The sequence below is a fragment of the Balaenoptera musculus genome, chromosome 1 (genome assembly GCF_009873245.2).
Source record: "Balaenoptera musculus isolate JJ_BM4_2016_0621 chromosome 1, mBalMus1.pri.v3, whole genome shotgun sequence".
In the NCBI taxonomy this organism is placed as follows: Eukaryota; Metazoa; Chordata; class Mammalia; order Artiodactyla; family Balaenopteridae; genus Balaenoptera; species Balaenoptera musculus.
The window spans coordinates 26,056,921-26,121,167 of record NC_045785.1 but is presented as its reverse complement, the minus strand read 5'-3'; the positions used below and the strand labels follow the sequence as shown (position 1 = coordinate 26,121,167).

General features: G+C 46.8%; 2 protein-coding genes across 6 annotated transcripts in view; both read left to right on the top strand.

Moving 5' to 3' along the window:
• Positions 1-6,593: 6,593 nt before the first annotated feature.
• On the top strand, positions 6,594-17,879 carry AK2 (adenylate kinase 2). 2 transcript variants are annotated; one of them, XM_036867338.1, is made up of 6 exons: positions 6,596-6,745; positions 8,484-8,594; positions 8,723-8,817; positions 13,470-13,542; positions 14,735-14,930; positions 16,980-17,879. In XM_036867338.1, the coding sequence occupies exons 1-6, from the start codon at positions 6,671-6,673 to the stop codon at positions 16,982-16,984; spliced, it is 555 nt and encodes a 184-aa protein (XP_036723233.1). In that variant the 5' UTR covers positions 6,596-6,670; the 3' UTR covers positions 16,985-17,879. The 2 variants fall into 2 exon arrangements, with proteins under 2 accessions (XP_036723223.1, XP_036723233.1); XM_036867328.1 differs by having other exon boundaries at positions 6,594-6,745; positions 14,735-17,879.
• Positions 17,880-56,601: 38,722 nt separating this feature from the next.
• The window catches only part of RNF19B (ring finger protein 19B), a 24,395-nt gene continuing 16,749 nt past the window's right edge, over positions 56,602-64,247 (top strand). For 2 of the 4 annotated variants that reach the window (XM_036855567.1, XM_036855550.1), the window contains exon 1: positions 56,607-57,677. In XM_036855567.1, the coding sequence (XP_036711462.1) occupies positions 57,046-57,677 (632 nt within the window). In that variant the 5' untranslated portion in view covers positions 56,607-57,045. Of the gene's footprint in view, positions 57,678-64,247 lie in introns of all 4 variants that reach the window. The other 2 variants (XM_036855577.1, XM_036855559.1) reach the window with 2 other exon arrangements.

Below are 64,247 nucleotides of genomic sequence, written 5' to 3'. Positions count from 1 at the left end.
TTTATTGTATCCCCATGCCATATTTAACATCTTCCTCTTTCTTTCCTGTAAAAAAACAATTAACCAGATCTGGGTTCAATTTTTGGCCCAACTACATCACAGGTGGTGGTGTGCTGTCCATTAGGAGGCATACTGTGTCTGCTTATCTCTGGTGTTCAATGCCTGGGTCCAGGAATTCACTGTGGGTGGCAAAATGGTGATGTTCTACTTATATCATTCCCTTTTCATTTATTAGCTGAAATATTTCTGTAAAGAGAAACTTCTCACCTACTATTTGGTATGGTTTGTACAGTAAGGGTAGGTTAAATGCTTGATTTATTCCTTTAAGTTGTCAGCCTTCAAAATAATAAGTTGACCACACAGTGTTTTCAGTTGTGAAATTTCACTTAAAAATCCAGAGCTCTCGTTTCTCTTGAGAAGACAGATCTGGTGGTTCTGGGCCTCCGTTCCAGCGTGGCACGCAGTTGAGTGGGGATGCCGCTTTGGGTGGTCCATGTGCTCTCCTGTCCCCTGCATAGCCCTTTTCGCTGCCTGTTGCTTATATTTGACCCGCTTCATTTGTGTTGCCTGCCTGGTAAATGTTTGTGATCTTTGATGTAAAATCCTAACCTGGGTTAGTGCCTAGTGCCTGCTCAGTAATGTTTGTTTTCTTCCCACTAGTGCTTCCTTTTATACCTGCATAACTCAGTATTTTAGGTATTTAATGTTGGCATGACTGAAATAATCTGTTTCCTTTTAAAACTTTTAATTTTTAACTAAAATAGTTAAACATTTTAAAACTACCTGCTTTTGCATCAACATAATAATGTCTAAAACATCTGGAACACTTGGATTTGTTGTTTTGTTTAAATAACCTTACTTCCCTGTCTCCCTTTTAGGGTTAGATGTTCCTATGGTGTGGCCAAAACAGGGGTATGTTTTCTGTTTCCTCTGCCAGCCCCTTTCATAGTTTCTTCCATGTGTCCAGCTGACACCAGTTCTTCAAGGCCGGCACGCTTAGGCCGTCAGCTGCCATCTTGCAGGTCAGGCTCTGTCAGTTATGTCGGTGCATTGACGCTCACAGTGCAAAAACAACTCTGTGAGACCCATGCTCTTACTCCCCCTTTTACAGGTAGAGAAACTAAAGCTCAAAGAGCTTGTTCTCTAGGTTACAGGGCAGGTAATTGGCTGATCTTGCATCTGAATGACTTCAAAGCTCCTGCTCTTTCTGCTGCTGTCTGCTGCCCTGGGTTAGATTTGTCTCCTGCCCTATGCATGTTTTGTCGGATAAGTTCCGTGCTAGAGATGCAGGGCAGCCCTTGCCCTCAGGAGGGTTTAATATTGCAAAATAGTCACCCTGTGCTGGGTTATGTGACAGACCCTACCCCCCACAGCCAAAGATGTTACAGGTGTCATCTGATTTAATCCTGCAACCCTAGGAGGAAGGTCCTGTTGTTATCTTTGCCTTTGCCTGGTAAACTGAGGCCCAGTGTGTATCTTGCCCCAGGACATACATAAAGTAGCAAAGATAGGATTTGAATTCGTGACTGATTCTTGAACAGCGTTACCATCTTATTGTTGCTATCAATCTAGGTGTAGGGGCAGAAATGAACACGCATGCAAGCAGTACTTACTAGTGCACAGTACCATATGGGAAGTGTGAGATGAGTGACTGACAAATGCTAGGACAGTTTGGGGTTAGAAAAGAACTATAATTTGTTGAGAGTCTTCCATTCTTCCTCCTACACACCCAGTGATGTTGGTACTAATATATCCAATTTATAGTGATTAAAGGATCACTGGCCTGAGGTTACATGGTCAATTAACAGGCAGAGCTGAAATTCAAACACAGGTTTCTGTGCTTTTAAAAAACTTTTTAATTGAAGTATAATATACATAGAGAAAGGTGCAGATATCCTAGGTGGGCAGCTTGATGAATTTTCACATGTGAACACACTTGTGTAGCTTATACCCATATGAAGAAACAGAACATTGCCAGCACCGTGAAGGCCTCCTTGTGCTCCCGTCCACACATATACACACACTTTCCCCAAGGACAGCCACTAAGGCTCTGGGGTGGGGGGGTGGTGTTGTTGTTAGTAAAGCCATGTGGTGTCATGGATAAGAGCTAGGGCTCGACAGTCTTGAGGCCAGTTGCCAGATCTGCTGTTACTAGCTTTGTGATCTTGGGCAACTTAGCCTCTGAATTTCATTTGTAAAATGCAGATAAAAATAGTTACTACCTCACATATTTGTTATGTATTATACATACTAAATACTGTAAAACAATGCATGGAAAAATTGCATGGCATCTTGCAAACACCCAGTTAGCTGATGTTGATATGATTCCTTCTTGGAGGAAGAAAGGGTAGTTGGGGAAGGTTTTTGGTGGGAGAGATATGCTCAGAATTTGACTACAGAGGAGGGTAGAGCTTGGATCAGTAGGAGGAAGGGAGAGGGCATTCTTGCATAGAGAGGATCTTGAGCCGAGGTCCATGCAGAGGCTTATGTTATGTAATTGGAAAACATATATAGAGCAGCTGTTTGCAGTTGTGCAGGGCATCCTGGTAGGGGACTTGTGGAGGCAAATTTGAGTAGCTTGGGAGGTATAGGAAGTTGGCTGTGGAGGACACGGAGTGCTGGACTAAGGTATTGGGACTTCTCCCCTGTTGCCCTGGGGGAACGTTGAGGCTTCTGAATGTATGTTTGTTGGGGGGTGGGTAATATGTCCAGCAGTATTTTAGGAGATGATTGCAGCTGCATGTGCAGAAGCATTGGAGGTGGAAGTGGGAAAGACTGCAGCAGAAAGATGATTTCGAGGTAAGAAAACAAGTGAGCTTGATTAAATCAAATCTTAAAGACTGACATTTTCCCTTTATTTCCCTAAATGCTGGGCACTATGCTGGATTCTTTTGCGTATATGATCTTGCCAAATCCCCATAACAGCTCTGAAAGTAGACATTGTTGTCTGTACAGTAAGTCCCCTACATACGAATGAGTTCCATTCCGAGAGCGCGTTCGTAAGTCAAATTTGTTCGTAAGTCCAACAAAGTTAGCCTAGGTACCCAACTAACACAATCAGCTATATAGTACTGTAATAGGTTTATAATACTTTTCACACCAGTAATACATAAAAATAAAATAAAACATTTTTAATCATACAGTACAGTACCTTGAAAAGTACAGTGGTACAGTATAACAGCTGGCATACAGGGGCATCGGGTGAACAGGCAAGAAGAGTTACTACTGACTGGAGGAGGGAGAAGAGGTGGGAGATGGTAGAGCTGAAGGATCGTCGGCAGTAGGAGATAGAGGGCAAGCTGCAGTTTCACTCACGCCTGACGTTGATGGCACAGGTTCTGGTTCCTAGCTGGATTCAATTCTATCTACCCTCTTGAAAAAATGATCCAGTGATGTCTGGGTAGTAGCTCTTTTTTTCTCGTCATAGATGGCACAGTACCACTGGATTGCATTCTGAACGGCTGCTGCAACCTTCGTGTACCATTCTGCTTTCAGGTGCTGTGCCTTTAACAGTGCCTCCTCAGATAAAGAAAATCCCCTTGCCATTTCCTGCATCGTGAATCTCTTCAGTTCTTCAGTTACTTCTTCCTCTTTTCTGTCTTCGTCCTTTCTCTGGGCCTCCAATTCCTGGCACTTCTTAGTACCAGCTACATCACCGCTTCTTTTACACTTGTTTCAGGACATCCTGGGCTTGAAATAAAGATACTATACTTCTGTACTCTTTTACAGTACTGTACGGTAAGGTACACAAAAGCGCAACCACTTGTAGAGGATGCACGCACGTGACAGTGTATGCCAGACACGTGAACTAACTTACATGATTGGACATGTGAATGCACGTTTGCATCTTTGAAAGTTTGCAGCTTGAAGGTTTGTATGTAGGGGACTTACTGTACTCTAGAGATGAAGAAACCGAGGCCTAAGGCTATATAACTTGTTCAAGGTGACACAGTGAGTAAACTGTAAATCCCAGATCTGTACCACTATAAAACCCAGTCTTGCACCCCTGCCCCAGGGCTTCACAATCTGTGTGCATCAGAATCCCACCACGCTACCTGAAAACCACTCAATCATACACTTTAAGGGCAGGCCTGGCTTTGTATTTTTAGCAAGTGCCCCGGATGATTGTGATAATACACTGATGTTTGAGAACACTAACCCCACCATGCTGCCTCCCTAGTGGTTTTAGCCATTCTGAACCACACCCCCTTCCCAAACCACAGGTTTCTCATACAGAGGGGGGGCCTATTTCTTGGGCTCAACAGTAGCCCATGGCTAGTGAGACACATGTGGCTCAGGGCCTCAGCAGCAGCTGAGTGTGGCCCAGGGGTCAGCAGCACAGCCAGGCCTGGAAGCTTGTTTAAAATGCAGATGCTCAGGGCCCACCCTGTAGAATCAGAATCTGCATTTTAGCAGTACCCTCAGGTGGTTTGGAGTAGGAGAAGCATTCCTCTAAAAAAAGTATAAGCGTGAAGTGTAAGGGGAATGAAATACAGCTATTTCATCAGGCTTCTTCTATAGTTTGCAAGTAAAGAGTAATGCAAAAAAGAAAGACCTTGAAAGGAGGTCTTTTATTTACTGAATGCCTACGGTGTGTCTGATATTTTGGGTGCTTTATTTCATTTTATCCTCACAACAGCCCTGTGAAGTAGACATTATCCCTATTTGACTGGTAAAGAAACAGATTCTGAGAAATTAAGTAACTAGCCAAAGGTCATAAAGCTATTGAAGGCAGCCAGGGTTCATGTGCAAATCTGTCTGACTCCAAAGTTCATGCTCTTTGCAGCCCACCCCATTGACTCCCGTGCAGCCAGCAAGAAATGAAGGAGCTAGTCTTCCGCCATGCGGCGTCTTCCCTCTGGGAGTGTGCTTCCACACAGCCGTAGAGTCTAGTCACCTGAAATAGCACAGAAGAGTCCTATGGTTTAGAGTGGTAAAAATTGGAAGGTTAGGTTCTGTGCTAACAGCTCTTCTCTGGTGTTTTGGTTACTCTTTCCCCTGGAACAAGCCTGACCTCCCAGTTTTTCACCCAAGTTAATTTCAACAACCAAGGAGAAAGATCAGCAGAAAAGCACAGCTCTCTGGGTTTGTGGCCACTGTGCCAGCCCGAAGGACCAGAAGGTTTTCTATCACCAGAGCGTCCTGACCTTCACTGGTTTCCCAAGTGCGGTTTTAAATACCTCATCTGGGTTCCATTTTGCTATGCAGTCGGTTCTCTGAGCTGAATCAGTCCATGAGTCACAAACCAGCACTTGTTGCCCTGAGCCCTATCTATTTAGCCTTTACCATGTGCACCTAAGAAAGCTCCCAATGAACTGGTTTGAACAAGGTTCCCACCCTACTTCTTTTCCAAAACAATTGAACCAGAAAGCAAAGTGTTAGGCTGCTTGAACTGATTCTATTCCTCATGAATTCTGCATTCTTTTTGGCCACTACAAAACCAATGTCGAACTCTCCAGGGTCTCTTCTCTTCTAGTCTTCATTCTGTTGTATAGTCCATCAAACTATGAACTCATAGAGGACAGAGTCTGTGTCTCCTATTCATCTGTTTCCCTGGTACCCAGCAAGGTTCTTAGAAGAGGCATCTTCGAAGTATTAGTATTTTCTTTCTGTATGAATGAATATGGAATTGACAGGGGTTACAGTAACAGCTGATGTTCACTGAGCACTTACAATGTGCCTGGCCCTGCGTATGTGGAATTCTATATAATCTCATCAATCCAGTGATATAGGTAACATCTCCATTTTACCTAGAGGAAATTTAAAATTTAGAAAAGTGATACAATTCTTCGCAAGTCACATATCCAGTCATTGGTGGACCTGGTGTCTGAAACCCAGGCAGTTTGACTCTCAAGCCTATGCTCTTAGCCAAAAGGCTATACTGCTCCCTAAAGCTACTAAGCACTTACTGTTTGCCAGGTGCTCTTCATGTATATGTCTCATCTGATCCTCACAGCTACCTTCTGAGACAGAGACTTTTTGCCTTCATTTTAGACAGATGAGAAAACTGAGCCTCTTGAGAGGTTAAGTGATTTGGCCCAGATAATGCAGCTACCTAGTGACAGGGAAGGGGAAGAACCGAATCTGCCTGAGGGAGACTTCTGCACGTGGCTCCAGCTGCCTCCCACGCTGGTGACCACAGTACTTGACAGCCACACGTCCATCCCTTTGGCGAATATTCATTCAGCACATTACATGCCAGCCGTTGTGCCAGGTGCTTTATATACATGAACTCATTTAAACTTCAGAGCAACCGTGTGAAGTGTTGGTACTGCTGTTTCTGTTTTTCCCATTTATAATGGGGAAACTGAGGCTTACGTGTCACTAGTGTGTCTAGTGGAAGTAGTGATAATAGCTGATATTTATGATGGCTTCCTGTGCTAGGTGCACTGTTTTAAGTGCCTTATATGTATTATCTCATGTAATTCTTAACTACAACCCTATAGTCATATGTTAGAATATAATGTAAGGTACTTTTATCCCAGTTACAGGTAAGGAAATAGGCATTTGTCAGAGTTCACATAGCCAGTAAGTGGCAGGGCCAGGTTCATACCCAGGCAGTCTAACTCCAAGGCCTGCACTGTTAACCTTATCTTGTTTTTTGTCTTCCCCTTCATAGGCACCCAAGTTGGCTGAAAACTTCTGTGTCTGCCATTTGGCTACTGGGGACATGCTGAGGGCCATGGTGGCTTCTGGCTCAGAGCTGGGAAAAAAGCTGAAGGCAACTATGGATGCCGGGAAACTGGTAGGTTTGGTGGTACCAGTGAATGTTGATATTCCTCAGAGTCTAGATCTGCCCTGCCTAATAGGGTGAGCACCAGCTACATGTAACTACTGAAATTAATTTTAATTTAATTTAATTTAAAATTAACTTCCTCAGTTTCACTTGCCACATTTCAAGTTTTTGCTAGCCCTCACAGATATAGAACATTTTAATCATTGTAGAAAGTTCTGTTGGACAGCCCTGTACTGCGGGGTATTTTAACAAACTGGCACATTATGTGAACTTTTACAGTAGCAAGTTACTTGGTTCATTCTGAATTTATGACACTTATTTTATTCACGGTATTCTTGAAGCTCCTTTGTGCTGGCACATTTTGTAATATACCCAGTTTTAAGGCCAAGAATGAAACTGCCATCCCTAGGCCAGAACTCAAGGGTGATTCAAGAGAGGACTCAGGTAGTCTCAGAAGTGTTTTTAATCTACTTTTGTGATTCTGTTCTGTGTCTTTAACAGAGGGGTTGCTTGGCAGTTGACAAAAGTAATCCTTCTTATTTGGTGAATATAATAGCATTTTCTCTTGTTTTTAGTCCAGTTGATCTGATTGGAGAAGTACAATTTATTACCTACTAAATGTTTTTTGATTAGTGCCAGAGCTTAATTGTAACTGAGTTATTCTGGGACTTGGCCTTAGGAAGAAGTCATTTTGTGCTTGGCTCTCTGGTCTTTACGTATCTTAGAGTATTGGTTGGGGTGGGTGCTGGGCCTCCTGTCAGGCTTTGAGATTCTGGACCTGGGGTAGCCCTGCCTGTGCGCCCAGCTGCCCCTTTACTTCTAGCTTTCCCTTCATGTTAGTGAGGCCGTAAGTCAAGCCATAAAGCTAGATATTTTGGACTTTGGGTCTTGGTAGAAGATCCCGTACTGAGAAAAAATTGGGTTGTGGCAATGAGATTACTTATCTCCAGCCTTCACTTAGTTGCAGAGCTTATACTTTGTCCCCAAGTTCACAGCTGGTCCCAGGAGATAAGAGCATTAGCTACCAAAATGGGCAGCCTTCACTCTAATACTGGCAGGGAACTTTTCTTGCAGTGAAAGCCCAGGAGGAAAACCAGTTTTTGGAAGCTAGGAAGGATCCTTGTTGGGGTTTTTAGAGAGGCTCAGAGGAGTGTTGGGCTGGCTTCTTGGTTCCTTGGTTCTGAACCAGTCTCGCCAAAGTCAGTGAACTTCTCTGTTGCTTCATGTCCGAGATAGCCTGGGTCACTTTACTGTTAGCCTAATCAAAATTGTGAAACAGGAAAAGTTGGTGCCTTTCTACATTCTGGTCAACGCCCATTCTCTCCTGGAGCCCTCCTCAGGTGGTCTCTCAGCTATATGTCCTCACTTATGTCTTGAAGATAGCTGATTGCTGAGGAGCTGTTATCTGACTGCTAGGACTCTGACTAATGGCCAGAGAGGCCCTCAGGACCTGAGAAATGGAGGTCTCCTGGTGGGGTGACAGGCACTCCTCTTCCCTCACCCAGATTACTGGGACACAGGAGAATCTCAGGGGAAGAGAATGTGTATATGGCAACCACAGAAATAATCATGAGACTGAATCTTCCAAATGGAGCCACTCCATATTTGCTCTGATTTTTGCTTCTTTGGGGTCAAGAACCTGTTTAGTAATCAGGTTATACAGACATAAACTTATGACCCTGGAGTTGGGCTAATGCCACCTAGTTAATGGATTTACCCCCAAGATTGTTTTGTTCTTGACTTCCAGGTGAGCGATGAAATGGTCGTGGAACTCATTGAGAAGAATTTGGAGATGCCTCCATGCAAAAATGGTTTTCTTCTAGATGGCTTCCCTCGGACTGTGAGGCAGGCAGAAATGGTGAGTGGCTTGGTTTTGTATCACCATTGCATGAAAGCAAATCCTGGCCCTCTATCTCTGTATTCCTTTGAGGGAAATGGGTCTTATCAAGCTCTGGTAGCTTAGGTGGGCCACACGCTCTTTTACAGCTTGATGGCCTCATGGAGAAGAGGAAAGAGAAGCTTGATTCTGTGATTGAATTCAGCATCCCAGACTCTCTGCTGATCCGGAGAATCACAGGAAGGTATTTGTCCCCTGAAGGTCTCTTCTTTTCATGCTTCCTCAGAGCTTTGTCAGACGACAGGAACTGCTCCAGCCTAATCCCAGCCATGAAGCTTAGTGCCGTTTCCACATGGATTGACCTTATTTGGTGACATGGGATGGGGATGTGGAAGGAAGAGCAAGGGATCTGAAGTCCAGCAGCAACTCAGTCCTGTCACCTTTTAACTCTGACCCTAGGCAAGTTTCTTAACCTCTCTAAGGCTGTTTCCTCATATGTAGAGAGGGAGTAATAGTACCTGCTTCGAGGACCCATTGTGCATGGTAGATAGCATATTGTGCGTATTTCAGAGCCTTGCTTACCTGGGTGCTTAAGAAATACTAAATTCCTTACATGTATATCTCCATTTTAGTGCTTTTTAAGTCCGATTTCAGTTGGAGTTGCCATACCTTGCTTTAGGCTTTTTATCATAAAAATATTAGGACCATCTACACAGTTTAGAAAATTGAGGAAAAACTTGCTCATGGTCCAGCCAGCTTAGCGAATAACACTATAATTTTTTTGCGTGTTTTGTTTTAAAGTGCTTATTTCTCTATAGTAGTTAACGTTGAACACAGAAATGCTTCTGCTTCTGATGAGTTTGCTCCTAAAAAGTGCCACTGCTTTAGGCTACAGTTTCCTCAGCCCTCTTTCACTACCACTCTACCATCTGCTTTGTGCCTTCCAGAAATATGTGGGAAGCTCTCAACCACTAAAAGACTCTCCCATTCTTGTCCTTATTATGGGCTATATAGCTTTTTTTTAATCCCTTAGTCACTTTAATGGAGTCTCAGGAAGGTGGTCAGCCTACCATCTTGAACCAGACTTCCATGACTATTGTTTTTAATTGCTGCATGATATTTCACAGTACGTGAACCATCATTTACTTAATTGTTCCCCGATTGTTGTACATGTGTGTTCTTCCAGTTATCCATTGTTAAATTCATGCTGTGACCATCGTAGTACATGTAAGTTTTTTAATTAAGGGGGCAGTGTTTTCTGATTGTAAATGTTATTACTTTGATTTCCTAATGAGGTTGAACATTTTTCTCCATGTGTCTGCAGTCCATATCTTTAAGGAGAGAGGCAGCAGAGTAAGTGTTAGAGGTGTTCTCCTGGAAGGCTGTGTTAGATACAGTGGGATCCACCTTATATTAATTTTCTTTTCAAATGTCCAGGTTTCATGTTTCCAGCTATTGCATAGGCTCCTTCAGTGCAGGAATTTTGTTTCTTTGCCCTGGCACAGAGTAGGCAAACAAAGTTGATGTAGTCCAGGAAGCAGTAGAGTTGACAAGAAGGGACATGACCAGGGCTGGGGTCCCGGACATTGCAAAACAGATGTTAACAGTACTAGGTGACACGAGGGGCCTTTGATCTGATCAGCTCAGCTTCCTAAGTGCCTGCTTTGTGCAGGCACAGCTCTGGGAGCAGGGGGCCAGTAGAGAATATAGAACAATATGCTGGTGCCCATGTCTGACCTCAGAGCGTCTACAACCCCTACATGAAACCTGGGCTGTTTAGTGCAGTAGGGGTCCAGGAAGACAGCCTGGGGGCAGGGAGGGAAGTCTGGCTAGGAGAGGTGTAAAGTCAGACTTGACCTTCCTGGATAGAGAGGATTTTGCTGAGGCTTTCCCAGAAGGGAGTAGAGGCAAGAATGAGTATGCTTTCAGGGAGGGACTCTAGCTAAGGCTTCTGGCAGAATGTCTGTCCAGAGCTGGAGAAATGGCTTGGGAGGCTGGGTGGTAGAATGAGTGCGGTTGGGAAGGTGGAATGGGAGCCTGGCTGGGGAAGGTCTGCCAAGGAGGAGAGGGTAGACAGGAGTGAGTCAGGAATCATGGGATGTTCTTAAGCCACTAGGCGCTGTGGCAGATACAGCATTTTAAGAACATTAGCTTGGTCCTGGTACACAGGCTAAATTGAGGGAAATAAGAAACAGACAAGGACCCCACTTGGAGGAGCCTGATGTGATCCACCGGTGAAGTGATGGAGACTGGGGTTGGCTGGTGGGGCACTGAGGGATTCTGAAGAACAAACTCCAGAACTGTAGAGGGCGAAAGAGGCAAGACTCGGTCTCTTGGTTTGGAAGTGAGTGGTGTAGTGTGGCCCTCTCCCTTACAGAGGAGGAAACAGAACAGGTCAGACTATGTAAAGGTGTTTTTCCAAGCCCACTTGCATATCAGTGGCAGAACTAGCACCAAAAACCTGCTTTCTGCCTCCTCGTCCACTATGCTGATTGTTGCAAGAAAAAGAGTCAGGAACTAGCCAGTTTAATACGGATCTTATTTAAATCTGACATGATAAGGACCCCACTGTAAATGTCTTCTGAATTGGCTCTGACCTCACTTCTAATAATTGTATGGGTTATTATTTTATTTCTTGCCATAAGTATGGCTGGTGGGTTTTGATTTTAACCTATTCAGTGTTGGCTCTCTGGTATCATTAGCCTAATGTCTTGTACCATCCCCATTTTGTGGATGAGAAAACAGGTGTCTAAAGTATCACACCTAAGGTAGCAGTGGCTGTAGCATCCCAGCCCGATCCCTCCACATCGTCACCTCCGCCTCCAGGCCAGGCTCAGTGGCTTATAGAGCTGTTTTGGTTGGTACTTAAGACCAGTCCCATTTTAAGAACTTGGAGATTGGTTTCTTTTCCCTTCTAGGGAATGAGTCTTGCCTTCTTTTTTTTTTTTTTTTTTTTTTAATTAATTAATTAATTTATTTTTTATTTTATGGCTGTGTTGGGTCCTCGTTTCTGTGCGAGGGCTTTCTCTAGTTGTGGCAAGCGGGGGCCACTCTTCATCACGGTGCGCGGGCCTCTCACTATCGCGGCCTCTCTTGTTGTGGAGCACAGGCTCCAGATGCGCAGGCTCAGTAATTGTGGCTCACGGGCCCAGTTGCTCCACGGCATGTGGGATCTTCCCAGACCAGGGCTCGAACCCGTGTCCCCTGCACTGGCAGGCAGATTCTCAACCACTGCGCCACCAGGGAAGCCCCTTGCCTTCTTCTTAAAATGATATTTGGAAGTGGGGAAGGAGCAGTGTTATATGTAACTGGAGGGCTGAGGGAATCTGGGAATGTGCAAGAGCTGATGTAGAGACATGGAGAGGAGAGAATTGTGTTTGTTGCAGCGTGGCTGCTGTGTGCCCTGTGCTTTCCAGAAGGTGAAGAAACAAGGTCCAGGGACTTCCCTGGCGGTCCGGTGGTTAAGACTCCACGCTTCCACCGCAGAGGGCACGGGTTCGATGCTGGTTGGGGAGCTAAGATCCTGCATGCTGCACAGCGTGGCCAGAAAAAAAGAAACGTGGTCCACATTTCATGCCCCCAGCCCTTCCCAAAGGAAAGCTGTAGCTGAGCCCCGTAGCTTCTGCTCTTCCTCTCCTTGGGTCTCCTAGTGGGTGTCATTTCCCAGTGGATGCACCAGAGGAACCCCTCCAGCAACTCAAGTAAAGGAGGGCCCAACCTCGTGTTACATGATTGCAGTCACAGGCCCACTCAGTGTAACTTACTCACTCTGCTATCAACTTGTCCCCCATGCTGTAAATGGACCACCTTATTCTATAAATGGACCACTTGGCCCCCCAAAATATGCTGTCATTAAAACACAGTATCACATTTTACAAACGTGTGGGTTCGATAGTCTAACCCAGACTTTCCCAACTGATGTGCTGAGATGTTGACCCCCTCAGCCACGAGAGCAAGCACCCTGAGTACTTTCTGTGTATGCCAAGAGGTGAAAAATGTTGGGAAGCTCTGGCCTAACAGACCTTCATGAGGAGAGTAGCCATCAGTTAAATAAGCAGACCTTGGTTGGCATAGAATTGGGAAGCCACGCGAAGTTGTGGGCACCAGCTGCTGAGCAGTGTTTGGCCTGCCTCCTTCCCTTCTTAGGTTTCAGGGGTCCTGTGGTGTGACCATTCCCAGTCAGGAGCGTGGGCTTGTTGCTTAAGGGGACACGGCAGAGATGCAGCTGCCAGCTACATATTCTGTACCAAGTAAATGCTTCTTGAGCTCTTTATTCTATGACTTAATATGTTGTTTTCCCTGATGCCTTGAATATTGCCCTCTGATGGCTGGGCTTTCTGTGTCTGTGTGGTCACAGAGGTGTTCAGCATTGTCTGCTGGTGTCTGCATCCATAGCACATGTTTTTCCTATAGCACCTTTCACCTTTGGTTTTATAACGAAACTAATTTAGAAAATAAGGTTAGTTTCTCTGTCCTCTCTCCCCCATGGCACTTTGTCCAAATCTCTGTTAAAGGATTACCAAATTTATTGTAGTTATTTATTTCCACATTTGTCTCCCCCTCTAAATTAATCACTGTTTGTGAGCAGGGATCGTGACTCATTGCTCTATAGCCCCTGAATTCAGCTTAAGGCCTGAATCGGAATGCTCTCACACAGCCGAATTAGGCCGTCGTTATACCAGCCTCTTCAGCCAGACACGTATTTTAATGTTGGGTCAAAAGAGAAAACTTACTCCCTCTGGCATATGCCCAGTTATTTTCCTAAGCAAGAGATGCCTGTAACGGGGTTCTCTGCTGGATTAAAGTCCTTGCATCCAGCTTCTCTGTCTGTGCTTGTCATCTTGGAGACCCCTGGGGTTCCGGCAGCCTGATTCCTGTTCATTTGCTGTCTTTCAGACTGATTCACCCAGAGAGTGGCCGTTCCTACCATGAGGAGTTCAACCCCCCAAAGGAGCCCATGAAAGATGATGTATGTAAATTCAGGACGGGAAGTTTCCTTTTCTTTCCTTCCTCTCTCTTACTTCGCTTTTTTTCTTTTTTCTTTCTTCCCTTTGTTCTTCCCATTTTCCCTTTATTCCTACCAATATTACGAACTTAACCATGAGAAATATTGCTATCACGTAAATCGCATGGGCTGTGGCTCGTCTTTAGAGTGTCCCTCCAGGTGGTTTATTGCTTGACCCTGAGGTAGCCACCAGTGCCAGCCACTTCCCAGTGCCCAGTGTGTACCTGTCTTTTGTCCAGAGCAGCCCCTTCCTGGCATCATGGCAACCTAAATGGTGAACTAATCAGGAGACGGCTGCTTGAAAGCCCCGATTAGAGCCACGGTTGGGAGGACAGTACTGAAGAGATGTTTGTTGACCAGTCCTGCTTCAGAAGAATATCGTCTCTCTCTAATGACTGTACTGTGCCCTACAGATTCAGAAGAGCCTGGCCAGGTTAACACTGCCAAGTTCCTATGACAGTCTTTAATTGTTTGCAGATGTAAAAGGGGGGGTCTCATACATGTTCACTGTAACATTTGCCGTAAATAGTTCACCTTGTCTGTTTTAGAACATGCAGGCAACAGTAAGAATTTCCTGGATTTACCTTTGTCATATGAGACAAGTTCATCAGGTCATACAGGTTCCTAAGCTATCTGTCAACTTAGTCACGTTTCACAGAGTTGGCAGTTCTATCACTCAGTGTTCCCTGTCGCTTGCCACTTTCAGAATGTTGATGGCCGGCACCCCAGTAAAAACACTGAATACTTATGCAGCTAAGATCCTAATTGCTACTGCATCTGTGATTTTGATGTATTCTCCTGGTCTCAGGGGCCTCTGTCTTTCTTGTTTCTCACCCTAGAAGTGTTTGTCTTGGAAGCTGAACAGCCTGAGCACAAGCTGTGAGAGAAAGACCTTGTCTGTCCCTCTGTCTCAGCCCTTTCCTCACAGTTGCTGTTTCAGGCTCCCTGATTTCTCTGGACCAAGTGGTCTGCTCCTGGGACCAACTTGCTGGGAGTAGTGAAGTTCTTTACAGTTCTTTATTGGAGGGGGTCTAGATTGTCTTGTCTTTCCCTCTGATGGACTTTGGGATCAGACAGCATCTCAGATCTGCATCCAGCATTGGATTAGGAGAACTTGCTGAGTCCTGGCCTTTCGTTACCCTCTTCCTGTTCTCAGATCACCGGGGAACCCTTGGTCCGCCGATCAGATGATAATGAGAAGGCCTTGAAAATCCGCCTGGAGGCCTATCACACTCAGACTGCCCCGCTGGTGGAGTACTACAGTAAACGGGGGATCCACTCTGCCATCGACGCGTCCCAGACCCCTGACGTTGTGTTTGCAAGCATCCTAGCAGCCTTCTCCAAAGCCACATGTAAAGACTTGGTTATGTTTATATAATGTTGGGTCCAAAAAGGAACTTCTTTCTTCTTCCTATCCCTGTTGAGGGAGTGGGTGGGAATGGCGGAGCAGGCAGAGGGAGGTTTCTTCAGGCCAGCAAGAGTATCATTTGATGGACTGATTAAAAAAGCACTTGCTTCATGTATCTTTGGCGTGTGTGCAACTCTCATCTCATCTGTGTGTGTGTGTGCGTGCGCGTGCGCATGAGTGTGTCGGTATAAGTCTGTGTACACTCTCCTACTTTCTAAGTTATAGGCAAGATTGCTTTACTAGCTGTTTATTTCTTTAGCCATACTCTAGATTTTATTTTTTGACCAAAATAAGCTAACTCAGGTATCTACCAGGTGTTCCAGTTCCCTAGTATTTTTTCCATCTCAAGAGCTAATTAGAAGTCCTGGGTCACATGAAGTCAGGCAGGGCCACAGTTCCTAGTGGCAGACTGTTGGCCAGAAATTCCACTTGTTTTCTCACCCGTAATGAAAAGCCAAATGAGTCAGTGTGTGGAAAGGGATCATTAATTTTTTTCCCCTAAACAGGAAGGAAAAGGCACTTACATTATAGATTCCAGAAATTACTGGGAGAGGATATCACCATAGAAAGAGCCAGGCCAAGTTGGAATATTTCTGTGAACTGCACCATGGTTCTGTAAAGTAGGAATCGTTTGGGACCTGTGTTGAATACTGAATTGTTGCCAAAGAATTAAACCAGGTGAAAGGTCCTTTTGAATTTAGACTATCTTCTGAACATCCAGGCTGGGCATCTGAGGGCAGTCAGTCCACTTCCCCAAATAGAGACCAGGCTAGGTTTATTTTTATTTTTAATGTTCGCCTCTGTTTCCAAGTATGAACAAACCAGTGATTTGAGGATCATTTTGGGATCATTTTGATTAGAATTTATTCAAACCCAGTCTCTGCAGGATGTGAAACCCATATCCCTTTTAAACTCAAACCCTCTCCCTTCCAGATCCAGTCCTTCACCCCTTACGTCATGATGGTGGTGGCCAGTCTCCCCAAGAAAGGATCACCCCAAAAATAAGATCACCTATGGCAGTAACCAGCTTTTATTCCTAACCTCAGCTCCCAACTATTAAGCATTTCCTGAGGTCCATGCTGTGCCTTTTGGTCTCTGGTTTGATTTGGGGCAAACAGATGAATTAATAGACTGCTGTGAGGGACCACAAAAACAGCAGCCTCTGGAAAAAAACCATTGAAAAAAATCAGTGGCAGGTCCAGTAAATAATGCCACCTGCCCAGTGTAATCTGCTGACTTGGTTTAGTGGACTATAAAGTGCCCAGTCCCCATCTGACCTGAGTTCTGCTGTCTGTGGGACCACCAGAGGTTTTGTCCTCTGTCCATCTGGAAGCTGGCTATGGGTACGTGGCCATCTCGTGTCCCTCTTTGTCTGCTTCAAGTGAGTGTCTGCTGACTCTGCTCTGCGTTGTTTCCCTGGCTGTAAACTAACTCCATCCATTCTTAACGGAAACCCAATCTGGCGTGGGGTGTTTCTGGGAAGCACATGACTTCTGGGAATGGACAAGGAAGGGGAGTGAAACCAAAACTGTCAGCTATGTCTGTGGGGATCTGGGCTCCTTCTCTGGGTGAGGGTGGCCTCATGAATCTTGGAGTCGACTCCTCTTCGAGTAGGGACAGTTGCAGGCATTTGGCCTCAAAGGTGAGGTCCTTGAATGTTTGCTGATAGAGTGTGCGTGATCCTTACTCAAATATTTGTCATCCGTCTATATGCATTCACGTGTGCACACACGTGCGTGTGATTTTTGGGCTATCAGTGAAAACTGGAAGATCGTCGGGGGTGCATATGCCCTTTTGGGGGTAGGTACGATTCAATTTTTGCTTCATTTAATTCCAGAACCTTAACCTCAGCAGGCATGAGAGCTTTCACCTGGCAGAGAAATGTCCAGTGTTTAATGCATTTGGTTGCCGGGGCGTGCATGCCAAGCTTCTCTGATATTTACTTGGTTTTTAAAAACCCATTTTGTTCTCTCTTGTTTCCTCTCTATTTCAGCCTAGTAACAGAAGGCCAGGCGAGACTGCACCACTGCTCATCACCCTGCGGCGTGATCCCTGCTCTTAGGTGCTGGGCAGAGGGGAGGGGTGGTCAGGGTAAGGATGGAGAGGGAGGAGTGGTGAGGGCTCAAGAGGAGAATGGGAAGAGCAGCAGTGTTGTAGTGAAGCAATTTCTTTTCCATGGAGTAGGAGTCCTAAAAAGTATCAGCAAAGGGAAAAATTGATTTTTTAAAACACTGATTGGAGGGTATAAATAGAAACAGGGAGATGCAGTATTATTTCTAAGGAATCACGTTGTCATTTACTCCGGACTGGTGACGATATTTTTTAAAGCCAGTGCCCTAAGACCTCAGCTTTTATCAGAACCTCATGCCAGCCCAGGAATGCAGGAAATCACACTGTGGTCCTGTCTGTCCTGTAGCTTGGAACAGGGCAGGAGTTGTCTACTAACCCTGGTTCCCCATACCATGAGATCAAAAAGTCATCTCCCCATTTGAAAGAGATACAGAGTGTGTTCATGGGGGTAGTGGCTCAGCAAATCAGGTTTACTGGAGTCATGGGGCAGGTGGAGCAGGCTGGTCTCACTCCCTTCCCAACCTACCACTGATGTACCAGCCCACCGGCTCTCGTGGGTAAGCTCTCGACAGCCACCCAGCATATGCCACAGTCCTACACTCTTGCCTTCCTCCATCCATGTCGTGTGAAAGGACCCTTTTTAATAAATGAGCAAGTGTCCTAAGCGACCTTATCCAAAGATTGTCCTTTCCATCCTCAAATCCTGTGACTGGGATCACTCAACAACACTGTGATGTATTATTTTCAATGAGGTGCCTTTCTTAACTGTCCAAATGCTGCCTTGTTTGGCCCCTAAATCAATAAAGTGTGTTAAATGTTTGTATCCCCTGTTGTGGCGTTTTTTTAAGGGGATGTGGGCTAGTAAAATGACATTGAATTCTGGATCTGACATTGAATTCTGGATCTGACATTGAATTCTGGATCTTGTGGTCACTAGAAGTGGTGAGAAGACAGGAAGGTCCAAGTGTATGTTCATCAGAAGAGCTTGCACCCTCTTGACCTTCAGCTGATGTGCAGGATTTTCTTGAGCCCAAGGACAAGGCAGCTTGGTCTAGTGGAGACCAGCACTGTGCTTGGAGTTCAGGGGATGTACAATGAACCCCAGCCAATCATTTACTCTGCTCCTGTTTCCCATGTGAATAAGAGGCTGGTGATGCCACCTTCTCAGACTCGTTGGCAATAAATGAAATTTATAAGAAGAAGCTTTTTGCTTGGTGCCTGGCACACAACAGACACTGGATAAATGCTAGTTGGAACTGAGGGTACACAGAAAAAATACCTGCTTCTTGCCAGGCTGGATGATTATTGAGCAGACAGTTGTCCGCAGCCTAGAAAGCCAGTGCTTGTAATCCCTGAGCCAGATTCTTGGCTGCCTTTTCAGCCGCCTCTTTAATATTCTTGGTTGCTTTGTAAATCCATTTCTTCTCCTGCAAAAATGAGCTTAAATCATTTGTCCAAACTGAAGCTCTCATGCTCTTTGGAAGGGCTGCCTTTGCTAGTGAGGTTTCTGAAAAATGACAGCTGTCCTGAAAACAGGAAGCTGGGCTGGAAGCGCTGTCCTCCAGGCAGGCGCTCTTGCTCTGGAGAAGGCAGGGCTGTCCCTGGCGTATGAAATCCTGCCGCCTCTTCCAACTCCTCCCTCTTCTGCTCCACCACTTCCCCCACCTCTACAGAGTCATTTTCAGGTGTCTGCATGACTTATTTGCCCTGACCTTTTCATCCCCTGAGGTATTTAAATGCTCCATGAAAATTTTCTTCCCTTCCATGATCATCGTGCAACAAACTGGGGGAAATCTGTGTCAGAGCAGCCTGGGAGCACACATAGTATGGTTGGAAAGGATAAATTTAAAGAAGACCGGGTGAGCTGTTATTCACTCACTTTGGGCTTGGTCTCATCTGGAAACCGAGATTGGCTGAGGTAAGAGTCGCCACCATGCAGGGAGGGCTGACACGCCAGCTCCTGCAAAGTGGCCTCACACCTACAATCCCACAAAGCACCCTAGGCAGTTGGAAGTGTCTTCTATCAACACTCGAGGAAGCCTAGCCTTGGAGTGGTGGTCGCATTCCTGAGGGCACCATAAGAAGCAGAGTCGGGGGCTTCCCTGGTGGTGCAGTGGTTGAGAATCTGCCTGCCAATGCAGGGGACACGGGTTCGAGCCCTGGTCGGGGAAGATCCCACATGCTGCGGAGCAGCTGGGCCCGTGAGCCACAATTACTGAGCCTGCGCGTCTGGAGCCTGTGCTCCGCAACAAGAGAGGCCGCGATAGTGAGAGGCCCGCGCACCGCGATGAAGAGTGGCCCCCGCTTGCCACAACTAGAGAAAGCCCTCGCACAGAAACGAAGACCCAACACAGCCATAAATTAATTAATTAATTAAAAAAAAAAAAAAAAAGCAGAGTCGGAGCTCAGTCTCTGACACCAGAGTCTCCCCTTGACCTTGTTGCTGAAGTGACTGAGTGACTTGGCACCGCTGCAGCAGAAAGGGCCCCTCCGGATGGGTTCTTTTTCGCAGACGCCCACACCACCAGAGCTGATTTGGGGGAAATCATTGCCAGACTGAGGACCCAAGGTGTGTGCTTAGGATTTCGTGTGCATGAAATGTCGCAGACAGGACAGAGCAGGGTGAAGAGCAGCCTTGGTCCTCAGGAAGCCTCACCAGCCTTTTCTCGGGAAGACAGCTGAATGAGTCAGAAGACAGATTTCAGCAGCAACTCCACCACCAGCCCTCTGGCAAGTTACGGCACCTCATCAGTTGAATGGGAATGATCCCCACCCCTCAGATGTGCTGACAACACTGGTGACCAAGACATTCACGCGGGCCAGGATGCCCGGCACACAGCAGGTGCTCAGTGTATGCTGATGGAGTTCAGAGAGAAAATGTGGGTGTTGGCAAGAGCTGTTGTCTTCCTGACTCAGGAACCAGGCTAGGTTAAGGATTCTTTTTTTTTTTTTTTTCTTTAATTTAGGTGTACTTGATTTACATGTTGTGCCAGTCTCTGCTATACAGCAAAGTGACTCAGTTATACACATAGAGACATTCTTGTTTTATATTCTTTTCCATTATGGTTTATCCCAGGAGATTGGATATAGTTCCCTGTGCTCTACAGTAGGACCTTGTTGTTTATCCGTTCTAAATGTAGTAGCTTGCATCTACCAACCCCAAACTTCCAGTCCATCCCTCTCCCTCTCCCCCCTCCCCCTCCCCCTCCCCCTTGGCAACCACAAGTCTGTTCTCTATGTCTGCGAGTCTGTTTCTGTTTTGTAGATAGGTTCATTTGTGCCGTATTTTATTTTATTTATTTTTTAAAATTAATTTATTTACTTATTTATTTTTGGCTGCGTTGGGTCTTCGTTGCTGTGCGTGGGCTTTCTCTAGTTGCAGCGAGTGGGGGCTACTCTTCATTATGGTGTGTGGGCTTCTCATTGCGGTGGCTTCTCTTGTTGAAGAGCCCGGGCTGTAGGTGCCCGGGCTTCAGTAGTTGCAGCACATGAGGTCAGTAGTTGTGGCTCGCAGGCTCTAGAGCGCAAGCTCAGTAGTTGTGTCCCACGGGGTTAGTTGCTCCACGGCATGTGGGATCTTCCCGGACCAGGGCTCGAACCCATGTCCCCTGCATTGGCAGGCGGATTCTTAACCACTGCGCCACCAGGGAAGTCCCCTGTGCCATATTTTAGGTTCCACATATAAGTGATATGATATGGTATTTGTCTTTCTCTTTCTGACTTATTTCACTTAGTATGATAATCTCTAGCTGCATCCATGTTGCTCCAAATGGCATTATTTCATTCTTTTTTATGGCTGAGTAGTATTCCATTGTACATATGTATACCACATCTTCTTTATCCATTCCTCTGTCGTTGGACATTTAGGTTGTAAGGATTCTTAACCTGAAGATCTCCTAGAAGTCTGTGGACCTCTGAAATTGTATGCAGAATTCTGTGTTTTTGTATTTTCATAATTAGGTTCTGCATACATTATCTTATTTATTCTTCTCAAAAACCATGTGGAAGTAAGTACTATTATTATCTCCATCTTATGTCTGTGCATTTTGAGGCTCATACACCTGTGAATGGCTGAGCCTGGTCCGTGGCTCCACACCTCAGCCTCTTGCCACCGCACCAATTGTTTTGACGCTTTGCTGGGAGAAGGGAAAGATTCTCAAGGCACTTGTGTGATACGGAGCAGCCTGAATGAACAGAGCAGAATTCGAGTAGGTTTGCTCTGTCACAGTGAAGGGCCTGGGTCAGGAGTTCTGCCTCAGGGTAAGGCCGTTTTCTGTGTCGTTTTTCTTTCTTGCTTCCTCGCTATGGGCATGAAAGCACCAATGGACTGGATTTGCAAAGCTCTTAGAACCACCCCTGGTCCAGTAGGACGAGTTACTGTGGGAGAGAGGAGTCAGTCCCCCCCACCCCCCGGTTCTGGAAAGGGTGGCAACAGGAGGCTCTGCCTCACGGTCGTGCCTCTCAGGCTGCAGCTTCAGACGGCTAATGGCATTGCGTTATTCATAACCCCAGAGGGAGTGCCGCGCTCCTGACATCTTGGGAATGTGGCAGCTCTGTGTTTAGAGTCATCCAGGGCAATGTGATGGTGAGCTGCTCTCGCATAATGGCCTCTTTCAGGTGCCCAGTCTGGACGAGGTGCCCCCAGCAGAGAGCAGAAGGGAGGAGAAAGACAGGTGTCAGAGGGCAAGGGCAAGACAAGACTTAAGCTCCCATACTGTGCCGGTAACTCAGGCTGAATAGATGTGCACTTTGGGGGTAAAATCGCTGTAGAGCAAATTATTACATTGTACGGTGTCCCTTAAAGACTTTTGAGACAAGTTGCTCTTGAGCTTAGAGCTAGGAGATACATTTGCTTCCTATTTAGCTGGTCTGCATTCTTCTGCTAGGTAAGAAATGCTTCATTTTCTACTGTTTCCTTTTTGCTCTGGCTGTGAGGAAGCTTGTCTTATGTTCACTTGCTATGCTTTCCTCTGCCCTGGTTTCTTAATAAAATTCTTACTCCACCTCATCCGAACTCCGCTGTTGTAATTTTAGTGTTTTTGTGCTCGGATGTGTGTTGTAAACTGCCTTGAGTCTATTTTGGAAAAGAAGGGGGGAGTGGAGAAAGGGCTAATTATGTGGCGTAGGAGGTCAGATTGCAGAGAAGAGGGTAGCTTCGTGGAGGAGGTGGATCGGGGTGGCTCGGTGGAGGGAGGATGGGCGTTCCAGGCAGAGGGCACAGCCCGAGGGAAGGTACAGAGACCACTGGTGCTCACTGGCGGCTTTTACCTAGTGAGCCCCTAGAATTCTTGGGAAATCTACAACTGGTTGGAAACAGTGTTTTTCAAACCAAGCATAGGGACCACAGAAGGGAAGTTTTTCAGCTCAAGAGTAGTGTCGAGGGACTTCCCTGGTGGTCCAGTGGCTAAGACTCCATGCTCCCAATGCAGGGGGCCTGGGTTCGATCCCTGGTCAGGGAACTAGATCCCACATGCCGCAACTAAGAGTTCGCATGCCGCAACTAAAGATCCTGCACGCGGCAATGAAGATCCCGCATGCCGCAACTAAGACCCAGCGCAGCCAAATAAATAAATATTAAGAAGAAGAAGAAGAATGTCGAGAACACAGAAGAGCAGGAAACAAGGACATGTACACATAGGGTTGAGGGCCCACCATAAGCTTAGCCCACATGCCATCCTTCTTCCCTCTTCTCCCAAACTCTCCACATTGGTGCTTTGACCATGAATTGGGTGATCCTTTGCTGTGGGACTGAAGAGGGGGAAGTCCCTCAGTTTTACTGTCAGCTCAGTGTTCAGTCATGTGCCTAGTGGTGTGGACATGGGTTTGGGGATGACAAAGATGACCTGTAGTTCGATCTTGGCACTGACTGTAGCTCACTTGTGTACCTTGGGGAGACGCTTAATTGCGAAGCCTCCACGAACTCATCTGTAAAATGAGGATCATAGCATCCATCTGTGGGTGGGCAGAGTCAATGTGAATTGAAAAATAGCAGCTGCCCGATAAATGACCCTTTTTTTCCTCCTTTCCCGTGGCCGCTTGCTGAGGATAAAAGGACCTTACCGTAGCTACCAGGTATTTCAGAATGTCTACTTCACCCATTCCTATTCCCCAGTGCCGCCTCCATCCCCCTTGGCTACTGCACCAAACCAGGACAGGCTGCTTTTCACTGCAGTGTTTGCTGAAACCGCCTCTTGGGCTGGCCGTACCTGTTCTTATTCTACAGACCACGCGATGGCTGCCGGCAGGAACTGCCCTTGAAGTCAAAATGAGAGGGAGTGCAAAAGAGCACGAAGGGATCAGCTCGGTGCTTTGTGACCACCTAGAGGGGTGGGATAGGGAGGGTGGGAGGGAGGGAGACACAAGAGGGAAGAGATATGGGAACATAGGTATATGTATAATTGATTCACTTTGTTATAAAGCAGAAACTAACACACCATTGTAAGGCAATTATACTCCAATAAAGATGTTAAAAAAAAAAAAAAAGAGCACGATGGGAGAGATCTGTGTGCTTCCGAGGCAGGGGCACCAGGGAGGTGCCGGACTGGGCTGAAAATTGCCCTAAAGGAATGAGAGCAGTACCTCTGCATTGTGGTTGGCACGATTAAACAGGTTTATGTATATCAGGGGCTTTAGAACATTGATGGCCTGTGTGCTCAGTATCTGTTCCCTAGCTGGCTCTGGCTCAGCAATTCCACTTTGTTAAACATCCTAAGGAAATGACTAAATATGTGCAGCATTTGTATGACAGGGTAAGAATTGGAAACAACCTAAATTTCCAGCAACAGGGGGGATAGGCTATGATTCATTCATGGGATGAAATAGTATGCGATCATGAAATCATTCCAAGACAGAAAAATTTCATGATAAACTATTGAGTGAATAAACAAAGGTTATTAAACAATAGAGAATGGGTCCATTTTTTTTAACTAAACATTTTATTTTGGAATAATTTTAAGTTTACAGAAAGGTTCCAAAGATAGTACAGAACGTTTCTGCATACACTTCACCTAGCTTCCCGTAATGTTAACATCTTACATAACTATGGTACATTTGTCAAAACTAAGAGATTAACACTGGTACATTATTAGACTCTGACTTTATTTGGTTTTCACCAGTTCTTTCACGAGTGTTCTTTTTTTTCTGTTTCAGGATCCAACCCAATATACCACGTTGCATTTAGGGTGTTTTTTGTTTTTAAGTTTATACACATAGAAAAAGCATCTGGAAGGTTATAGATGAAAATATTTTAACTGTGATCATAGCTGAGTGTTGGAACTAAGGAGTTTTTCTAAAGTTTTTCCTGGGTCTTCTCATTTTTCTGTGTTTAATGTATCGCATACTTAACAAAAACAAAAAAAATAATGCCTTCAGGCTGAGCTGGTGCCCTCTCTGATTACTCCTAGTATGGCTATGCTGTGTTGTGATTATTTGTTCATTCGTCCTTCTCTTCAGACTGACCTCAAAAGGAGGGGTCGTGTCTGTTCATCCCCCTTTCCCCATCTTGAAGCATGGGTGGAGGCACTAAATTACTGAATTCTGGTTGAATGAATGAGTAAAGTCAGAGAAGTTTATTGCTACCAACTCTCACAACTAGTCTTAGCACTCTCAACTCAAGGAAATCCCAGGCTTATGTTTCTCCAGTTAAGTGACCCCCGGCAGAAGTACTGGACCTTTTTTTAAAGTTTGCAGTCCCAGAGTTGACTCTCGTGCCCATTACTGAATGAATCGCTGTGGCCAGGGGCATGGAATATGCCAATCAGTCAGGCCTAGGTCAGTTGATCAGCCCTTTAGATGGTGTCCAAAGAAAATTCAGAGTTCTGCGATCCAAAGGAGTGGGGATGGATGCTAAGCAGGTTAAATACAACTTCAGAGTCAGCTCCCAAAGCACACATTCAAATCCCTGATTCTTTCCACCAGACTATAAACTTGAGGAGGGTAGGTCCACATCAGTACTGTTCATTGCTAAATCCCTAACAGCTAGCATAGCACTTGGTATGTAGCAGGGGCCTAATCAATATGTAAGTGAATAAATACATCTCTTGGTAAACAAAATTGTTCAACTAGATGGTGTTTGAATCAGGATGATTGTAGTTGCAAATAACAGAAAACTGGCTTTAAAAAGGAAATTTGGGGCTTCCCTGGTGGCGCAGCGGTTGAGAATCTGCCTGCCAATGCAGGGGACACGGGTTCGAGCCCTGGTCTGGGAAGATCCCACATGCCGCAGAGCAACTGGGCCCGTGAGGCACAACTACTGAGCCTGCGCGTCTGGAGCCTGTGCTCCGCAACAAGAGAGGCCGCGATAGTGAGAGGCCTGCGCACCACGATGAAGAGTGGCCCCCGCTCGCCACAACTAGAGAAAGCCCTCGCACAGAAACAAAAGCCCAAGACAGCCAAAAATAAATAAATAAATAAATTTTAAAAAATTTTAAAAAAAAGGAAATTTGTTTCATGCAACCTGAAAAGTCTAGTGGAGCATGACGGGCATGATTTGATCAGGACTCTATTTCTCTGCTAGTCCCCTAGCTCTGTACTCTCAGTATCATCCTCAGGCTGACTTCTCTCATGACAGCAAAATGGCTGCAGCAGTTCCAGACCTCACATCTATGCTCTGTACCATCTGGAGCCAGAGAGAGAATCTGTATCCCAGAATTTCCAGCAAGATTCACTGTGGACTGAATAAGGTCATTGGCCCACTTGTGAATCGGCCATTAGGGGCCGGGGTTATTTATTGGCTTAGCTTAGATCGTGTGCCTTACCCTTAGAATGGGGGGCAGGAGGGAGTAGAATCAGCTTCCCTGAAACCATGTGTATTCCCAGTGGGTATTGAGACTTTGGAGAAAGGGAAAGCAGTCTAGATCCTGGAGAGGTAACAAACAGGAATCTGACTCAATCGCTGAATTGTGTGGCATAGACAAGGGCTGCAGAAGTTAAGAGAAGGCAGTGAGTGAGGGGTGCAGCAGCCAGAGAAGGGAGGCTTCACAGAGGAGGAGAAGAGATGGAACTAAACCCTGAGATGAATGATTTAGGCAATGGGGAGTAACGGGGTGGGTGAAGAGGAGGGAAGGACCTCCCGTGAAGATGTGATGAGCATTTCCATGTGCCAGACTTCATGCTAAACCCTCTGTAGGCATTATCTCAATTAATCCCCACAGCGACCTGCAAGGTTAGTGTCTTCATCATCTCCATTTTACAGATGAGAAGCTGAAGCCCAGAGGACACACAGTAAGTGTTGAAGTTGGGACTTGGACCCAGCTTGTCTGGCTCTGGAGCCATGATACAAGTGAGTGAAAAGGACCAAGTCACCTGAGAACCCTGTGCACTAGTGGAGTGGCCTGACCTCAAAGGTCATCGTAGAGGTAGTGAAGAGTGTAAAGCTAGGCTCCAGAGTCTCATCTCCCAGCCTGTGTTCATGCTGTCTCCTCTACCTGGAATTCCTTCTCCACCTACCTTTTCAAATCCTACCTCTTCATGGCCCAGTTCAAGGCCTGAGCCCCATAATACATTATAATGCCTAGCCATGTGAATTGCATGAGACTGTCTTCCCACTAGGCTTCTGTGAGGTCCTCACAAAAACTGCACTTCATCTTTGTTTTTGGGAGGCTTGACACAGTGAACTGCCCTTTACAGTTGCCATGGTGACCTCGTCTGAGGGCTGGAGGGACATCATAGACACAGAATGATAGAGCCCTCGGATTTGCCTTATCTAATCCTCTCACTTTATAGGAAGAGAAACAGGCCAGAGAGGTTGGGACTTGCCCAAGGAAGCAGTTGAGTATAGAACCCAGGAGTCTGGGATTCCAAAATGATATGACTTGAAGAACATTGTTAGCTCTGGAGCCAGACTGAGCTCAAATCCCAGCTTCTCTGTGCCCAGGCTGTGTGACCTGGGCAGGTTACTTTACCTCTCTGAGCTTCATTTCTCTCAGCTGTGTAGTGGGGTTGTAATGGAGCCTACCTCCCAGGGCTGTTGTAAGAAATAAATTAGATAGCCCTAATAGAGTTTCCAGCACAGAATCTTGCACATGATGGCTCTGCAGGAATTGAGGGCTTTTGTTATTGGAGTTATGAGACATGGTGACACCAACCCCACCCAGCAGGGCCTTTGGAGTTCTCTCCTCTTCCACATCCTAGTCCACGCGTCTTCCCTTCAGAGCAGCTGAGAGACAAAAAGGAAGTCGCTGTGACTTTGGGGTGGGGGTGGGCCAGAGTCCCCCTCCCTTGGGATGCTGGCTTGGGCTACTATGACTCCCTTGTAGGTCAGAGCCCTCCCCTGCCCCTTGCTGCCCCACTGGCCTGAGGCCACCAAAGCCAGGCCCTGAGCCTCCGCTGCTTTGGCCTCAGGCTGGCACAGGTGTGGGGAAGTTGCAGAGCTGGGCGGGCTTGGGCTGGAGCCGGGCCAGAGTCGCAGCCTGCAGCGGCAGCAGTGTGGTCCCTCACATGCTCTGCGCCAGACCAGCAGAGCAATAGGAATGACAGCACTGGGCAGACACCCAGAATGTGAGGTCCTTTGTCTCTGGGGTGGAGGTGCTCCCAGGGCCAGAGAGCACAATCCCAGGGCTGGACCCCCCGACTCCCATCCAAAAGACATACCAGGTAATCCCCTTTGAGAGTCCCCACCCAACCCCTGCTCCTGTGCATATGAGCCCCTGTCCCCCAGGTTCTGCTTCTCCCTGACTGGGGGATGGTAGACAAGTCACTTCACTCCTGTGCGCTTCCTCCCCTGTACCATGGGGATAATGATGCCTTCTTCAGAATTAAATAGATTCCCATATGTGAGAGTGTCCCATGCTAGGTCTTCACACAGTGGATGCTCAATATATGTTTCTCTTCTCCTCTCTCAGCTGTGTCGTTGCCAGGGCAGCAGGGATCAGAACCAAGGCATGATTCCTTTGAAAGTTTGCCAAGCTCTGACCACGGCTGTCTGAAGTCATGCCTTCCATACCCACTGGATGGACTCCCAACACCTGGGCTTGGTCCTGGTTCTGCCCCTTACTAGGCAGCCTTTATGTATCATTCACATTCTATGAGCCTCAGTTTCCTCATCTGCAAAATAGACACATTCATTGATTCGACAAATTCACTCTTGTCTGTACTGGGCTCTGGGGACCAAGAAACAAAGATGAATGAGACTGCTTGCCTTCAAGGACCTCACAGTCTAGTAGGGGAGACAAATGTAAAATCAGAGACACATGGTGGGAGCAGTAAGAACACAGCAGGGAGCGACCAGCTTAGCTCAGGTGGATTGGGGAAGCCCTCAGAGGAGGGGACATCTGAGTCACACCTTGAAAGATGAGTAGAAATTTGCCATGCAGCCACTGGGGACAGGTTTTGTGTCAAATGTGTTTTATTATTTGGGCTGCCTTTCCCTACTAGCTCCTATCTCAGCCCACCTTGCTCACAGGGGGAAACAAAGAAATGCCCTAGAAACTCATCTCCAGGCCAAGAGTTCCTAGCACAAGGGGCAGGGGAGGCATATCACCTGCAGGGCAAAGTCTAGACTCACCAGCCTGCCACACGGAGGCCCATCCACCTTCATCTTCCCCTTGTATTTTACATTCTGGCACAATAGAACCACTTAGAGGTCCCTGAAATCAGCACCACCCTATTTCTCCTCCCTGAGTCTCCTCCCTCTCCACACCCACCTGGCAATCTCTAGTTCATCTCCTGGAAACATGATTGGGCCCAGAAGCCACCTAGGCACCTTTTTATTTATAAATACATGGCCTCATCCTACCTCCCCAAATGACTGGGCCCTCTTCAAGGACAAAAAGTAGGTCTCAGTCTCCTCTGTTGCCCCAGTGCCTAGCATGGGGATTGATCCAGAGCTGCATTTCTGGATGGATGGTTCAAAGTCCACTTTTTCAGCAAACACTGGGCTCCTGCCTCTGGTCTGCTGGTGCTGAGCAAGGCATAGAGGATACAAGAAGCACAGGGTACAGTCCAGGGAGAAACACATGTCAACAGGTAAATAGTGTTGGGTGACATGGTGGGAACACAGGTGAGAGCAACTGTAGGTTTCCCCTGCTATCCGAAAGCAGAGCATTCCACTGCAACCTTTCATAAGCTAAAACGGCATAAGGTAAAGAAGCAATTACCTTAGGACACAAGGATGCACAAAATAAATCAAAATAAAGCACAGATGCTCACAGACACAGTTCAAAGCTATGGCGGCTTGATGCTGAGGTGCTGAGTGTAGTTCCCAGGGAAGGAGCTTGACAGTGCCACTTTCACTGCTCTGCTCAGGATGCACGCTGCCCCTACAGCTGGATGCAAAACAAACGCTGAATGCTATTTTCGCTTTTTGCCTTGTTTTGTAAAAGCAAAAATCCCCTACGGATTTCTCTTGGCTAGCAAAAACAGGTACTAATGTAATGTAGGTCTTTTGTAAAAAGCAAAGTGGTGTAAAGCAAACTTTTGAAAAGCAGGGGATACCTGTAACTTTGGGTGCACTGGGGAAGGTTTGTGGGAGTCAACTTGGAACTGGGCCTTGAAAGTGGAGCAGGAATTTGCTGGGTGGTGAAAGAAGAAAAAAAATTGTACAAGGCACAGAGGCATGAAAAAGCACAGCATGCTCCAGGGACAGCAAGTATTCGTTATGGCTGGGGCCTGGGGGCAATGGCCGGGGGCTGGGAGATGAGGTGAGGGGAGCAGGCAGGGGCCAAGGAGCAGCACACCTTACCTTCATGCCAGAGAGTTTGGACACATACATGTCCTAGATCCAGTTATTGAAGATTTTCAGACAGGAACGGAATGATGTGGTCAGTTTGAATTTTAATGTATAGGGGAGGAGGGATAGAGAGGCCAGGGAGAGGCTGCTCTGTTAGTCCAGGGATTTGGGCCACTTAATAACAATGGTTAACACTCAACGATCACTCTGTATGCGCCCCATTCTAATTACCTCATACAAGTCAACTGATTTAATTCTCCAAGGACCCTATTTTAAAGATCGAAAAACTGAGGCATAAAAGTTAAGTACCTTGCTTTACTTGGTAAGTGGTGAAGCCTGGATTTGCACCCTGGCTGGCACACTTCAGGGCCCGTGCTTTTAGTTTCTGTGCTATATGGGTTCTATCATTATAGTAATAATAATATTGCTATGCTAACGAGTGTTTGTTGAGTGCATATTCAGTGCCAGGCTCTGCTCTGTGCACTTCGGACTCTTACCTCGGGTTTAATCAAGTTCTAATCAGGTTGGCAAGGAGGACACTGTCCAGCTGGAAGGCCATCCCCAGAGCCCATAGTCCAGGCCTTGCTGTGACTGAGCCACTCAGAGGACCTGGCCACCTCCCCAAATTGCTGACAGCGACCTTTGGCAGAGGCATCCAGAGCCTCGTGCTGCAGTTGGCTGAGAGCCCAGCCAGAAGGGCTGAGCCAGTGTGGGGTGGGCAGCTGCAGGGCCTGGGCCCCAGGGGCCTCCAGGAGCCCTGGCTTAAAGCCAGGACACTGTGCAAGGCTGCTACAGCCCATAACTGGGGACCAGGCATCAGGACCCCTGGGTTTGGGCCCAGCTTGGCCACTGATGTGTTATGGGATCTTGGGCAAATCCCTACCCCTCCATGGGCCTCAGTTTCCTGGAGGGTGAATGAATAAGATTGCCCCTGTCCTTGACCTTCCTTCCTTATATGGCCTGTGATGGGCAGGGCAGTGGGAGTACCACAAAGTCGTCTCTCCTGCCAGGAAAGCCAGGCCCCAGGTTATTTAGGATCTCTCCTTGGTGCCAGGCCCTGTGCTGTGTACCTAGGCCACAGAGCAGGGCTGAGCTGATCCCTGCCTCCAAGTAGTTCCCAGTCAGTTGTGGGGTTGGGGCACAGACGGGAAAACCAATCACAGCCCACTGTGGTAGGTACTGCACTGCATAGAGAGAAGGGTACCCAAGGAGGGGTCTGTGGGGCTCCAAGGAGGAAGCAACTGACTCTGTCTGCAATGACCTGGAAGGCCTCCAAATAGGAAGTCCATGGAGCTGGACTGTGTGTTGCATCTTCCAGGTGGAGAAGCGGGGGAGGTGCGTTCCTGTTGAGGGCACAACCTATGCAAAGACCTGGAGGCAGAAAAGCCTGGGTCTGTTGAGGAAAGGGTGAGAGCCATGTGGCAGGCAGTGGAGAGGGCAGTGTGTATGTGTTCGAGCAATGGGGCTGAATGGGCAGGTGGGAGGCAGCAAGGGGCTGCACTGAGCACCAAATTGCCAAGGCACAGCTGAAGCCTCCTCGGCCAGAAAGAGCAGGGCCCACACACAGGCTTCGTGGGCAGCTGGGAGGGCCAGGAGCCTCTGGAGTCCCAGGTGGCCCATACCACCTCCTCCCTTCCCGAGGCCAAAGGCCATCCTGCCTTGCTGTTCAGGGCACTCCATCCCCTCCAACCTGAGATAAAGCCCTTCACAGAGCTGCCCATTCATCCCAAACACCTCACCCTTGTGCGCTTCATCCTCTAGCTTCTGGGTTTCTCCAGTAGTCCAGTGAGGTAGCTGAGGCTCAAAGAAGCCGCCAGGTGATGCAGAAACAGTTACTGAGCACCTGTGGGTCAGTCACCATGCTGACCTCTGGAGAGCAGGCCAGACAGGATGCCTGCAAGGAGCCTACAGTCTGGCTGGGAGGACAAATGCTAAACAGGTGAGCATGCCAATAATTAATGATTTACCGTTGTTTGGATTGTTTAGAAAAATATACATAGCTGGAGAACTTTATAATAGGGAGCTGACCTCTCTGGGAGACAGAGAAGGCATTCCTGAGGAAGTGATGTTGCAGTCCGAGCCTGAGGATGCAGAGTTGCTGGCTTACTCAGTGAAGCATCAGGGGGAAGAATGTTACCAAGTCCCAGATGACTTGTCCCAGGTCATCTGGCCACAAGGGGGATCTGATTCCAGGCCCACTGCCTCACAGTCCCCTCCCGTCAGTATTTTTCTCACATTATTCAAATGTCAACAGCAAAGAATTTCCATATCTTTGATCTTGCTGGATCCTCCCTGAGGTAGGGCCCATCTGCCCATTTAGGGGCAAATTGAAACCTAGGCAGTCCAAATGACTCACCCACTTCCACACAGCGAGTCAGAGCTAGGACAAGAACCCACATGTCTGGGCTCTGAGATACCCAGTGAGATCATGGAGGAAAATCGCCGCTGTCTTTCCCAGCATTGCCTTGGACCAGACCATCCCTGGGATGACAGACACCCAAGGGACTTTCCTGGGAAACAACTTCCTTGAGGGACATGAGAGCTGCCCAAGAGGGTGCCCAGGAACCCATTACTGGTAGCCCAGAGCTCAGAGCAAACACTAGGACCATGGTTCTTTCTGCCCTTGATGTTGCAAACAGACTGCTTTTGAATGAAATGGAGCGTAAGCAAGGGCTGGACAGGCCTCTAGGGGATGTGGGCACCACCCTCAGAAAGACCTGTGAACCGTAGGAAGCTCTAAGCCCTTGAGCACTGGGCCCTCAAGCCCTGAAGTGGGATGGGTATCTTTGGACCCCAAGGGGGTCTCATTCCCATTCAGTGAACTCTGGGTCCCAGTGCGAAGACCTGTAGGCCATTACAGAGAATATCTTTTGGGGGTTCTAATGAGGGGTCTTTGGATACTGTGGACCCTGGGGAGGGGGTTCAAACAATAACAGATCACTTGTCAGAAACATGGGAACAGTTGAGGGTTTGAATATATTTGTGTGTATATATTTGCTGTGTATCTATGGAGTTGCTTCAGTCCCTTTCATTCCCAGAGCACTCATTCGTTGATTATCTTATGTGTTCCACATTGGCCCTAAGAGCTTCATCTTATGGAGCAAAAGAGATTGAAGATGGAGAAATAAAGAGAGCTGACCAAATCCCCACAGAGAGGGACACATCGAGAATCAGACCTGACCCTCTCCTGTGGCCTCCATCTGCCCTTGCACCCTCTGCCCATCCTCCGCCCACCCTCCCCCAACCCAGCTGGCCTTGCCTTTCCAGCCTCTGCTGAGCTGCAGGCCTTAGAAGCCAAAGAACCAATCCCCACTCCACACCTGAGTTCTCCTTTCTGAAAAAGCCTTGTCTGGGGAGGTAGGATGAACCAGAGACCTTAATCCTGGCTCTGCCTCCTTCCCTGCATTGCAGTGAGTTTAAGTGAAATCGTGGATCTGAAAGTGCTTCGTAAACTGAAAAACGCTGAACCAACACAAAGAAGGGGAAATCACCACTCTGCTCCGTACAGAGATGGGTGGTTTGGAGTTGTGCCTCTGAGGGGCTCACGGTCTGGCTAGACAGACACACAGACCCACAACCTCAATATGGCATGACTAGTGTGCCGGCCAAGAGATGTGCCGGGCACTGTGAGGGCACGGACAACTCCTAAGGAAGAAGGGGAAGGCCCTGAGCGGAGGACACCTTGGAGATGGGCCCTGAGGGATGTGTGAGAGTTTACCAAGTAGACAAAAGACATGCATTTCAAAGGCAGGAACAGCTGGTGCAAAGGCAGGGGGGCCTAGAGAGGGAACGGTGTCCAGCTAGAGCAGGAGAGTCCAGTCAGCCATGGGGCAAACGAGCCTTGGCAAGGCAGGCCAGGGCGGGGCAAAGAAGAGCGCTGAAGTGCTTACCAAGAAGATTTGGAGTCCTTTTCAGTAAATAATGGGACTTCTAAAGCAGGCAAGTGGTACTTATGCAAGAAACAGTTACTCGATTTTTTTTTACAAATTTCAAAATAGAGGCTCAGAGTGAGCAAGCAAATTGCCCAAAGCCTCTGTATTTGTCAGGAAAACAGAACTAATAGGAGATATGTATATCTCCATACTTATATGTATGTATGCACTTATATTTATATTTTATATATATTTATATTATACCTACAAAAGATTTATTATACATATATGTATAATAAATATACATATATATATATACACACATATATATAAAAGAGTTTTTTTATAAATTGGCTTATGCGGTTATGGAGGCCAGCGAGCCCCAGGATCTGCAGGGCGAGTCGGCAAACTGGAGGCCCAGGAGAGCGGATGCTTTAATTCCAGTCCAAGTCTGAAGCTATCTGGACACCCTGTGAGCAGTCAATTTGACACATAGAGTTATCACAGCCTCACAGCTAAATAGTGGTAGAGCTGGGGTTCCATCCCAGGACTATCTGACTCAAGAACCCGTTGCTGCGGCAGCCTCTGGGCAGAGATCCAGGGCTCTCCTTCCCCAGCCTGGTCTCCAGCCCCATGCCAGCTGGAAAGAAGCAGCCAGTCACCAGCCAGGTCAGGCCGTGGGCCAGTCAGATAACCCAGCAGGACTTGGGGAAGGAAGGACTAAACAACAGCCTCTCTGTTTCAGGCAAGGCTTTACAAAGGGTTTTACACCCTCTTGGGAGGCAAGGTGAGGACAAGGGGGTTGGGGCTTCAGAGAAACTGCCCAGCAGGAGCAGGACCTGCTCCGCCCTAGTCAGGCATCTGAGCAGCTATGCCTCTGTCTCCCGTCTCCCCCTGCTCCCTGGCCTGGAGAGCCATTGTTTTCAAGATTGCTAGAACTGGAAAAGCCCCCAAACTTCCCTTCTTCAAATCAATTCCACACCATTATGCAGATGGCAAAACAGAGGTCCAAAGGGCTTTCCCACTCAGCGAATCCAGTTCTTGTCAACCCATGTTTATAGGTCTCACTGTGTTCCATTGTGTAGGGGCTTAAATGGTAAAGGGATTGGATAGGCAAGTCCAGGAGTGTGCTTAAGTGACCCTTTCCCCCACCAGCCTGGAGCCCCTAAGGAATAAAAATGGACCCACCTCTGGGCCTCAAGTGTGAGTACAGGGCCTAGCATAGAGAAGGTGTGGGGCTATTCAGTAGTGTCCCCACATGTTCCACAAGGTCCTGAGGTACCTGTGAGAGACACAGAGAACAGAATCTACATGGGGCTACTATAAAGGTGGGTGGTAAGAGACAAGGAGTTGAGGATAATACATCCCAGGTTCCAGGCTTCAGCTTCTGGGTACATGGGGGTATCCTTCTCTAATTTTAAGGACAGTTGGAAGAAGTGCAGATCTAGAGGGAAGATGACAAGAACAGTTGGGACCTTGAACTCATGAGTAAAGGTCTGGAGAAGGAAAAGTAAGAGGCTTGTTTGGGGAAGGCTGTTGGTGTGTCTTGGAGAGCAGGAAGAATTAGGTATGAGTGGTAGACGGTTTTGAATGGAGGATGAGGTTAGTCCTTGATTCCCTCGGGGCAGTGGAGGGCCACTGAAGGTCTGTAAGCAGATCCTCGGAGAGATGATTCCAAAGGGCACTTCCAGCAAGCACCATGGGACTAGCACCCTCAGATTCCTCAGAGAGTAGGGGGAGATGAAGCCGGGCTGTGCCCACATCAGTGTCCACTTTCTTCCCCATTCACCTCATTTGAGCTCAGCAACCCTGAGAGTGGGGAGGGGTAAATGCCCATTGGGCAGATGAGAAACTAAGACGTAGAGAGGTGAAGTGTGTGCCCAGGGTCACAGCTGGGAAGAGAATCACTTGGAGCCCATCCCCCTCCTACTTTACAGAAAAAGAATGAGAGGCCCAGAGGGGAATATCCCCATTTTGCCCATGAGGAAGTAGAAACACAGGAAGGTTGGGTCTTCTCCAAGCTGTTCAGTAAATAGTGGTCAAGCCCTCCAACTGTCCTAGGTATTTTTTCATCTCTCCACAGAACTGGGCCTTTCTACAGTCCCCAAGCCCAGAGTTTACAAAATATTTGCCTTGGCCACTATATCTTCGGTTCTAGATAATGCCACTGCGGAGCCAGGTGCAACTTTACCCTCCGTACTGAGATCCAGGGAGGGGAAACAACCTCCCACGTCACCCAGAAAATCAGGATCTGACTCCAACTATTTCTCTTGGACTGGCAGAACAGAGGCTCAACTGGTGGTGGGACCAGCCTCTGGGTGACCATGGGAAACCTCTCTGTGGAGAGGAAGGTTCTGAGGCCCAGAGATGGCAAGGGGCTGGCCTGAGGCTCCACGAGCTAAGACCTGTTGCTGCCCTATCACACCACTTGGCGAACACCAGGTACTTTCTGGCAGTGATGGAGGATGGGCTGGGCCCCAGTGCCTGCCCCACATCCCACCATGAAAGCACACCAGGAGCGAGGGGCTTTCCACCCAGATCTCTGAGAGAAGTTGCTCCATCACCCTGTCTCACCACAACCATTTCCTTCTCTAAAAACTCCCTTCGCCACAGGCTCTGAGGCCAGCCAGGCTGTCAACATGGAGGACCCAGACTAGCTTCTCTAGCTGTAGCCACACCAGGCTCAGGAATGTCCCAGGAGGCCTCTTGCCTCTGCTACTGCCACAGCTGAGGGTGTGTGCAGGGTTGGCCTCAGAGTAACACGCTCCCATTGTTGCAAAGCCATCACACATCACACACAACAGCTCACTTAATCCTCACAGCCAGCCCGTGGGGGTGGGAACACTTATTATCAATGGCCCTTTTACAGGTAAGGAAACTGAAAGCAGGAAAGAGCTCCGAGTAACGACTTTTCCCTCTGACTGAGCAATCTGCTCTTCCTAAGGGTCTGCCCAGTAGTGTCGAGTATCACGTTCTGAGTTCTGTTTAGCTTTCGGAGGTTATTTTGGAAGTTGCCTGGGAAAGAGTTAAGCTTCGCAATGCGCCAAAGCGGAAGGGTCCCCCGGGGTTGGGGAAACTGGAGCGGGAAAGGAGACCTGACTTAGGGAAGGTCACACGGCAAGCGAACTGACTAACTGGCTGGGGTCAGACTTGGCGGCGGGAAGCACCTGACAGCCTTGCACCCTGACACCAGGGCTGCTGCCTCCCGTCCCTAAGGCCTCAGCTTCTCAGCTCTCTAAGCGGGGAGCCCTTCCAGAGCTCATGCCTCCGGTGGCGCCGCAGACTATGGGAGCTGCGTCTGCGGAAACCGGTTTATCTGCGTGGGTGCAGAGATTCTGGCCCCGCCCCCTTTGGCGCGGGCAGTTCCTTCAGCCCCCTCTCGCTTCCCGGACCCCTCCAGCCCTGCCCCAGCCCCGCCCCCTGTACCCCAAGCACCAGAGGACTTAAAAGGCTCCGCCCCCAGCGATGCGCCAGGTGTAAGGGGCGGAGCCTCTCGTCCCAGCGGGGCCAGGCGGGAGCCACGCACCTCTACCTGAGGAGTCCCACCTTGGGAGGTGAAAGGTTCCCTCCCCATAGGAGAAAGAGGGTCTGGCTGGTGGGCGACGCCTGCTGCTACTGACTCATTCATACACTCATCCATTCATGCATTCAACCTCCCTGATGTTCATTCGTGCACTCCATCAGCAAATTCTTATCCCAGAACCTTCTAATTCTCTCACTAGACTCCTCCGGACAGCCACACTGGGTCACAGAAATGAACAAGGTGGACATGGTCTCTGCTCTGGAGGAGTTTAAGAGTGTAAGGAGGGACTTCCCTGATGGTGCAGTGGTTAAGAATCCACCTGCCAATGCAGGGGTCATGGGTTTGATCCCTGGTACGGGAAGATCCCACATGCCGCAGAGCAACTGGGCCCCTGCGCCACAACTACTGAGGCCCGCCTGCCTAGAGCCCGTGCTCCGCAACAAGAGAAGCCACCGCAATGAGAAGTCCGCGCACCGCAACGAAGAGTAGGCGCCGCTGACCACAACTAGAGAAAGCCCTCGCGCAGCATGAAGACCCAAGACAGCCAAAAATAAATTAATTAATTTTAAAAAAAAAAGAGTATAAGGGGTACAGCAGCGTGTGTCTGATGCTATAACAGAAGGATGGGCACAGGACAGCAACAAGACGAGGAGGGAGCCTCAAGTGTGAGAGCAGCCAGGCAAGGCTACAAAGGGGAGTGGCATCTGACCTGGATCAGGAAGGGAGCAACAGATGGCCAGGTGAAGTTAATAATAGTAACAACCCAAATATAAGCTCTTTGCAGGCTCTTACTGTCTGCTTTATTTCCATTACTTTTCATCTTTACTACAATCCTGGGAAGTAGATATTATCACCTTCATTTTACACATGAGGAAACTGAGGCTTCAAGAGTTTACATAAATTGTCCAAAGTGATACAACCAATAAATTTTTTTTTTTTTTAAAGCAACAATGATTGCAATTACCAAACATGAAACACACTCATACTATGTCATAATATTGACATTCAGTCCAGTAATCCTCCACTGTAACAGCTCCTTTACTTTGCAGTGAAAATTGATTTGTATATTCTTTGCCTCTGAGTCCTTGTGGGATTTTTTTTTTTTTTTTAAATTCAGACAGAAAGTCACAAAAATTATACTCATCCTCATCAGTTCACTCAGTCCCATGTAATTCATTTTTTTTTTTTTCATCTTGATATTTTGTTAGCACTTTTATGAGTTCATCAGTTTTTCATTAGAGTTCTGAAAATGCTTATTCATTCAGTTCAGCAGTACAGTCAGTTACCAGAAACCTGTACTTGTCAGAGTCTTTTCCATGAATTTCTTGAAGATGAAACCCTTTTATAGGAACATATTTGCAAAATCATCAGAGTACACCCAGAACTGTCTGTAAATGACAAAAGACTTAAAAATGACCACGGTTAAAGATTTGATGAGAGTTCATAATAATGCAGTTGACAAGAAAATTAGTTACTTCTGAGATATACATTTTAAAGTAATAACTAGGATTATTACTTATAACATTATACCAGAACATATAAGATTTTTAGAAATTTCATGTAATGTCTGAAACATTTATATTAACATATTTCCATACAAATACAAATATAAGATTTTTAGAAATTTCATGTAATGTCTGAAACATTTATATTAACATATTTCCATACATATTTCCATACAAATACAAATATAAGATTTTTAGAAATTTCATGTAATGTCTGAAACATTTATATTAACATATTTCCATATAAATAACCCAATGAAAGTTTAGTATTAGTTGTTTTGTTTGTTTTTTTTATACTGCAGGTTCTTATTAGGCATCAATTTTATACACATCAGTGTATACATGTCAATCCCAATCGCCCAATTCAGCACACCACCATCCCAACCTCACCGCAGTTTTCCCCCCTTGGTGTCCATATGTCCATTCTCTACATCTGTGTCTCAACTTCTGCCCTGCAAACTGGCTCATCTGTACCATTTTTCTAGGTTCCACATACATGCATTAATATACGATATTTGTTTTTCTCTTTCTGACTTACTTCACTCTGTATGACAGTCTCTAGATCCATCCACGTCTCAACAAATGACTCAATTTCGTTCCTTTTTATGGCTGAGTAATATTCCATTGTATATATGTACCACATCTTCTTTATCCATTCGTCTGTTGATGGGCATTTAGGTTGCTTCCATGACCTGGCTATTGTAAATAGTGCTGCAATGAACATTCGGGTGCATGTGTCTTTTTGAATTACGGTTTTCTCTGGGTATATGCCCAGTAGTGGGATTGCCAGAATCTGAACCAGGTCTATCTCCAAGTTTAGACCTAGATTTAAGTTTAAAAATACCAAATGTTAACTATAAAGGCCTGGAGGCTATACTCAAAATATTAGCAAGGGTAGTCTCTGGGAGATGAGTTTACATTGTTATGCATTTGAATTATGTATGAGACGAGATATCTCAGTTAGAATTCAAAATTTCCCTATGGCAGATTAGTTTTGTTTTCTCCTATTCTTTTTCTTCCCCCAGAAACAGAAATTGCTTGACTGTGGGGTTTTTTTTCTTCCTTGATTACAAAAATATAGTATCATTTTTTGAAAATCAGTCCTTTTAAAAATAACCATTTTCAGTGATTAGTTTCCCTCTGTGTTTTCCTAACTTACTGCATCAAGCATGAATTACCTTTGTAATTCGAAAGTAAATGCTATTTTTAAGAAATGAATTGCACACGTCAAGGACTCAATGACCTGAACCACCAGAGCTCAGGCAGTTCCTGAAAAAAAGGCTTGGGGGTATTGGTTGACCTCAGACAAGAGTGAGTCATCTCAGTGAAGTAGCTGCCAAACACTGGGCAGACAAGTAGAAACGCGAGCCCCAGATTGGAAAAGGAAACCTCCCCTGCGCCTCAGGGCTGGTCAGACCTCATCTGAGACTCAGGCAAGCTGGAGAGCTGCCCTGCAGCTGGGGAGAGACCTAAGCACAGTTGAGGGACCTTGGAGAAGAGGCACCTGGGGAGAGGTCTTCACAATACACACACAATTGGCGTGCAGGTATGAGCAGGGCGACCAGGGGGCTTAACTTGTCTGGAGAAATAGCAAGCAAGGAGAGGCTGGAAGACCACCTCATTAAAGGGTAGCTGTGTGGGTGATAGATCGCATTAGGAGACCTCCCTAATATGTACAATGTTAGTCAGATATGAAGGGAGAGAGATACATCCCCAACTCAACATCTCAGAGGGAATATGCTGGAACTATCAATAGTAAACAATAGTGATAACAATAATGAGAATTGTTTGTTGAGTGCCTATTGTGTGCCAGGCTCTTTATGCCTAGCACATTATATGTAATATATATTGTAATACATGTAATTATATACAATATATAATATAAATTATGTCAATTATTATATATGGTGTGTTATATAATATAATTATATAATATAAAATATAATGTTTATAATATAACTATATATATATAGAGAGAGAGAGAGAGTTAGGCATAAAGAGCCTGGTGATATATATACCAGTGACTTTCAAATTTGAGCTACACTAGAATCCTCTGGAAGGCCTCTTGCCACACAGATTGCTGGGTTCCACCCCAAGAGTTTCTGATTCAGTATGTCAAGGATGGGGCTAATTCACAGGTGATTAAATGCGGCTGGTCTGGGAACCACACTTTGAGAACCACAGTATACATTATCTTATTTATTTGTCACAACCGCCTTACAATAGAGGTTCTGTTATCAGCCCCATTTTACAGATCAAAAAACAAACAAAACAAGACACATCCGATGTTCCTCACAGAGGTAAAATTGCTGTTTATAGCTAGTAAGTGGCAGAGCCTAGATTTGAATCCAGGTTTTTCTGACTCCAAATTTCAGACTTAACCAAAACAATCAGTTCTTTTTTTCAGTTAACTAATAAATAGAAATCAAGATTCTAGTGTTTGAAATTAACATAACATTGTAAATCAACTATACTTCAATAACATTTTTTTTAAAAGATTTTCTTATTTGGTAACAAACCTGTAAATTTTTCCTTCAAGTTATTAAAGAAATAAAAATTTTGATCCTGGAAGAGGCTGGGCAGGAGTTACCAGTATTCTAGAGACGGAGAAAAAGCAAAGCCTTGCGGGGGAGGCGGGAGTGATGATTCAGTCCCTCCCTCCATGTGGGAGGGGCTTTGGATTATACCTTGCCCAGCATTTCTCAGTTCTTAAAGCTTCAGGATCTCACGTTGGGGGCTCTCTGCTGGGGCAGTCGTTCTTCCCTTTCTTAGGATGCAATTGACCAAACATGTATTGAGCATCTTGTTCGATAGAGCAGGGTAGGCTGAATAATGGCCACCCAATGATACCAGGTCCTAATCCCCAGAACCTGTGAATGTTACCTTATATGGCAAAAGGGATTTCGCAGATGTGTTTACATCAAGAAACTTAAAATGGGGAGATCATCCTGGGTTATCAGGGTGGGCCCAATATAGTCACAAGGGTCCTTATAAGAGAGAAGGCAAGCACAGAGAGAGAGAGTGGAAGATGCTTCGCTGCTAGCTTTGAAGATGGAGGAAGGGCCACAAGCCAAGGGATGCAGCTTTAGAAGCTGAAAAGGCAAGGAAACAGATTCTTTCCTAAAGCCTCCAGAAGAAATGCAAGCCCTGTCAACACCTTGATTTTAATCCCTACAAGACCCATGTTAGCCCCGCAAGACCCATTTTGGACTTCTGACCTCCAGCTATAAGATAATAAAATTGTCTTGTTTTAAGCCACTAAATTTATTGTAATTTGTTACAGAAGCTATAGGAAACTGGTATGAATATGTGCCAAAAATAGAAAACTGCCTCTAGTTGTTCCATAAATGTGTGAGCCAATAAATACGCACACATCCACATTCTCACTCACACTGCTTCTGCCTTGTGCATGCAGGGGAGCAGGTGCATACAGTGGCCTCAGTGGCATCCGGCCTCAAAGAGTGAGAGTACCTGGAGCCGCCTAGACCCACACAGACCACTTCTGGGCTTACTTCCACAAGTAAGCAAAGGTGATTCATTTCCTCAATAAACATTTACTGAGTACCTGCTCTGGGCCCAGCTTGGTGCCAGATATGGATATGAAAGATGAGCCAAACAGATCCTCATGGGGCTTCTGGTCAGGGGGTGGGGCACAGAAATTCACTGCTCTTTCACATTCATAATTATAGTGTGAGTGTCTCAGAAGGGGGTTCAGTTCTAAAGTCAGCACCCAGGAGGAAAGGGTGTATCATTCAAAATTACATTTGAAAGCTCTTAAATTACCTATAATGCACAATAATTCTTTTGCATGCTTGGGTCTGAGAACTCGGCTGAAGGGAATAACTAAAGGAAAGGCTGTCTTGAGATATCTGTACATTGAAGCTGCTCTGCCTTTAAGAAAAAGACCCCATCTCTAGGGATGAATTGAGGTTGGGCAGAGAATTTGGGAGTGCTCCTAGCACCTGCAGGGTGATTCCAGTCTGCTTTTATATTACGCATGTATCATCTTAGTGCACGTTAAAAGATTAGTTGTTTTTTTTTTTAATACTTTATTTATTTATTTATTTATTTATGGCTACGTTGGGTCTCTTAGTTTTCGTGTGAGGGCTTTCTCTAGTTGCGGCAAGTGGGGGCCACTCTTCATTGCGGTGCGCGGGCCTTTCACTATCGCGGCCCCTCCCGTTGCGGGGCACAGGCTCCAGACGCGCAGGCTCAGTAATTGTGGCTCACGGGCCCAGTTGCTCTGCGGCATGTGGGATCTTCCCAGACCAGGGCTCAAACCCGTGTCCCCTGCGTTAGCAGGCAGATTCTCAACCGCTGCGCCACCAGGGAAGCCCAATTAGTTTGTTTTTATGAGGATAATACAAATTCTGGAGCTGCATCTTTGGAGGTCAGTGGTTGGAGGATAAGTTCGTATTATTTAAATATGCCTCGGATATGAATCCACAGGGCAAACTGTGGGCAGTATTATTATGAAAAAGAGCTGAACCCATGAGAAGCTATGGTTGGAAGAACACGGGGTCCCACAGAGGTTTTCCCAGAGGAAGTGACATTGAACTGACACCTGCAGGACAGGGGGACAGGTGAACATTAACCAGGAAAGACGGCTGACCGGGAGAATATTCCAGGCATGCAAACTACCTCAGTAAGTGGCTAGAGTTGAGACCTCCTCTGTAGACCCAAGAGAGTGACACCCACAGTCCCCTTGCTGCCCAAAGATACCCTGGGACTCTCTGCCCTAACCCTGAGACCTTTAAGAGATCCTTGTCTGTGAACCCTAGGCACAATTCTACTTCCTGGAAAATGCTGGGGATTTCTTAAGATTTGGGATTCCTTGTTCATGCCTGGGGCACTTTTTGTTTTCTGGAACAGTGTGGTGAGGCTTTGCAGGGAGTGGTCCTAGAATCTGTTCTGACATCAACTTGCTGTGTGACCTTGGACAAGTCAGGTCTCTCTGGGCCTTGATCTGTCCATCTGTAAAGTGGGTTGAGCCCTTCCAGCCCTGACACAGTCCCTCTGGGACTGTGGAGAAATAGCGCCCTACAGTGGTTTGAAACCCCAGACTGTGGCACCAGCTCTGAGTGGGAGTCCTGACTCCACAGTTTACTGGGACCTGGGGCAAGTCATTTCACCTCTCTGAGGCTCCATTTCCTCATCTGTTTTACAGATGATGCCTTTGTTCCCATCCCTCTGGATTGTACGAGGATTAAATGAGATCAGGGACATAAAGCATTTGTTGCTGTTGCAGCTGTGGTCGTTTTTTGTTATGGCTGTGAAATGGAACGAGTTAACTCTGCTGATTTCTGCAGAATGCACCACCCTCAGGGTTTACCACCAGTGCAATCTCGGCAAACAGCGTCAGAAGTTCCTCTGATGGGTGTTCAGGGAAACACCCAGAACTGGGTAGCTGCATTTGGCAGGAACTGAGGAAACTCCCCACAGGGAGTTATGACAGGTGGGCGGTGGCTGTACTAACTTGTGAGTACGAAGATGATTCCCAGACTGAGCTGCAGGAGTAGGCCTGGGATGGAGTCTGGGTAGCCTGAAATAGTTCAGGGTGGGAAGGGAAATGTCCTTTGCCCTCAGCTGGTAACCAGGGTCAGGACAGGCTGGAACAGGATGGACAGGAGGAGGACTGAGTCTTCCCTCACCTATGACCAGCCCCTGAGCCTCTGGCCCTGCCCCACTTTGATTCTGACCACCTGGTGTCTATTCATATTGCAGCTTAGACAGTCTGACTGCTCTTGATACAAGGGATAGGAAACTGAGTCCCAGGAAGGGGTAGGGACTTGCCCAAGATCACAGCAAATCAGAACCAGAATTGAAGTCTCCAGGTCTCAGATCCAAGAATCTCTGACAGCATCCGAGAATCTCTAAGGCTATGTGACCTTAGTCAGGTCACTCCACCTCTCTGAGTTGGTTCCCTCATCTGTAAAATGGGGCTCATCATATCTACCTCTCAGGTCTAGATAAGGAGCAAATGAAAAAATGACTCAGATCCAAGACTTGGTCAAGTGAGTGAGTAGCTGGTTGTTGCCTGGCCACTGCAGCAGCCCCAGATGTTTTCTATCTCCAGACTTCCCTGGGAATCAGGCCACCCAGTGACAACTGGGCTCAGACCTCAGAGAGAAAAGTCTCTGGCTTATGGGGTAGTAGGGAGGAAGGCTTCTCCTTCTGAAGCACTGACCCAGGCGAGGCACAGTCAGTTCCCTTCCAGGTCCTAGAGGTCCTCCCAGGCAGCCCAAACTTGTCTATCTTTCTAGCTTAGGAACAGATTTACATGAGTCCTTCTCTCTAGGCAGAGCTGAGCTGTGGGCTGTCAGCACACACAGCAGCAAGTGCTGGAGGAGAAAAGCCTGCCGGGGCCTTTTCATCACCACTGAGAGGCACCTTAAGAGAGTAATCTGGAGACACACCTGGGCCCAAACCCTGGCTCTGCCACTCATTGGCTATGTGACCTTAGGTCACTCCACCTCTCTGAGTTGGTTGCCTCATCTGTAAAGTGGGATTCATCATTTCTACCTCTCAGGTCTGGATAAGGAGCAAATGAAAAAATGAATGTAAAGTACCAGGCCTAGAAGTGGGCACTCAGTATCAGCACTGGATCAGTTAGCTTTCTCAATTGCAAACAAGTCCACTCTAGGTCATCTTGCAGAAAAGGGCCAGAGAATCAGGCTGAGAGGCTATACAGTGAAAAACAACAAGCCCAGAATGCAAGTACACGGCACGGATAGGGCAGCATGCACCAGGGATGCTCTGTAGGCTCGCTTCCCCGACACCACTGTTTAACGTTGCATCCTCCTCCTCCTCCTCCACCCCATCAGCACTCCCTGACCTCCTTACTCTGCTTAGCCCTTATCACCTTCTGACATAACTTACTTATTATGTTTACAAGTTGTCTGCTTTCCCATAACTTACTTATTATGTTTACAAGTTGTCTGCTTTCCCTTGTAAGCATCATGCGAGCGCGGATCTTTGCTCTGTTCACTGAACAAAGTATGGCACATAGTAGGTGCTCAAAAATATTCATTGAATGAATGTACATAATGTCCCTGAGGTCACACAGCTGGGAAGCAGCATGGCTGTGATTAGAATTCAATTTTATTTGGTTCCAAAGCTATAGCATCTTCTTCCTAGGCCTGTTAACGAGGCTCAAATGAGTTCACATGTGTTAGCCACTTAGCACAGTGCCTGGTACAAAGGTTATTGTACCATAAATGTGGGCTGCCATCATCATCATCACTCTTACTATTATTATTATTGAAGGGTCCCCCCTTCTCTCCTCATGGGCTCATTTTTCTAAATTCCATAATACTTCCGTCAGCTATCTGGGGTGTGACTTCAAGCCTGGGCAGACACACTGACATGAACCTCAGGAAGGAAAAATACAGGTGTCTCCAGACAGCCCAGGTCGCAGGGAGCCCTGCCTGCCACCCCCACCCCAGGACCCAATCCTCTATGTGGCCTATATTGTAACTGACCTGAAATTATTCTCTCACAATGGCAAACAACACAGACTTCCTGTGTTTTGAGAAAGGGGAAGTCCAGCCAGCAATTTACCTTGAGTCATTTGTTTCACGAAGGAAGCCCCTGCAGTAGGCAGAAGGTAGCAGAAGAGAGAAAGGAGGATTCTAGGAGTGCTACCACTTCTCGGCTCCATGCTGAGCAAATCTCCTCTCTGGTCTTAATCTTCTCATTTTGGAAAATGGGACAACGATCTTTATCTCACCTGCCCCTCTGCATTGTACTAGTATCAATGACTATGTGTGAGGAGCTGGGAATACGTAAGCACTGTGCAGCCGGGAGGCCTTGGAATGGCCCCTAAGTCCATAAGTTAAAAATACACAGATCTGGGCTTCCCTGGTGGCGCAGTGGTTGAGAATCTGCCTGCCAATGCAGGGGACACAGGTTCAAGCCCTGGTCTGGGAAGATCCCACATGCCGCGGAGCAACTAGGCCCGTGAGCCACAACTACTGAGCCTGCGCGTCTGGAGCCTGTGCCCCGCAACAAGAGAGGCCACGATAGTGAGAGGCCCGCGCACCGCGATGAAGAGTGGCCCCCGCTTGCCGCAACTAGAGAAAGCCCCCGCATGAAACGAAGACCCAACACAGCCAAAAATAAATAAATAAATAAATAAATAATCCTTCCCTCTACTAAAAAAAAATACACAGATCTGGATTCAAATCCTGCCTCCACCACTTTCTAGCTGTGTGTTCCTAGGCATGTAATGGACCCTCTCTGAGTCTTGGTTTCTTTTTCTATAAAATGGGCCCTTGGTTTCTTCAGCTGTGAAATAATATCTTATCTCCTAAACTGGTTTTGAGGGTTAACCGAGAAATGCACATCAAGGCCAGGAAGGACCTAGGCTCAGAGCAAGCCTTCAGGAATGGTGGCTCTTGTTTTTAATCCTCGATGACCTCTCACTTCCTCACCTCTCCCCTGTGTGCTGCCTTGTCCAGTCCCTGCTGTGCTCAGGACAAAGCCCCTTCTGAGACTGCTTCTCATAGACCTTCTCCCACATATATGAGGCCACAAATAACTGTTAAAATAGTTTTACTGATTACAAAAGTAATAAGTCCATGCTAGAAAAAAATTTTTAAGCAAATAAGTAAAAAGAAGAAAATAGAGATTACACATAACTTCACCACCCAGAGATAATCACTATTGATTGGGTGACTTTCCTCCCTGATTTCTTTCTAATGAATGTGTAACAGGATGTCCCTGTTGTTTTGGCAGAGGTAACAAATGCCATGAACCATGGACCACCCAGGCAGAGCATGCCGAAGGATGGAGAAACCAGTTCTACCAGCATTACCCCATCACCCACCTCCGGTCATCACGGAGTGTGTGTGTGTCTGTGAGAGAAACAGAGACAGAGATGAAGAGAGAGGAGAGGCTGGTTGGGAGGGATTTCTTATGGAGAGGACTGTTGGTTATTGTTTGGTCCCCACTGCAAAACCCCCTCCACCCCAGAGAGGTGGACTTGAAGGGAACCACTTGGCAAGTTTGAGATGTACCTGGGGTCCACAGACCAAAGAGAAAGGCAAGTCTAAGGCAATGGCACACTCTCCTATCACCCACACTTCACCCAGCACAGAGCTTATCACGGTGAATTGGAAATGTTTGCTGAGTTGTCTGCCTCGCCAGCTTGACCTAGAAATGGCTTTCAGTCTGGGCCTTGTATCCCCTACCCCTGCAGAAGGCCTAGCACTTAGTTGATGCTTGCTAAATGTTCTGGTGAATTGACTGAAGACTGAAGAAGCTGTGGAATCGAAAGCAGAAAGATCAAGGATTTTAGAACCACACAGATCTAGGTTCAAATCCTGCCTCTGCCACTTTGTCGCTGTGTTCCCCTTGAGGAAGTCACGTCATATATCTTACCTCATTTTTTTCACTTGAAAAATGAGGATAATTTGAGTTTCTGTTCTGCAGAGTTTTGAATGATCAAGCGGTGGCACATAGTAGGTGTTCCAGCAATGATGAATGAATGAAGACACAGTAGTCTTGGAAACGCTGCACACTGGCTGGGCCTCCCTGTTTGAACTGATACAGTTCTGGAATTTCTGGATCCTGGTTTCTTTCCCCTGCTCCTTTCTCAGTCATCGTCATGTCATTGTCGTCATCATCATCATCATCTTTATAGCAGCAACAACAGCTGCTGGTTGAATGGAAATTTACAGAAATTCCATGACCTGGTCTCATTTAAATCTCACAATAATCCTGTGAGATCTATAATTCCCATTCCACAGACAAGAAAACTGAGGCCTAGAGAGGGTGAATGACTTGTCCAAGGGCACAAAGACCTGAGACTTGAGGTGCTGCTTTTGGCCTTCCTTAAACTAATTGATTTAACATGTACTCAGCACCCACTGTGTGCCAGGCACTTGAAATTAGCAGCTTGGCTCCTGTCCCCTTATAGATGAGTGGGAAGGACAGACATGCAAGTTAAAACAATAATTATAACTCTACATAGTAAGTGCTGTCCAGGAAAACTCCAGAGAAGATGATTACTTCTTCTGCTGGGGGCAATCAGCTGGAGAGCGAGTCCAGTCCACAATTTTCTATCTCTGTGGCTTTGGGCAAGTTACTGCACCTCTCTGGGCTCTAATTTCTTCATCTGTAAAATGGGGATTATGATAATAATATCTCTCTCATACAATCACTGTGGGGATAACAGAGATAATGTATGTATTTGCACAATGTCTGGCACAAGTAAGCACTTAGTAAATTATAGCTGGTTCTTTATTACTGTAACCTAGATGTCAGCCAGGGCCCTCCTGACCCCTTGAGATCATGGGATGAGCCCAAGCACTCATTCCAAAACCCTCTCCAAAATTACTGCGAATTCTTGGGAGGTTTGATATCTCGTGGTCCAGCTCCTGATTCAGCCTGTACTGTCTTTGATTAGCACTATGCCAAAACAGATGTAAAACTTGGCCCCTTCAGCCATTTTCACAAACACCCCAGTCAGGGCAGCCTCAGTGAGTATAGAAGACTTTTTTGAAGATTTCCAGGAATGGGAGACAGAGGAAGAGACCACATCACAGTTACAAAAGACCTCAGGGTGAACTAAAAATACACTGGTTCTTGGACTTCCCTGGTGGCGCAGTGGTTAAGAATCTGCCTGCCAATGCAGGGGACACGGGTTCGATCCCTGGTCCAGGAAGATCCCACATGCCGCGGAGCAACTGGACCTGTGAGCCACAACTACTGAGCCTGCGCTCTAGAGTCCGCGTGCCACAACTACTGAAGCCCGCACGCCTAGAGCCCGTGCTCCACAACAAGAGAAGCCACCGCAATGAGAAGCCCGCGAACCACAATGAAGAGCAGCCCCCGCTCACCGCAACTAGAGAAAGCCCACGGGCAGCAACGAAGACCCAATGCAGCCATAAATAAATAAATTAATTAATTAATTAATTAATTAAAAAAAAATACACTGGTTCCCAAGACAGCATCAGCGGCTCTTCTGCTTCCCTCTACACTGTTCCTACCCCCTCAGCTGTGGCCAGCTCCTGTCTCCTGGCCATGGATATCTGCCAAATGGCTATGTCTCTACTCTCACTTCCTAAGGAGCTCTCCAATTTCCCTTCCACGCATTATCCCACTGTGTGAAGCCTTAGGGGTTGGGGGGCTGGCTTCCCCTCCCGTCTCCAGTCACCCCCTCACGCTCTCCCTCACCCCCTGCAAGTCCACAACAGGGCCCCTCCCTGGCCTTCATGTAGACCCCATGAATGAGGAAATGTCTGTCATCATTCACAGCAGTTGATGCTGGTGGGTAGGTGTCCTGGCTGGCTTTCTGCTGCCTCTGCCCTCCCCCCGCCTCGGTTCCTACCCATTTCCCAAACCCAGTCCTCCAGTTTCTGGTAGATTCTCAGAGTCCTCAGCAGCTTAAAACGTCTAGAGTCATTTTAAGAACAAATTCAAATCCAATTCCTCTTCTTTGTTCCCTCCACAACAGCTGCCTCTGGGAGTTTCAAGACCACACCTTCACCTTAAACAGTTTTTCAAAGTATTTTCCCAGTGAAAGCCATCCTCTTTCCTAAAGAGAAGAGGTCACACACTGAGGGTCTATGAGTTGCATCTGGTCCACAGGATGTTTAAAAAATCAAATCAATATTTAAAAAGTGAGCGATTACACATAAAAATCTGGATTTGTAGCTTTTCCTGTACACTCATAATATCTGGCGTCATAGGACCCACAGTCCCCGCAAGAAGCATGTTGGCCTCAATGGAGAGCAGCGTCCCTGCCCTCTAGCCAAGTTCTTCTTATGCCCCTGCCCACTGGCCCTATTTATTTCTCCTGTTTGACCCCTGTAATCTTTCAAATTTGTGACCTTTGTTAAGAAGCATTTCAGCAGCAGTTCCCACCCCCCATCGAATTATTATAATAAAGTTGGGTCTATGAATGTGCTAGGTTCGCAAAGGGCACCCTAGGCGAAAAGTACAGCAAGAATAGTCACTTGAGTATGAAAGTGATGGCTGTTCCTGGAGGGGCAAGAGGTCCAGAGGGACTGGGTCTCTGGTGCAAGAGAGCAGTGGGACTGGAAAGGGTTAAGCTGGGGCTTGGTTATGAAGGGCCTTAATGCTCTCCTATAGGGCTATTGGGAGCCAGTGTGGGGTTTAAAGCAGGGCGACACATCATGAGGTGTGCCATAAGAGAAAAGTGGCTGGGAAGCTCGTGGGACAGGCTAGATTGAAACCCTCCTGTCCCCCGCTGTCCCTGCAGGAAGCCCAGCGACAGGCTGGGGCAGTGGTCCAGGAGGGCCAGGGATGCTGTGGCCTGACTGCGTGGCAGCGGCAGTAGTAATGGCTGGGAGGGATTCCGGAGGCAGCCTTGCCCCGGAGTGGGTATGCTTGACCTTGACGGAAAACATTGCGTGCGCGGCGGCTGCAGCTCACTCGCCTCCCCGCCCCTCCCCCGCACCGCAGCGGACTGCGGCGGAATCCCGGCCCCTCGCCGGAGCGCACTCCCGCGCGGCTGCGGCACGCGAGGGGCGGGGGCGGGAGAGCGGGGGTGGCAGGATGGCGGGGATGCCAGTCTCCCCCGGAAGGCGAGGAGGGGAGGAGATGGGGAGGCTGGTCACGTGGTGCCGCCACTAGGCACAGTCCGATTGGCAGGTCCCGCAGCGGAGCCACCCGGGCTGCTTGGGTTTCCAGGCACGGAGCAGCCCCCTCCCCTCGTTCGAGGGCTCCGGGGTGCGCTGGTCTCTTGCGGAGGAGGGTGGGGTGGGGACGCTGCTCCCTCCGCAGGGTGTAGCGCAGCCTGCTGCCTGGCTGCTCGCCACGGTCCTCACTGCATCTTGGGAGGTCTGATCATTGTCTCCGTGAGCACATCCCTTCTTTGCTTCTCTCCCGCCTTCCCACGTCTGCCCCTCTTACTACCATGCTAGCTGGAGGCCAGCTTTGTTTAGGCTGGCTGAAGCAGGTTTCTGTTACTGGCCGCAATGTTGCAATTTGGGGTAAATCAATTAACCTGGCTGGAGGCGGCGAAGATTAAAACAGAAATCCCACAGACACTTCCAGCCCCTACACATCCAAACCGACATTTTTCTCTCTCCAAACTGCGCCTTCTTTTTGTCTTCATCTCTGTTTCAGGCAAGAAGCCCAAAAGCCATCTCTGTCTCACTGTCCTCCATCAAATCTATGACAGAAACCTATTAAATTTACCTCCAAAATCGTTCTTAAAACTCAGTCCCCAGCATTTTTCCTTAGTATTTATCCTGATTTGTAACTATGTTTATCTGTGATTGTTTTTGTACAGTTTTTCCCACTGGACTGTAAGCAAGCTCCATGAGAACAGGGACCTTATCTATTCTGCTCATTGCTGTATCCCCAGCACTGTACCAGGCACATAGTAGGTGCTTAATAAGTGTTAACTGAATGAACAGATGCACAGCAAGTACTGTACTAGGTGTGGAAAAGGGGCTCAGATTTTAAGATGAAACACAGCTCTAGCCTCAAGAAGTCATCTATCCAACAAACCCACCCTGAGACCTTCTCCACACCAGGTGCTGGGGGGACCAGTGCACAAGATGAGTAAGACTGCATTTCTACCTTCCCCCTACATCTGGGGAGGGGGGACCACACATGACTAACCTAGACAGTAAGACGCTGTGGTACTGGGGAGTCAGGGGTGGTGGCCCATACCAACCTCAAGAGTCAGAAGAGTTCAGGATTTGAAATCTGATGATTGACCTCCCCGGCCAGCTTTGCTGCCTTCTGGCTGTGTGACCACAAGTCTCTTCTCTCTCTGAGGCTTCACCTCCTCATCTTAAAAAATGGGAATAACAATATCATCTCAAAGGGCTGAGAGATATGAAAGCACCACGTGCCAGGTTTTATGACTATGTTGGGTGTAGGTGGATGACTGCACCTTCTAGTTTGCCCGGAACAGACTGATCGACACCTGTTGAACCAGGGCAATTGATAATAGCATTCTCTTTCATTCTCAAAAGTGTCCTGGGTTTGGACAGTAAATCATGTGGTCATCCTAGTAATAGGTGTGACACTGGTGTTATCTACATCATGCCCTGGGGACACAAGAGAGGGAGGGAGGTGAGTCTGAAAGTAGAAAGGGAGGTGGTGACCATGAAATTTGAACCTGGAATTATGCATGGGATTATAAGCAGAGGGACTAGTATTTGCAAAGAAGCAAGATGCATGGAAGGAGATGAGGCTGGCAGTGGGAACTGTAGAAAGTTTTTTCTTTTTTTTTTCTTTTTTTTTCTTTTTTTTTCAAGACACCAATTGTACTTGAACATTTGTTACTTTTTTTTAAATTAATTAATTAATTAATTAATTAATTTTTATTTATTTATTTTTGGCTGTGTTGGGTCTTCGTTTCTGTGCGAGGGCTTTCTCTAGTTGCGGCAAGCGGGGGCCACTCTTCATCGCAGCGCGCGGGCCTCTCACTATCGCGGCCCCTCCCGTTGCGGGGCACAGGCTCCAGACGCGCAGGCTCAGTAGCTGTGGCTCCCGGGCCTAGTTGCTCCGCGGCATGTGGGATCTTCCCAGACCAGGGCTCGAACCCGTGTCCCCTGCATTAGCAGGCAGATTCTCAACCACTGCGCCACCAGGGAAGCCCTAGAAAGTTTTTTGAGGAGGGGTTGACATGAGCAGATGATTTCACAAAAGACACCAATTGAGGAGCTGGGGCCAAAGTCCAGGCAAGAGAGGTGATGAGGCCTGAACCAGGGTGAGGTTCCATAAGCACTTTGGAGTAAATAAGACTTGGATATGGGGGTCGGAGGACAGGTCAGAGGCAGGAGGACTTCCAGGTGGATGGGGAGGCCATTCACTGAGGCAGGTAGGGAGGGGGAAGGGCCAGGAAACCTAGGAGATAGGAGGCCACCCAGATCAGACTGACTAGGCCGGTGGCATTCACCATTCCTGATCCAGAGGGAATAATTAGGGGTAACAACAGGTAGATCACTCCTGAGGCCAGAGGAAGGAGCTGGGGCCCAGCAGTATTCAGATGACATCTGATTAAAATTAGCTTTCAAAGCAATCTGGAAAGGCAAGAGAAAGCTCAAAAGTAGAGCCTCAAGAAAGAGCAGGTTTTACAGGCCACCTTCATTGTACATATGGCTCTCCTTGATCAGAATGTTCCCACAGTGCCCTACTACTTAACAGAATAAAGGCTGAAGTTCTCAGGCTGGCATTCAAGGCTCCTGGTGACCTGGCCCCAACCTATCTCTGGTGAACATTTCATATTTTACCTGCTCATGTTTGACCCCCTCCCTTCTTGTGAAAACATAAGAATTGCCCTTTCCCCTGATCCTACCATATGTTCCAGGTGGGGACTTTAAATCATGGCATCCCATCCCCCATGACCAAGGGCCCAGTAGCTGTAGTACTTGTCTCAAAGGGTTACATGACCCCCAAATCACTTTTTTGGCCTAGGCTAATTTATGTTGTGCTTCTTTTCCTTGCATCCAATGGAGTCATAATACGGAAACTTTCCATTTTTTCTTCTCTTACACATGCTTTCAAACATTCTCTATTCCTGTCACACCCTGTTGCTCACACTTCCTCAGGCTGATCCAGCCTTTGTACCCCTATGCCTTTCTTTCAGGCTCGCTCAGTTTGGAATGTCCTTTCTCTTTCTTACAACTTGTCAACTCTAACTCATCCTTTGAGACCCAATCCAAAGGGCTCTTCTTCAGGACAGCCATCCCTCACCACTGTCAGCAAGGCTTACCATGCCCTCCTCTGGCCTGTCACAGCTTTTTGTACATGACCTTATCACTTAGTATAAGTGACCTGCTTTCTTGTCTGCAACCCCTATTGGACTGTGCTTCATCTCTATGACCATAGTGCCTGGCAAAGAGCCTTCCACAAAGTATAAATGTTTACTGAATGAGTGAATAGATAAGTGAGAATCCTTCTCTCTCATGTCATCTCCCTGAGTCACTGCTCAGCTTGTATCAAGTGGAGACACAGAGGAAAAAGTGGGAGGAATTGCTTTAGTCCCTTGATTCACGGGTGATGGATTCAGGAGACAAAACCCAGTAGAAATGGGGCCATAGCAAAGTCCAGTGGCATTTATGAGAGGTCAGTTTTCTGCCAAAGCACTGATGGTGGCAGCTTTGAGCTGAGGCAGAGTTTGTTTGGGAACCAGAGCCAAGAAAAGCAAACATTCGGTGCATTGAGGTTTTCAGCAAGCTAGGATTCTGACAGCTGTTTCTGTCAGCTGCACAGGAGGAAGCATCTCAAACCCAGCTGGGTCTGCCTGGAATCAGGGGTCTGCATCTCCTTCAGCACAACCTGACCCAAGGAACAAGGCAGCCTTCTCCCCCATCTTTCATCCCTACCACAGGCACACACCTCCTCGAAGGGGGCTCTGCAACCGCTCAGCACACTGGGCACCGAGAACAAAGTCAACAGTGATTATAGGGAACTGTGGCTGAGATAACAACACTTACTAAATAGTCCATGCCTCCCCCCCTACATTTCCCAGCCTCCTTTGCAATTAATTGGGCCTGTATGACATTTTCTGCCTAATAGTCTGTGAGTGGAAGTAACACGTGTCATTTCCAGGCTGAAGTATTGAATTGATGGTGCACAACCCTCCAGCTCTCTTTCCCCTATTGAAGCAATCCTGAAAGCCTTGGATTGAGGTGGTAGAGCCCAGACTTCTGAGTGACCCAGAGACTGCCTTGCCTCATAGCAGGCTTTGTATGAGTGGGGAAAATATATCAATGTGTTAAGGCATTGAGATATGAGCTGTTACCACAGCAAAGCCTAGCCTACTCTGACCAATATACAGAAATTAATTGTTGTTTAGCCATCCAGCATCAAATCTCCTTCCTCCTTGAGGAGAAACATTTCTCCTCCTTATGGGACTCTTTGGTATTGCCCAATCCAGCAGTCATTTCTCTGTTCTTATCTTTCTTCATTTCTCAGCGGGATTTGTCACAATTGACCACTCCCCCCCGGAAACATTTTATTTAGGTGTCTGTGACATCACGCCGGCTTGAGTTTTCTCCTGTCTTACAACCCCTGCTTCTCAGTTTCCTTTGCTGGCTCCTCTTCCACTGTTTTACCTCATGAGTCTGAAGTTTCTCAGGGTTTGTTCCTGGGGACTTTTCTCATGGTTTTAAATACCACCCATGAAAAAGACAGCTGGTTACCTTCCAGTACTCATTCCACCATTCTTTATTAATAATAGAGCACCTATTTCTAGGGGCACCTTGTGCCCAATCAGAAAACTACATGTCCCAGTATGGCCATGTGACGATGCTTTAGCAAATGAGATGTAAGCACAAACGTGCCAGACTTTCCAGGCAGTCTTCTTAAAAGGAAAATAGTGTACCTTTCTTCCCTTTTCCCTCCCCACTGTCTGGAATGTGGACCATAATGAGGTGATCTTAAGATTAGAAACCAAGTGCTGAGGACGGCAGAGCAGCCTTGAACTGCCTACTTTGCGACTTAGTTTTCACGAAGAGAGAAGTAAATTTCTATCGTAAGTCATTTTTTTTCTTTTGTTATTTGCAACTGAGTATAATCCTAACTGATACATTCCCATTGCTGTTAAAGTGGCTTGCTTGCCTCGCATTTGTAAGTCTGAATCCAGATCTTCCCCTGGTCAAAGCAGTGAGGAACCAGCAAAAGAAAGGCACCTTCAGGCAAAAAAAATGCTGGGCCTCCTTCCACAAATTGTAAGTAACGAAGCTACCAGGAGGTAAGAATGGGAGGTGGGCCTAGGAATAGTTTATTAGCTCACAGAGACCACTGAATGTTAGATTAAGGGATTTGGACTTTGTTCTATAATTCTCTTGCAGATAGGGGGACCCTGTCTGTCTTATCTAATAATGCCTCCACTTAACAGATGCTCAATGAATATATTCTTTATTAATTAAAGCTTAATAAACAACAACAAAATAAGTGTTGGAAGGTGGACCAGCTCGGAGTCACCATCTGATTTACCCTTATCTGCTTTTTACAGATGGAGTAACTGAAGTATCATTTGCTGCAAGTGGCAATCGGCCCATCCTTGAGGAAAGGCAAACCGTAAACTCCACCTTGCGGATGATGAGGGTCGGGGCGAAGGTATTGTAGGAGGAGGCCTAAAAAGCAGTCGGGTTACCGTCTCCTCAAGATGGAGGTCCTGGAATCACCTGACCCCGAGGAGGCGGGGCTCCGCTCTAGCACGCCCAGCACGCCCCACCCCGCTCGGCCCCGCCCAGCGACCCCCTCCGGGCGGGGCGGCGCGGGTTGTGAGGTCTCTTCGCGAGGCGCCTGCGCAGTGGGCAGCGGCGCGCGGGGCGGAGGCTTTATAACCACTTCGTCGCTGACTCTTGGTTTCTATCTCTGGGAGGGCGGCTGAGGCGGCGGCAGCGGTCGGGACGCCGGCTGAGGGGGCGCTGAGGCGTGAGCTGTGGCGGCGCTGGGCGCCCCTCGCTCCTCGGCCTCTGGGGGCCATGGGCTCCGAGAAAGACTCCGAGTCGCCGCGGTCTACATCCCTGCACGCGGCTGCGCCCGACCCCAAGTGCCGCAGCGGCGGCCGGCGCCGGCGCCTCACCTTCCACAGTGTCTTCTCCGCCTCGGCCCGCGGCCGCCACGCCCGGGCCAAGCCGCAGGCCGAGCCGCCACCCCCGGCCGCGCCGCCGCCGATCGCCCCGGCCCCTGCCGCGGCCCAGGCCCCGCCGCCTGAGGCGCTGCCCGCCGAGCCGGCCGCCGAGGCCGAGGCGGAGGCCGCGGCGACGGCGGGGCCCGGGTTAGACGATGAGGAGGCGGCGGAGGGCGGCGGCTCGGGCCCGGAGGAGGTGGAGTGTCCGCTGTGCCTGGTGCGGCTGCCGCCCGAGCGGGCCCCGCGCCTCCTCAGTTGTCCGCACCGCTCGTGCCGGGACTGCCTCCGCCACTACCTGCGCCTGGAGATCAGCGAGAGCCGGGTCCCCATCAGCTGCCCCGAGTGCAGCGAGCGACTCAACCCGCACGACATCCGCCTGCTGCTCGCCGACCCACCGCTCATGCACAAGTACGAGGAGTTCATGCTGCGCCGCTACCTGGCCTCGGACCCCGACTGCCGCTGGTGCCCGGCCCCGGACTGCGGGTGAGAGCGGGGGCGTGGCCCGGGGGCGGTGGCCGCGGTGGTGGGGACCTGGGGCCTGGGGCTGGTCACCGCGTGTGACCGGCCCCAGGGGAGGTCCTCTGCGCACCGTCTGTGTGTGTGTGTGTGTGTGTGTGTGTGTGTGTGTGTGTGTGTGTGTCCCAGCGTGGAGGGAGAGGTGAGGGATGACCAGGGGGAGGGAGGGCCAGGCGGCAACTGCGGCGAGCCGGTAACCGCTAACCATCCGCATGCCCAGAGAGTAGGGTAAACGCACCCAACACCCCACCCCTGCCCGAGGGCTTGAAGTGGGGGCTGAGCAGTCGGAGAGAAGGGAGCTGTCCATCAAGTCAGGAGGCAGGGAGAGGCCGTGTTTGGTCGGATGCATGCCCCTCTGTCCAGAGGTAGGGGGTATGTCTTAATGAGGATGGGGAGGGGATATCTGGCAAAGGGTGGAATGAGAATATCATTCTGAGGGGGCAGCGCTTTGGAGGGGTGTGTCCATTTGGCTAGGGGCATACTTTGAAGCGTTTCAGGAGAAAGGGTGTTCTTTCTGCCCACCACTGCTGAAAGTTGGAATGCAGGTGACTGAAATGGCACTAACGGCAAAGGACAGCTCCCAGGCAGCGCTCTGGGGGCACCCTGGGCATTGTGGTGTGTCTTCTCTGCCAAGCTATTGGGGGGCCCCCTGTGGTTCTTACAGTGCTGTCTGGGCAGGGTGCAGAGCAGACAGACCCTTTCTTTGTCCAGAGAAGCAACGGGGCACTGAAAAGGATGCCCAGAGGTTGACATGGTAGGAGAAAATGTGTTTCCCAGCTCCTCTGATCTTGAGTTCTTGACGATGCACCATGTGTGCTGACTTTTTAAGGTCAGTGAGAAAATAGGCAGTAGATGCAGAGACATAATACTACCAGATTTCACCATCTGGAGCATTCAGTGGAGACCGTCCCCCCCCCCCCCGACCCTTACCTTTTAAAATCTGATTGTGTGTTACTGTCAGTACATCCCATGAACGATTGCATGCAGCAAAGAGGGGCGTCAGACTGTGCCATTACCTGCTCTGCGACCTAGGACAGATCATTTTATTCTTGTGTGTCATGTTTTGAGGACAAAAAGATGCTAGGGACTCCTAGTAAAAAGCTGAGTGTTCGTTTCTTTCAAAGGAGTTAAGAAAGGCTCTTAATTGTAGCCTGTATATCAAGGCTGTTTTAAGATTTCCATGATTCTGCTTTTTGTCTCCTTCAAAGGAAGCTGACTTAGAGTGTCTAGGGGAGTAAGATGAGTTATTTTCTTCTATTTTTCTGTTCTGACAAACTTGTTTAGAGATGGATGTGTTATTTAAGCTCACTGAGTTGGGGTTTCTAAATTACTTTGAAGTGTTATGGTCAAAGGTTGGGGCATTTAACTATGGTAGGTCACTTTCACTTTCAGTTAATAAGTATCAGAAAGAACCTCCTAGGCTCTTGGAAAAGTTTGCTTATATCTGGAGATCTGGTGATCTTCCTAGCCTTAAGAGGTTAATTTACGTGGTATTGACGTTTTACAGACACTATTGATCTATTTTCTGAACCAAAGGAATATTTACTTAAGAGAACACTGCTTGATTAACTTTGGAATAGTATATTAACTCCTTTTTCAGATGTGAATTTCCTTGAATTTTAACTGAGAAATGTGACATCACTGATTATATTTCTGGAAAAGTTCTCTTTTTGTTTTTATTTCTCTGAAGTCAATCTCTGTCTTTGCTCACATCAATAAAAATGGACAGGAATTAATTTACAATCTTGATGATGACAACTCTAAACCATTACTGATTTGGAAGTTAGTAAAAAATTAGGTCATTTCTTATATTAGCCAAGTATTGGATTACTACCATCCAGAGGTTTTTTTTAATTAGGTAAAAAACTGTAATAATTTTAATATAATCTTTAAATGTGTTATCTGTGGGTTTAAAGAAGGTGAAGTCTGGGAAAAGCAAGCAAGCTAGCATCTGAGTATCTATGTGTCAGGCATACATAATTTAATTTGATCCCTGCAACATTGTAAAATAGATTTGATCTTGCTTTACAGATAAGGAAACTGAAGTTTAAATGAATTGAGTGACTTGTTTAGGGTCATATAACTAGTGGGTGGTGGAATCAGGCTTGGAACACTGGTCTTAACTCCAACCAAGGCCAGTATTCTTTTCTCTCAAAGAATAAAAAGCTTTAAAAAAGCATAGGCTTATCAGCATTATTGGGGATGCTACTGTTTGGGTCATTTCATCAAGTGTGGCCTAAGGACAGTGTTGAGAGAGCCAAAAATGCTAGAATCTGGTTTCTCTTCTGATTCTTATTGTTAGCAGCCTATTACCTACTTTATTTTTCTTACCTGAAATAGGCCTAATCCTTTCCTTACTTGAGAGGCCTAATTGATATTTTCAGAGTGTTTTCAGAATTCAGTTGAATGTGTTAGATAAACAAGTAGTAACTTTAAATTTCTGTCACTTCCCAAATAAGTGGGGATGTGGCCAGTGGTTTTGCCACCTCTTTTTAATGTCATGAGAAAAATAGCTTGTTTTGTTTTGTTTTCTTTTAATCAAACTGTTCTATTCTTCTGGGTCAGGTAAAAATCATGGATGAGAACTAGAAGAGAAGCCTCAGACCCCAGTTGTCTCTTCTCATACCTGACCATCTTTACTGCCTGCAGATTAAGTTCCTGCCAGCCAAATTTATCAAGTTCTTTTTTGCTCTCTGTGTGTATATCTGTGTATTTGGCAGGGTGAGGGAAGCATATAAGTGATCTGATCATTAGTTTTACTGTGATTACTCATGATAATAAGAACACTATATGTTAAACAATTCATTATTTGTTTATAAAATATTTGTGGAACAGAGAAAAGAATCTTGAATTTTTCTTTTTTCATACTTAAATACAATTTTATTTTATTCATAAATAAGGGAACTGATTTCTATGGGAAAACATTCACATTATTATTAATATTATTAAGTACAATATTACCAAGTGCAATTTTTTTTTTTTTTTTTGCTGTACGAGACTGTGGGATCTTAGTTCCCAGACCAGGGACGGAACCTGGGCCCACAGCAGTGAAAGCGCCGAGTCTTAATCACTGGATTCCCAGGGAATTCCCACCAAGTGTAATCTTTAAAACATACTTTCAAATGAGATAAAATTAACTCAGAATACAGATAACTGACATTTTTATAGTCCTTTATAATCTTCAGACTATAACTTCATTCAGAAATAATTTCATTTTAGTTCCATACAGGTAGATGGTGGTAAACTCATTTTATAAAAGAGAAGCCAGTTCAGAAAAGTTTAAGTGTGGGACCCAGTGTCTCACAGCTGATAAATGGTACAGTTGATATGCTACCCCTTAGAGTCTCTACTTAAGCACAAGGTCTTTTCAGAAACCTCCAAATCATGTAAACATGTAATGTTTTCCTCTCAAGTGCCCTGTTGCCTATCTTTAAACCCCTTCAGAATCTCTAGAAGACTGAGGGGTGAGCAAAGGAGACGACAGAATATTTCCTGGCATACAGGGGGCAGATCTTCTGTACAGATGAATAGGAGATAAGGCTGTCTTGACCTAAATTCTTTGTGCAGGTCCACCACTCCAGCCTGTCATTGCTGCCTCTGTCTCCTGCAGAGTCCCCCGTCCCATCTGACTCCGGAAGGTAGTATCATTTATTGGCCTTCCTAGATAACTGAGCTGGATTATCCCATAAACAGGAAGCTTCTGTTTGTTTCTTAACACTTTTATGAGGGAAGAGCAAGCTCCCTGAGCAAGACAGATTTCTCAGTCAGTGAGGGAGGATTTTTCCTTTCTGAAGCCTTCCTGAACCTCTTCTCTCTCTCTCTTTTTTTTTAAAAAATATAATTAATTTATTTATTTTTTAAAGGTGGAGATGGGGAGCTTTTTTTAAAAATGTTTATTTATTTAGGCTGCTCCGGGTCTTAGTTGCAGCACATGGGATCTTCGTTGCAGCATGCAGGCTTCTTAGTTGCGACATGTGGACTTCTTAGTTGCAGCATGCAGACTCTTAGTTGTGGCATGCAAACTCTTAGTTACGGCATGCATGCGGGATCTAGTTCCCCAACCAGGGATCAAACCCGGGCCCCCTGCATTGGGAGCACAGAGTCTTACCCACTGGACCACCAGGGGAGTCCCCTGGACCTCTTTTCTTAATTTAGCTCTGTACCTTCATTTTCATAACTCTTTATTCCCCCTACAACGCTTCTCGCCATTTACATCATCCTACAGCCCAATATGTCTTTCTCATGTTTGCCAGAGTACTCATTCTAAAGTGGAACATTTTATATCATTCCCCTGCTTAAAACTGCTCATACCTGACCTACAAGATGACTTCTTATGTTTTTAAGAACTTATTCTTTATATGATCTATCCTTATGATTTAAGACCCTTTATGGTCTCCAACCATCTTTTGATCTTATTTTCTATTTTTCACCAACATCAGTATTTCCCAAGGTATAGGCATTACTAATGAAAAGAAAAATGTTTTATGATTGAATAAGCTTGGGAAATGTTGGATTGAACAAAATAAAGCAACTCTATTTCTGAGCTCCTTAGACCCTTTAAAAAATACTAATATACACTGTAAATCTTGTTAATGCTAATATGCAAATCTTCAGTCTGGTGTAATTTCAATAAACTGAGATCACCAGGAAACATGTTTTGTTTTGTTTTGTTTCGATGACATCTTTAAAGCATACCTGAAACTTTCCCTATTTGCAGTTTTCTAAACTCCTTGAATAGTTATTCTGTCCTGCCTTCTGTTACTGTCCTTATTTAACACTAAATCTTGTGCTCTGAGTAAATTGAGAGCTCCTCTAGACTAGGATATCTATATTCCAACTTTTTCTACAACTCTGAACAAAATCTTTCAATTAGGTCCCAGAAGAATGGGATGAATAGTTAAATTTTTGACACGGGAGATAAAGAATACAAACACGACAGTTTTGAGAGGAGAAACAGAAAAGAGGAGGGTGTGCAAGAAGAGGACAGACAAGTAATCATTAAACAGACACTTTTCAGAATCATATGGTGTTGAAACTTAGGTGAGTACTGGGTATTACACAAAGGACTTAGACATGGGCCTCTTGACAGGGAGTTTGGCCTGGTAGAGGAGACAGATAGATAAGTAGGAAGATAATTATAAATGCAATGTAATATATACTAAAGAAAATACAAGTGTTCTTATAAGATGGATGGAAGGTTTTGCATGATGGTGTCAATAAAGACTTCGTGGAGGAGGTGATATTTGATCAGGGCTTGAAGAATATGAGTAGAAATTTATACCAGACAAACAAAGATGAGGGTAGAGAAAAAGGTGTCTTAAACCAGAATGTTATGAGCAAATGCATGGAGGTATAAAAATTCAAGACTAAGTCTGGAGTCTTGTTTGGTTAGCCTCTAGATGTACAATATGGGGAACATGATCTGGGAAGTGACTTGAGATCCATCTGAAAAGGTAGATTGGATTCAGATTTATAGGTCTATCTATGCCATGCAAAGAAGTGTAAGTTTGAAGGACTTTTTTCTTTTTTGTTGAAGGATTTTAAGCAAAAGAGTAACATCATGATAGATAAACTTCTGGAACCGGAATTTGGATTGGAGTAGGGAATAAAGAGACTGCAGTCTCTTGCAGTTGTCTGGTCAAGAGATGACATGGGTTTGAACTAGCGCAGTAAAAAGGAAGATAGTAAGAGTATGGCTCATTGTGACAACTTGGCCCATGTTTTCCACCCTTATATACACTCAGGGTCTGTTTGTAAGTGATTATATGGCCTGGAACAGTGAAGTACAGACATAATATAGGAACACATTTCTTTAACTCCCAGGGTTTGTTGGAGCATAATCAAATTCATACTATTGGGAATTTTTCCCCCAGGGCTGGAGTAAGGTAATGCTGTGGTCTAGCTTGTCACACATTATAATGTTTCTCAAGATAGGAAATTAACAAAATTAATAAAAGTTGTATGAACTTAAGGGGGGGAGGAAAGGATGCTTCTGTGTTCTTAGCATCATGCAATTTCCTACACCTTCCATTTAGCTTCTAATTAGCAGACCTGAATGCTCTGTTCAGCTAAGAAGGCAGAGTAGGAGAGAGGCTCCAGTGTAGGACATGGAAGAGAGGGAACAAGATAGTCAAGGCAGTTTTGGTCTCAAGGATGAAGGGGTTTTTTTGACTGCCTGGGGTAGAAGATTGCCCTATTCAGAATTTAGGAGTTTGCTCCACAAAGGGGCTTAAACAGAATTTTAGGATTAAGTTATACTGCTTGACATAAAGAAAGCCAATAGATACATGGATAAGTTTAAAAGATTGCTTTAGGGAAAAGTAATGGCCCAGGAGAAGAGCTAAATGACCTGGGGAAAGTAAAAAACCCAAACAGGAGAGGGTCTCTATCATTCATTCCACACAGGTATTTTAAGCATGAATCAGTGTGCTAGACCCTGGAGATTAAAAGATGGTTGATACTTTTCCTTGTCTAGTCTGGTTGGGGAAGCATACATATAAACAGATAATTACAGTATAATGTGTTAAGTATTGTAAA

What these genes read in the sequence shown, in the direction of transcription:
- AK2 (XM_036867328.1), top strand. Translation starts at nt 6,671, where the DNA reads ATGCTGAGGGCCATGGTGGCTTCTGGCTCAGAGCTGGGAAAAAAGCTG. An exon ending in CTATGGATGCCGGGAAACTG is followed by an intron (nt 6,746 to 8,483) that starts GTAGGTTTGGTG and finishes CTTGACTTCCAG; the next exon opens with GTGAGCGATGAAATGGTCGT. An exon ending in CTGTGAGGCAGGCAGAAATG is followed by an intron (nt 8,595 to 8,722) that starts GTGAGTGGCTTG and finishes GCTCTTTTACAG; the next exon opens with CTTGATGGCCTCATGGAGAA.